The 70,764-nt window shown below is 48.0% G+C and overlaps 2 protein-coding genes across 24 annotated transcripts; both read left to right on the top strand.

Moving 5' to 3' along the window:
- Nucleotides 1-1,584: 1,584 nt before the first annotated feature.
- LOC105478756 (F-box and leucine rich repeat protein 12) lies at nt 1,585-10,893 on the top strand. The gene is given in 4 exon segments (XM_011736417.3): nt 1,585-2,012; nt 2,123-2,195; nt 9,443-9,650; nt 9,653-10,893. Coding segments are annotated over 4 exon segments (981 nt in total). The 5' UTR covers nt 1,585-1,926; the 3' UTR covers nt 10,267-10,893.
- An 18,959-nt stretch (nt 10,894-29,852) lies between these two features.
- Nucleotides 29,853-64,387, top strand: LOC105478844 (zinc finger protein 846). 23 transcript variants are annotated; one of them, XM_071086525.1, is made up of 7 exons: nt 35,849-36,170; nt 46,966-47,084; nt 54,485-54,574; nt 55,212-55,338; nt 56,476-56,562; nt 59,159-59,241; nt 61,017-64,387. In XM_071086525.1, exons 3-7 carry the CDS (start codon nt 54,560-54,562, stop codon nt 62,304-62,306), a joined length of 1,602 nt encoding a protein of 533 aa, XP_070942626.1. In that variant the 5' UTR covers nt 35,849-36,170; nt 46,966-47,084; nt 54,485-54,559; the 3' UTR covers nt 62,307-64,387. The 23 variants fall into 23 exon arrangements, with proteins under 23 accessions (XP_070942621.1, XP_070942633.1, XP_070942627.1 ...); XM_071086524.1 differs by lacking the exon at nt 35,849-36,170 and adding an exon at nt 36,519-36,725; XM_071086520.1 differs by lacking the exons at nt 35,849-36,170; nt 46,966-47,084 and adding an exon at nt 29,853-30,332.
- Nucleotides 64,388-70,764: the final 6,377 nt, after the last annotated feature.

Raw genomic sequence — 70,764 nt, 5'->3', positions numbered from 1 at the left:
TGCCTCAGCCTCCCGAGTAGCTACACATTCATCAGAGCTACTGCAAGGTATTGGTGAAGACTCACTGCTGTGGTTGCACATGGAGACCTGGCCTGCTGTAGGAAGATCTGTTCTCGGAGCTGCTTTCCTTGGCAGGGGGCGGGGGGGATACTTTCCAGAAGGTGAAGTTTTGGGTCAAGACCCAAGGAGCAAGCTGGGCAGGCCCCTTCTACACTCTTGTTTCCTGGGTTCCTGGTCCAGAGGAAGGCTTGTATGTGGGTTTCTTTTTCTCTCACCTGACTAATTCCCTCCCTCTAGCCCTGTATGCTGGTGGTGCAGGAACCCCCTGTAACTGAGTGGGGATGGCGGGGAAGGGACATCTGGGTTCTGCCAAACTTAAAGGAACTCCCCTTCCCCTGCCAGAGTTCACAAGAAGGGAAGTAATCTTAGGGGTGGAGGCAGGTGCATAGGAGTTTCCTCCCCCCACTATCTGAGCACCTCAGCAGAGCTGGGGTGCACAAGTCCCATCTGCCACCCCAGAATTCAGTCTGATAATAGGAGGGCAACAAGCCAAGAAGACACACATAATGCAGCCATAAAAAAGAATGCAAGCAGCTGGGCATGGTGGCTCATGCCTGTAATCCTAGCACTTTGGGAGGCTGAAGCAGGAAGAACCTCTTGAGCCCAGGAGTTGAAGACCAGCCTGAGCAACGTGGCAAAACCCCGGCTCTACAAAAAAATACAAAAATTAGCCAGGCGTGGTGGCTCACACATGTAATCCCAGCATTCTGGGAAGCTGAGGCAGGTGGATCACTTGAGGTCAGAAGTTCGAGACCAGCCTGGCCAATATAGGGAAACCTCATCTCTAAAAATACAAAAAGTAGCCGGACATAATGGCTGGCGCCTGTAGTCCCAGCTACCCCGGAGGCTGAGGCAGGAGAATCACTTGAACCTGGGAGGCGGAGGTTGCAGTGAGCCGAGATTGTGCCACTGCACTCCAGCCTGGGTGACAGAGCAAGACTTCATCTCAAAAAACGAAACAAAAATTAGCCGGGCGTGTTGGCATGCGCCTACAGTCCCAGCTACTCGGGAGATTGAGGTGGAAGGATCACTTGAGCCCCAGAGGTTAAGGCTGCAGTGAGCTGTAATTTCGCCACTGCACTCCAGACTGGGTGACAGAGCGAGACCTTGTCTCAAAATTTAAAAAAAAAGAAAGAAAAGATAATGAAATCATGTCCTTTGCAGTCCCGACTACGTCTTCTCAGCTAGGTCCTTGTCGCCATCCCCGCCCCCAGGGTCTCGTCCCGCCCCAGCCTCGCCTTCCAGCGGTTGTCCGGACCTCTCCCGGCCCCGCAAGCCTCGTCCCGCCCTAGCCACACCTTCCAGGCGTGGTTCTCGTCTGCAGCCCCACCTAGGCCTCGCCCCGGCTTCCGGGCTTGGTCCTCGTCTCTAGCCCCGCCCCCGAGCCTCGCCCCAGCCCCGCCTTCCGGACTTGGGTCCGGTCTCTGGCTCCGTCCCTGAGCCTTGCCCAACTCCAGCCACGCCTTCCAGGCTCGGTCCTCGTCTCTAGCACCACCTCCGATACTCGCCCCACCCCAGCCACGCCTTTCGGACTTGGTCCTCGTCTCTAGCTCCGCCCCCGAGCTTCGCCTCACTCCAGCCCCGCCTTGCGGACTTGGTCTCAGTTCCCAGTCGCGGCCAAATCACGCCTCAGCCACGTCCCGCAAGACTCTCACTGCCTCAGTCACGCTTTCCAGTCTGGTTTCTGGTCCCCATCCGCGGCTGGTCCGGCCCTGGGACCCAATCACTGCCCAGCGAAAGGAAAGTCAAAGTCCTCTACCGGCTACGGGAAGGTCGCGGCCGCCGCCCTGTCAGCCGCCTCGGGGCCCCCGCGGGGACCCCCTCGGGTCTCCTTAACCGGAAGCGGAAGTGCGTGTCGGCGGGATCATGGCGACTTTGGTCGAACTGCCGGACTCAGTCCTGCTTGAGATCTTCTCTTACCTCCCGGTACGGGACCGGATCCGCATCTCCAGGTGCGGCCCCGCCTCCGGGGGGAAGGGCCGGGCGGAGGGCGCACCTGGGACCTGGAGATGCGATGTGGCCTGGGGCTGGGGTCGTTCTAACCGCGCGTCCCCTCCCCCAGGGTCTGTCACCGCTGGAAGAGGCTGGTGGACGACCGGTGGCTGTGGCGACATGTCGACCTGACGCTCTACACGGTAGGCATGGCTGGCCAGGCGGGCCTGGGCCGCGGTCGCGGTGCCCGGACCCGAAAGACCACCTCTCCCACCCTGGGACAGGTTGTCGGTACCCGGGCTGGGGATTTAGAGCCGGGTAGTCCTGGGCCTATCTCGGCATCATCGCTTACCTGCTCCTATTCTACCTCAGGGCCTCAATTTCCCCATCCCTGCAATGGGGATAAAGGACAGTACCTGCCTCACGGGACTATTGTGGGACTTCACTGAGATCATGCAGGGAAAGGGCTTAGAACAGTCTGGCACATATTTATCATTCGATAAATGCTAATTTATGACTATGTTATCAAGTTTTTGTTTTGTTTTTGAGACGGGGGTCTCCCTCTGCTGCTCAGGCTGGAGTGCAGTGGTGCGATTGTAGCCTCGACCTCCCAAACTCAAGCGATCCTCTCATGTCAGCCTCTTGAGTAGCTGGGACCACAGGCGCTCACCACTATACCCGCTAATCTTTTATTTTTTGTGGAGACAGAGTCTCACTATGTTGCCCAGGCTGGTCTCGAACTCCTGGGCTCAAGTGATCCTCCCGACTTAGCCTCCCAAAGTGCTCAGATTACAGGCATGAGCCACCGCAACTGGCCCACCCAAAACATTTAGAGATATATTTGTTACCCTTTTTGAAACTATTTTCATAGATAACTGCTATTATAAAGTGGATTTGCACCCTTCCTTTTACCTTACTTCATATGTGTGTGTCCATAAACAATTATAGTATTAGTAATGTATTTCTAAACTTCAGGTAATGCTGTTCTACTATTTAGATAGTGTTCTACTTTTAGACTATTTTACTGTATATATCCATCTGTAACTCCCTTTAATACAGTATTGCTTTTGAGGTTTTTTTTTTTTTGTTTTTTTTTTTTTTTTTTGAGACGGAGTCTCACGCTGTTGCCCAGGCTGGAGTGCAGTGGCGCGATCTCGGCTCACTGCAAGCTCTGCCTCCCGGGTTCCCGCCATTCTCCTGCCTCAGCCTCCTGAGTAGCTGGGACTACAGGCGCCCGCCACCGCGCCCGGCTAATTTTTTGTATTTTTAGTAGAGACGGGGTTTCACTGTGGTCTCGATCTCCTGACCTTGTGATCCGCCCGCCTCGGCCTCCCAAAGTGCTGGGATTACAGGCTTGAGCCACCGCGCCCGGCCGAGGTTATTTTTTTAAGGACAGTCTTGCTATGTTGCTCAGGATGGTCTCGAACTCTTGGACTCAAGTTGTCTCCCACCTCAAGTCTCCTGGAGTGTTGGGGTTACAGGTGTGAGCCACAGCGCCTGGCCTGATATTATGAAACTTAGAGTATTCTCAGTCATTGGTTTTGCAAGGAAAAGTTGATTCATCCATTGGTTTTGTGTGCATTTATGCTCTGCAGTTTATCTTTCTGTAATTTATTTTTTTGAGATGGATCTCACTCTGTAACCCAGGCTGGGGTGCAGTGGCGAAATGATAGCACACTGCAGCCTCAACCTCCGGGGCTCAAGCGATCTTCCTGCCTCAGCTTCCTGAGAAGATTCATTAGAACATGTTTCTTTCTCCCTTGGTTCATGATATAGTTTGGCTGTGTCCCCAACCAAATCTCAACTTCTCAATTTCTAAGCAGCAAAGCATTCAAGAGGTGACTTGGGTACTGTTAAAAGTATTCAGTTTTCTAAGGGAAGCAGAGCTGAAAAGTTTGGAAATTTGTAGCCTGACTATGTGATAGAAAAGAAAAACCCATTTTCTAGGGAGAAATTCAAGCCAGCTGTAGAAATTTACATAAGTAGCAAGGAATCTGATGGGCTATAGGGAAAATGTCTCCAGGCCATTTCAGAGACCTTCATGGCATTCCCCTCTCATCTCAGGCCTGGAAGCCCAGGAGGGAAAAGTGGTTTCCTGGGCCGGGCCCGGGGCCCCCATGCTGCATGCACCCTGGGACTTGGTGCCCTGTGTCCTAGCCGCTCCAGCTGTGGCTGAAAGGGGCCAATGTATAACTCAGGCTGTGGCTTCAGAGGGTGGAAGCCCCAAGTCTTGGCAACTTCCACGTGATCTTGAGCCTGCTGGTGCACAGAAGCCAAGAACTGAGGTACGGGGCCGTGCACAGTGGCTCACGCCTATAATCCCAGCACTTTGGGATGCCAAGGCAGGCGGATCACTTGAGGTCAAGAGTTTGAGACCAGCCTGGCCAACATGGTGAAACTCCATCTCTACTAAACATACCACAAATGCGTGGTGGCACATGCTTGTAATCCTAGCTACTTGCGAGGCTGAGGCAGGAAAATCGCTTGAACCCGGGAGGCAGAGGTTGCAGTGAGTCGAGATCATGCCATTACACTCCAGCCTGGGTGACAAGAGCGAAACTCCATCTCAAGAAAAAAAAAAAGAAAAAAAAAAGAATTGAAGTTTGGGAACTTCTGCCTAGATTTCAGAAGATGTATGAAAACGCCTGGATGTCCAGGCAAAAGTTTGCTACAGGGGTGGGGCCCTCATGGAGAGCCTCTGCTAGGGCAGTGTGGAAGGGAAATGTGGGGTCAGAGCCCCCACCAGAGTCCCTACTGGGGCACTGCCTAGTGGAGCTGTGAGAAGAGGGCCACTGTCCTCCAGATTCCAGAATGGTAGATCCACCCACAGCTTGCACCATGCACCTGGAAAAGCTTCAGACACTGAACGCCAGCCTGTGAAAGCAGCCGGGAGGGAGGCTATACCTTGTAAACCCACGAGGGGCCGAGCTGCCCAAGACCATGGGAACTCACCTCTTGCATCAGTGTGACCTGGATGTGAGACCTGGAATCAAAGGAGATCATTTTGGAGCTTTAAAATTTGACTGCCCCACTGGATTTCAGACTTGCATGGGGGAACCCCTTTGTTTTGTCCAGTTTCTCCCATTTGGAATGGCTGCATTTACCCAATACCTGTACCCCCATTGTATCTAGGAAGTAACTAGCTAGCTTTTGATTTTACAGGCTCATAGGTGGAAGGGACTTGCCTTGTCTCAGATGAGACTTTGGATTGTGGACTTTTGGATTAATGCTGAATGAGTTAAGACTTTGGAAGACTGTTGGGAAAGCATGATTGGTTGTGAAATGTGAGGACATGAGACTTGGAGGGACCAGGGGTGATATGATATGGATTGGCTGTGTCCCCACCCAAATCTCAACTTGAATTTTATTTCCCAGAATTCCCATATGTTGTGAGAGGGACCCAGGGGGAGATAATTGAATCATAGGGGCTGGTCTTTTGCATGCTATTCTTGTGATAGTGAATAAGTCTCACGAGATCTGATGGGTTTATCAGGGGTTTCCACTTTTGCTTCGTTCTCATTTTCTCAATTTTTTTTTTTTTTTTTTTTTTTTTTTGAGATGGAGTCTTGCTCTGTTGCCAGGCTGGAGTGCAGTGGCACGATCTTGGCTCACTGCAACCTCTGCCTCCTGGGTTCAAGCGATTCCCCTGCCTCAGCTTCCTGAGTACCTGGCACTGCAGGTGCGTGCCACCACACCAAGCTAATTTTTTGTATTTTTTAAATTATTTATTTATTTTTCTTTGAGACAGAGTCTTGCTCTGTCACCAGGCTGGAGTGCAGTGGTGCAATCTCAGCTCACTGGAACCTCTGCCTCCCGTGTTCAAGCAATTATCCTGCCTCAGCCTCTCAAGTAGCTGGGACTACAGGCGTGTGCCACCACACTTGGCTAATTTTTTTTTGTATTTTAGTAGAGATGGGGTTTCGTCATGTTGGCCAGGATGGTCCCAATCTCCTGACCTCGTGATCTGCCCGCATCGGCCTTCCAAAGTGCTGGGATTACAGGTATGAGCCACCGCACCTGGCCTTCTTTCTCATTTTCTCTTGCCACCGCTACGTAAGAAGTGCCTTTCGCCTCCCGCCGTGATTTTGAGGCCTGCCCAGCCGTGTGGAACTGTAAGTCCCATTAAACCTCTTTTTCTTACCAGTTTCAGGTATGTTTTTATCAGCAGCATGAAAATAGACTAATACAGTTTGTATTACATGGGTTTACATATGCACGTATAAAAGGCAAATGCAAGCATGCTTTCTTAAGGATTGATAATAAGCTATTTTCTTTCAGTGAATGGAAGAGCTTGATGTAGAAACACCTTTTTGGCCGGGCGCGGTGGCTCACTCCTGTAATCCCAGCGCTTTGGGAGGCTGAGGCGAGCAGATCACTTGAGATCGGGTGTTTGAGACCAGCCTGACCTGCATAGAGAAATCCCATCTCTACTAAAAATACAAAATTAAGGCCAGGCATGGTGGCTCATGCCCGTAATCCCAGCACTTTGGGAGGCCTTGGTGGTCGAATCACGAGGTCAGGAGATCAAGACCATCCTGGCTAACATAGTGAAACCCCATCTCTACTAAAAATACAAAAGAAAGCACAGCCGGGTGTGGTGGCACATGCCTGTAGTACCAGCTACTTGGGAAGCTGAGGCAGGAGAATTGCTTGGATCTGGGAGGCGGAGGTTGCAGTGAGCTGAGATCACACCATTGCACTCCAGCCTGGGCAACAGAGAGAGACTCCGTCTCAAAAAAAAAAACAAAAATACAAAATTAGCCAGGCATGGTGGCACATGCCTGTAATCCCAGCTACTCGGGAGGCTGAGGCCAGAGAATCGCTTGAACCCAGGAGGCGGAGGTTGTGGTGACCGAGATCGTGCCACTGCACTCCAGCCTGGGCAACAAGAGCAAAACTCCATCTCAAAAAAAAAGAAAAGAAAAGAAACACCTTTGTAAGCACACATGAAGAATATGTTATTAGACAATTTTCCTTTTTCCATTAGGCCCTATGATGTCAAGTAGAGAAATCCAGCAATAAAAGGCAGATGTAAGCATGCTATTTTTTTCTTTTTAAGATAACATGTACTTATAATAATGAAATGCCCAGTGCTATCAATTATGTATGCTTTTTATTTTCTACTAAGTCTAACTTCCCAGGGTTGATTTTTGCAGCTTCCACTGTACCAGGCTGTGATTTTTTTGAGACGGAGTTTCGCTTTTGTTGCCCAGGCTGATACAATGGCACAATCTCGGCTCATCGCAACCTCTGCCTCCCAGGTTCAAGAGATTCTTCTGCCTCAGCCTCCCAAGTAGCTGGGATTACAGGCATGCACTATCACACCTGGCTAATTTTGTATTTTTAGTAGAGACGGGATTTCTCCATGTTGGTGAGGCTGGTCTTGAACTCCTGACCTCGGGTGATCCGCCTGCCTCAGCCTCACAAAGTGCTAGGCTTGAGCCACCACTCCTGGCTGTGATTTTTTTTTTTTTTTTTTTTTTGAGACAGAGTCTCACCCTGTCGCCCAGGCAGGAGTGCAGTGGTGTGATCTCAGTTCACTGCAGCCTCCACCTCCCAGAGCTGGTTCTCATGCCTTCGCCTCCTAAGTAACTGGGACTACAGGTCCCTGCTACTTTGCCCAACTATTATTTTTATTTTTAGTTTTAGTTTTTTGTTTATGTTTTGAGGCAGAGTTTCACTCTTGTCACCTAGGCTGGAGCGCACTGGTGCAATCTTGGCTCACTACAACCTCTGCCTCCTGGGTTCAATCAATTCTCCTGCCTCAGCCTCCCAAGTAGCTAGGAATACAGGCGCCCACCACCACGCCCAGCTAATTTTTGTTTTTGTTTTTTTTTTTTTTTTTTTTTGAGACGGAGTCTTGCTCTGTAGCCCGGGCTGGAGTGCAGTGGCCGGATCTCAGCTCACTGCAAGCTCCGCCTCCCGGGTTTACGCCATTCTCCTGCCTCAGCCTCCGGAGTAGCTGGGACTACAGGTGCCCGCCACTTCGCCCGGCTAGTTTTTTGTATTTTTAGTAGAGACGGGGTTTCACAGTGTTAGCCAGGATGGTCTCGATCTCCTGACCTCGTGATCCGCCCGTCTCGGCCTCCCAAAGTGCTGGGATTACAGGCTTGAGCCACCGCGCCCGGCCATTGTATTTTTAGTAGAAACGGGATTTCACCATTTTGGCCAGGCTGGTCTCAAACTCCTGACCTCGAGCGATCCACCCACCTCAGCCTTCCAAAGTGCTGAGATTATAGGTGTGAGCCACCGTGCCTGGCTTTCTAAAATTTTTAGTAGAGACAGGATTTCGCCACGTTGCCCAGGCTGGTCTTGAACTCCTGAGCTCAGGCAATCCACCCACCTTGACCTCCAAAGTGCTGGGATTACAGGTGTGAGCCACCGTGCCCAGCCTTTTCATTTGTTGTTTTGTTTTTTTAACATAGACCTAATTTACTCTGGGTAGTTTTCACCTTTTAAAATTTTATTCTGTGTTGCTTATTTCTACTGGAGGTGATCATTAAACAACAGGTAAAATGTCAATGAGTTGTTTTGCTCTCTTTCTTAGTCCAGAAAAATGGTAAGAATCTATTGCTAAAGGTAGATTCTGTTAGTATCTTTTTCCCCCCAGCAGATTTATCCTTTTTTTTTTTTTTTTTCTTTTTTTGAGACGGAGTCTCATTCTATCACACAGGCTGGATTGCAGTGGCGCGATCTCAGCTCACTGCAACCTCTGTCTCCTGGGTTCAAGCGATTCTCTTGCCTCAGCCTCCTGAGTAGCTGGGATTACAGGCACTCGCCACCACGTCCAGCTAATTTTTGTATTTTTGGTAGAGACATGGTTTCACCATGTTGGCCAGGCTGGTCTTAAACTCCTGACCTCAAATGATCTACCCACCTCGGCCTCCCAAAGTGCTTGGATTAGGCATGAGCCAGTGCGCCTGGCCCCCACCAGATTTATTCTAAGTGGCCGAGTGCAGTGGCTCATGACTGTAGACCCAGCACTTTGAGGGGCTGAGATGGGAGGATCGCTTGAATCCAGGAGTTGGAGACCGGCCTGGGCAACGTAGCAAGACCTCGTCTCTACTAAAAATCACAAAAATTAGCTGGGCATGTGTCAGAAGTCCCAGCCACTTGGGAAGCTGAAATGGGAGAATCACTTGAGCCTAGGAAGTCCAGGCTGCAGTGAGCCATTATCTCACCACTGCACTCTAGCCTGGGTGACAGAGCAAGACCCTGTCTCAAAAAAAAAAAAAAAAAAAGATTTGTTCAAAGCCCTAGCAGGCAAGATGGTGCACTCAAACCGTCTTGTTGAACCTGGGGAGGTTGAACCTGGGGAGGAGACTGGCTAGGGAAGGGCAGAAGCAGGGCACCAGAATCCCCCACCCTGGGGATGTGTGTCTCCAGCCCAGCAGGGGCCTTGGAAACTCCATACCTCTCACTGTGTCACCCCAATCCCTGGCTCTTACAGATGCGACCTAAAGTCATGTGGCACCTCCTTCGAAGGTACATGGCATCCCGGCTCCATTCCCTGCGGATGGGTGGCTACTTGTTCTCTGGCTCCCAGGCCCCCCAGTTGTCCCCTGCTCTGTTGAGAGCCCTGGGCCAGAAATGCCCCAACCTGAAGCGCCTCTGCCTACACGTGGCCGACCTGAGCATGGTGCCCATCACCAGCCTGCCAGCACCCTGAGGACCCTGGAGCTGCACAGCTGCGAGATCTCTATGGCTTGGCTCCACAAGCAGCAGGAGGACCCCACCGTGCTGCCCCTGCTCGAATGCATCGTGCTGGACCGCGTCCCCGCCTTCCGCGACGAGCACCTGCAGGGCCTGACGCGCTTCCGGGCCTTGCGCTCGCTGGTGCTGGGTGGCACCTACCGTGTGACTGAGACAGGGCTGGATGCTGGCCTGCAGGAGCTCAGCTATCTGCAGAGGCTCGAGGTGCTGGGCTGCACCCTGTCTGCTGACAGCACCCTGCTGGCTATCAGCCGCCACCTCCGAGATGTGCGCAAGATCCGGCTGACCGTGAGGGGCCTCTCTGCCCCTGGCCTGGCTGTCCTGGAGGGAATGCCGGCCTTGGAGAGTCTGTGCCTGCAGGGTCCCCTCATCACCCCGGAAATGCCCTCCCCCACTGAAATCCTCTCCTCCTGCCTCACTATGCCCAAGCTCAGAGTCCTTGAGCTACAGGGGCTGGGCTGGGAGGGTCAGGAGGCGGAGAAGATCCTGTGTAAGGGGCTGCCCCACTGTATGGTCATTGTCAGGGCCTGCCCCAAAGAGTCTATGGACTGGTGGATGTAACTACTCCACCTGTCCCTGGGAGCCATCCTAGCTTTCATCGTTGAGCCCCAGACCCTCTGAGCAGCACTTTGAAGAGGGTAGATAATCAGACTTGAGGAAATTGAAAGCCCCAGGTTGACAGAACAGAGGCCTAGGGACCTCCAGACCATTGGAATCACTGTTTGCCAGCTGTGTGGCCTTGGTCATATCATCAACCTCTGGGAAGCCTAGTTCCCACATCTGGAAATAAGGATGATCATAGCTACCTCATGGTTACATTGCAAAGCCTTACTCAAAAAGCTCCCAGCCTCCAGAGGCTCTCGATGAAGAGTCACCTTCACGGTCGTCCTCAGGAACAGGACGGATGAAGAAGGGGTGAGGTTAAGACTTAGGGGCACCCGAGGGGCTGAGCCCCCTTATGAGTACCCAAGAAGGACTGTCTATGCATGCACACCCACAAGCCTATATCCCATTTGTATACCTACACGCACGCAAGAGACGCGGAGAGATAGGCAACGCAGACTCGCTATTCAATGATTGATATGCTCATAAAAGCTCTCAATTCTATTTTCTGTATTTTGTATGCTGTATTTTCCAAGACATATTATTTTGCTATTAAAGAAAAAAATCATTTTTTTTTCCCAAGAAGTATTCACTTTATTCATTCAACCAATGTGTCTTGAGCTTCTACTATTTTGCAGGCACTATTTTAGGTTCTGGGAAACTGGGCCACAACAATGAACAAAACTGACAAGACCCTGCCCTCATAGATCTCATAGAGGAGAAGACAGGACAACAAACAGGTAAACCAATCCATGTTTTAATTTTTTTGGGCAGGAACAGAGTGTCACTCTGTCACTCAGGCCGGAGTGCAATGGTGCGATCTCGGCTCACTGCACCCTCCACCTCCTGGGTTCAAGTGATTCTCCTGCCTCAGCCTCCCGAGTAGCTGGGATTACAGGCGCCTGCCACTATGCCTAGATAATTTTTTGTATTTTTAGTAGAGATGGGGTTTCACCATGTTGGTCAGGCTGATCTCAAACTCCTGACCTCATGATCTGCCTGCCTTGGCCTCTCAAAGTGCTGGCATTACAGGTGTGAGCCACTACGCCTGGCCACCATGTTGTAATTTTGGAGACTCTGAGCCAATACACCAGGGTCATGTAATGGAACCACACTTGCATGGTTAAGTGAGCAGGGCAGGCCTCTGTGCTGAGATCTGAGAGGTGAAGAGAAAGCAAAAGTCAGAAGAGCTAGGGGAAAAGAGGGAAGGCCAGCACAGCTGAGAATGAACTTGGCATTTTCCAGAAACGGAAAGCAGGTTGTGTGGCAGAATGAGCAGGGGGAAGAGCTGTCTAAAGTGAGGTCAGGGCCAGGCATGGTGGCTCACATGTGTAATCCCAGCACTTTGGGAGGCTGAGCTGGGTGGATGACTTGAGCCCAGGAGTTCAAGGCCAACCTGGGACATCTGAGGCAGGCGAATCACTTTGAGTTCAGGAATTCGAGACCAGCTTGGTGAAACCCTATTTCTACAGAAAAAATTAGCCAGGTGTGGTGGTGTGTATCTACCCAGCTACTCCCTGGTTTCCCAACTATTCAGGAGGCTGAGGTGAGAGGATTGCTTAAGCCTGGGACTTGGAGGTTGCAGTGAGCTGTGATCACCACTGCACTCCAGCCTGGGTGACAGCGTGAGACCCTGGTCTCAAAAAAATAAAATAAACAAAAGGAGATAATGGGAACAGGAGTGGGCAGGGCCTCGCAGGTGGCTCAGGCTTTAGGGGTTCAGTAAGTAACAACTCCTTTTCCTGCCTTTCGAGTCTGAACCACTTGAAAGATGCAGGTGTCAGATTGTAATCGTGGGCGCCCACCCCTGAGATGAGCGTTGCTGTGTGTGGCTAAGCCCCGGCTCTATGGGTTCACTGCCGGCCTAGCAGGCCAGGATGCCTCCTCTGGTACTTAGACCCAGGTTGGAGAAGAGGGCTGAGCTGGGTACACTTGGTTTCTTATTCCAAACTCACCCATCAGAGAAGAGCCGGAGGTGTTCCTCCCATGCTCTTCCCACTCAGAGTTGCAGTAGAAATTCCTTCTCTCTCTCTTTTTTTTTTTTTAAATTGAGTCTCGCTCTGTCATCCAGGCTGGAGTACAGTGGCACAATCTCATCTCACTGCAACCTCCGCTTCTCAAGATCAAGCGATTCTCCTGCCTCAGCCTCCTAAATAGGTGGGATTACAGGCATGCACCACCATGCCCGACTAATTTTTGTATTTTTAGTAGAGCCGGAGTTTCACCATATTGGTCAGGCTGGTCTCAAACTCCTGACCTTGTGATCTGCCTGCCTCAGCATCCCAAAGCGCTGGGATTACAGGTGTGAGCCACCGCACCTGACTTTTTTTTTTTTTTTTTTTAATAGAGATGGTGCCAGGCATGGTGTGTCCCATGCCTGTAATTCCAGCATTTTGGGACACCAAGGCGGGAGGATCATCTGAGGTCAGGAGTTGGAGACCAGCCTGGCCAACATGGTGAAACCCTGTCTCTACCAAAACTACAAAGATTAACTGGACCTGGTGGCACATTCCTATAATCCCAGCTACTCAGGAGGCTGAGGCAGGAGAATCGCTTGAACCCTGGAGAGGGAGGTTGCAGAGAGCCGAGATCGTGCTGCTGCACTCCAGCCTGGGCAACAGGGCGAGACTGTTTCTTTTTTTTTTTTTTTTTTTTTTTTTTTTGAGACGGAGTCTCGCTCTGTCACCCAGGCTGGAGTACAGTGGCCGGATCTCAGCTCACTGCAAGCTCCGCCTCCCGGGTTCACGCCATTCTCCTGCCTCAGCCTCCCGAGTAGCTGGGACTACAGGCGCCTGCCACCTCGCCCGGCTAAGTTTTTGTATTTTTAGTAGAGACGGGGTTTCACTGTGTTAGCCAGGATGGTCTCGATCTCCTGACCTCGTGATCCGCCCGTCTCGGCCTCCCAAAGTGCTGGGATTACAGGCTTGAGCCACCTCGCCCGGCCGAGACTGTTTCAAAAATAAATAAATATAGATAGATAGATAGATAGCGAGAAAGAGAGAGAGAGACAGGGGTCTCCTTATGTTGCCGAGACTGGTCTCGAACTCCTGGGCTGAAGCCATCCTACTTCAGCCTCCCAAGTAGCTGGGACTACAGGAATGTGCCATCACGCCTGGCTAATTTTTATTTTTTGTAGAGATGGGGTCTCACTATGTTGCCCAGGCTGGTCTCTAACTCCTAAGTGCAAATAATCCTCCTGCCTTGGCCTGCCAAAGTACTGGGATTACAGGCATGAGCAGCCTCACCTGAAATTCCTTCTCCATCTGGTCACACGAGGACTAGGGTATGAGTGTGCCCCTGATGTGGCCGTAGTCAGGGTCTGATTGTCCAGTGCTGTGACCAACCCCAGCAGCTCCAGCCCAGGACATCTGGGGGCTGGGTTGAACCAGGTGGAAACAGAGAGATTGGTGAAGTCTCAGAGCCTGTGGGGGCAAGGAGGGAAATGAGGTCTGTTAGACTTGCAGAGAGTGTCTGGAGAGCTGGGGTCAGTTTGGGAGAATATGAGGGTGACTCAACACCAGCCCTGTGCTGGACTCTGCAGGTGGTTCTGGAAGTGTATTGCCGATGCCCCAACCTGGAACAACTCCACGGGAAAAAAGCTTCCTTTCTTTCTCCTCCCTGCCTTTCCAGTAGGAAGGGAGCAGCAGGCATTAATTTTAGTTTTTTGTTTGTGTTTTGGAGAAGCAAGTCTCACTCTGTCACCCAAGCTGGAGTACAATGGTGCCATCTCAGCCCACTGCATCCTCTGCCTCCTAGGTTTAAGTTTCAGCCTGCCTTAGCCTCCCGAGTAGCTGGGATTACAGGCACATGCCACTACACCCAGCTAATTTTTATGTTTTTAGGAGATGGGGTTTCACCATGTTGGCCAGGCTGGTCTCAAACTCCCGGCCTCAAGTGATCTGCCTGCCTTAGCCTCCCAAAGTGCTGGGATTACGGGTGTGAGCCGCCATAACTGGCCAGCAGGCATTAATTTTGAAGCAGGTAAGTGTTTACAGGCAGTGCTAGCAGATGGGGGAGGAAAGTCCTGATCTGTAGCGTTTGCTGATTACTATGTTGTAAACACTGTCTGATCACAGCTGATTTCAAGCTACCAACAGTTTAACAACTGGCTCACAAAATAATTGAAGATTCAACATTTGGCTCTCTTGAGCCACAGCATACCACTGGTTACAGGTGTCTCTTCCTGGGCTTACCCTATGGAGAATTCATTCTGCCTTAGTGACCTCTAACATGGGCCTTGACCCGAGGGGTGATGGGGTGATGGGATATCAGACAGAGCTTCTCCCCTTTTGGGACCTCTCTGCCCCTGATCATTGCTTTCTCCCAGATAAGGGGCTTGGGGCTTCAGGGCTGCCCTCCACTGAAGGCAAAGCATAATCACAATAGCTGACATTTATTATTATTTTATTTTTATTTATTTATTTTGAGACATGGTCTTACTCCATCACCCAAGCTGGAGTTCAATGGTGTGACTGTAGCTCACTGCAGCCTCAAATTCTGGGTTCAAGCAGTCCTCCCACGTCATCCTCCCCAGTAGCTGGGAATACAGGCATGTACCACCACACCTGGCTAATTTTTAAAAATAATAGGCCGGGCACGGTGGCTCATGCCTGTAATCCCAGCACTTTGGGAGGCCGAGGCAGGCAAATCATGAGGTCAGGAGATCGAGACCATCTTGGCTAACATGGTGAAACCCCGTCTCTACTAAAAATACAAAAAATTAGCTGGGCATGGTGGTGGGCGCCTGTAGTCCCAGCTACTCTGGAGGCTGCGGCAGGAGAATGGTGTGAACCCGGGAGGTGGAGCTTGCAGTGAGCAGAGATCGCGCCACTGCACTCCAGCCTGGGTGACAGAGCGAGACTCCATCTCAAAAAAATAATAGTAATAATAATTTTTTTTTTTTTTTGTAGAGACATGGTCTCACCATGTTGCCCAGATTGGTCTCAAACTCCTTGGCTCAAGCGATCCTCCTGCCTCAGCCTCCCAAAGTGGTGAGATTACAGGCGTGAGCCACCACACCCAGCCTATTGAGTGCTTCTTATGTGGCAGGCCGTGTGCTCAGTCCTTCATGCATGAACTTCTATCAGCAGCCCACTGAGCAAGGTAGAGATGAAGATACTGAGGCACAGAGAAGTTAAGTTGCCCAAAGCAACATAGCTGGTAAAGTAGAACCTGAGTAATCTTACTCCACAATCTTGCCCAGGATATAAAGCTGCCATGCTGCCATGCAACAGTATCTGAAAGGGAGGCCCAGTAACTGGGCCTCATCAGGGGCTGTGAAGGCAGTCATGACTCCATCTTGGATGCCGACTGCCATCTTGACTTCCAGTTAACACAACTCCTGAGAACAACTCCAACATTTCTACGTTGTTGTTGTTTTTTTTTTTTTTTTTTTGAGACGGAGTCTTGCTGTGTCACCCAGGCTGGAGTGCAATGGCCAGATCTCGGCTCACTGCAAGCTCCGCCTCCCGGGTTCACGCCATTCTCCTGCCTCAGCCTCCCGAGTAGCTGGGACTACAGGCACCCGCCACCTCGCCCGGCTAGTTTTTTTTTTTTGTATTTTTTATTAGAGACGGGGTTTCACCGTGTTAGCCAGGATGGTCTCGATCTCCTGACCTCGTGATCCGCCCGTCTCGGCCTCCCAAAGTGCTGGGATTACAGGCTTGAGCCACCGCGCCCGGCCTGTTTTTTTTTAAGACGGAGTTTTTGTTCTTGTTGCCCAGGTTGGAGTGCAATGGTGCAATCTCAACTCACTGCAACCTCTGCCCCTAAGGTTCAAGAGATTCCTGCCACAGCCTCCTGAGTAGCTGGGATTACAGGTACCCGCCACCACACCCAGCTAATGTTTTGTATTTAATAGAAATGGGGTTTCACCACGTTGGTCAGGCTGGTCTTGAACTCCTGATCTCAGGTGATCCACCCACCTTGGCCTCCCAAAGTGCTGGGATTACAAGCATGAACCACCACGCCTCGCCTACATTTTTTTTTTTTTTTTTTGAGACAGAGTCTTGTTCTGTCCCTCAGGCTGGAGTGCACTGGCCCAATTGCGACTCACTGCAACCTCCCTCATCCGTGCTCGAGCAGTCCTTCCACCTCAGCCTCCCAAGTAACTGAGACTATAGCTGCACAGTACCATGCCTGGCCTTTTTTTTTTTTTTTTTGTAGACATAGGGTTTTGCCATGTTGCCCAGGCTTGTCTTGAACTCTTGGGCTCAAGCCATCTGCCCATTTTGGCCTCCCAAAGTGCTGGGATTACAGGCATGAGCCACTGCATCCAGCCAGGATTTCTACTTTATTTACTGTTCCTTGTGTAAGAATATGTACTCACCATAGATCCTGCCCTTGGACCAAAGCGACCTTGATGTTATCGTACAAATTATAGGCTATGACACATAACACATTTTTGCCTGTCTGGAGGGTTAACTTGGCCTACACATTCTTTAAAAAACAAAAAAAAAATTTTTTTTTTTTTCGAGACAGGGTCTTGCTTTGTTGCCCAGGCCAGAGTGCATCATGGCTTATTTCAGCCTAGACCTCCAGGGCTCAAGTGTTCCTTACCCCCTCAGCCTCACAAGCACCTGGGACTTTAGGCACATGCCACCATGCTAATTTTTCTTTTTTTGTAGAGATGGGGTCTCACCATGTTGCCCAGGCTGGTCTCAAACTTTTGGGCTCAAGCGATCTGCCTGCCTCAGCCTCCCAAAGTGCTGGGATTACGGGCATGAGCTACCCACCATGCCAACCCCCTACAGCTTCACTGAGGTATAATTAACGTGTAATAAATTGCACATATGGCCGAGCGCAGTGGCTCATGCCTATAATCCCAGCACTTTGGGAGGCAGAGGCGGGAAGATCACCTGAGGTTGGGAGTTCAAGACCAGCCTGACCAACATGGAGAAACCCCATGAATAAATACAAAATTTACTAAAAATACAAAATTAGCCAGGCGTGGTGGCGCATGCCTCTAATCCCAGTTACTCGGGAGGCTGAGGCAGGAGAATTGTTTGAACCCAGGAGGCGGAGGTTGCTGTGAGCCGAGATCGTGCCATTGCACTCCAGCCTGAGCAACAAGAGTAAACTCTGTTTTGACAAATAAATATATAAATAAAAATTGCACATATTTGAAGTACATAATTTGATGAGCTTTGACATGTGTGGACACTCATGAAACCATCACCCCTAAGAGTTTCTTGTGCTCTTTGGCATCTCTCTCTCCCTAAGCAACTGGAGATCTGCTTTCTGTCGCTACAGATTATTTTTGCTTTTCCTTGGATTTTTTTTTTTTTTTTTTTTTGAAACAGAGTCTCGCTCTATCACCCAGGCTGGAGTACAGTGGTGCAATCTCGGCTCAATGCAAGCTCTGCCTCCCGGGTTCATGCCATTCTCCTGCCTCAGCCGCCTGAGTAGCTGGGACTACAGGTGCCCGCCACCATGCCTGGCTAATTTTTTTGTATGTTTTTAGTAGAGGCTGGGTTTCACTGTGTTAGCCAGGATGGTCTCGATATCCTGATCTTGTGAGCCACCCGCCTCGGCCTCCCAAAGTGCTGGGATCACAGGTATGAGCCACCATTCCCGGCCTTCACTGGATTTTATGTAAATGGAATCACATAGTGTATACTTTCTGTGGTGAGGAAGAGGTCTTGTCTTTTTTGTTTGTTTTTGTTTTGTTTTGTTTGTTTGTTTGTTTTTGTGTTTTTGAGATGGAGTTTCGCTCTTGTTGCCCAGGCTGGAGTGTAGTAACATGATCGCGGCTCACCTCAACCCCTGCCTCCCGGGTTGAAGCAATTCTCCTGCCTCAGCCTCCTGAGTAGCTGGGATTACAGGCATGCGCCACCACACCTGACTAATTTTGTATTTTTAGTAGAGACAAGGTTTTTCCATGTTGGTCAGGCTGGTCTCTAACTCCTGACCTCAGGTGGTCCACCTGCCTCGGCCTCCCGAAGTGGTGGGATTACAGGCGTGAGCCACCACTCCCAGCAACGAGGGCTTGTCTTTTACTCAGCGTCGTGATTTCACGGTTCATCCAGGTTGTTTTAGGAACCAACTGTTGTTCCTTTTATCTCTGAGTAGTAGTATTTTGTTGTATGAATCTAGCACAATTTGTTCATCCACCCATTGATGGATATTTGTGTTTAGACATGAAATTTTCATTAAAAATTAACTTCTGATGTCAAAAAGAATGCATATTGGTCAGCCATAGTGGCTCACATATGTAATAACCTGCCTCCCAGATTCAAGGGATTCTCTTGTCTCAGCCTCCTGAGTAGTTGGGATTACAGCCCGCCATCACACCCAGTTCAGATTTTTGTGTTTTTAGTAGAGATGGGGTTTCGCCATGTTTGCCAGACTAGTCTCAAACTCCTGACCTCAAGTGATCCGCTGGCCTCGGCTTCTCAAAGTGCTGGGCTTACAGATGTGAGCCACTGTGCCCAGCCTCAGACATAAAATTCTAAGGCCCCCCTAAGCCATCTGAATGAACTTCCTCCTCAGCTAGGGCTCTTAAAATTTAACCTGGCCGGGTGCGGTGGCTCAAGCCTGTAATCCCAGCACTTTGGGAGGCCGAGACGGGCGGATCACGAGGTCAGGAGATCGAGACCATCCTGGCTAACACAGTGAAACCCCGTCTCTACTAAAAATACAAAAAAAACTTAGCCGGGCGAGGTGGCGGGCGCCTGTAATCCCAGCTACTCGGGAGGCTGAGGCAGGAGAATGGCGTAAACCCGGGAGGCGGAGCTTGCAGTGAGCTGAGATCCGGCCACTGCACTCCAGCCTGGGTGACAGAGCGAGACTCCGTCTCAAAAAAAAAAAAAAAAAAAAATTTAACCTGAGAGGCCGGGCACGGCCTCTTTTTTGTAAAAAAAATGCAAAAATACAAAAAATTAGCCGGACATGGTGGCAGGCGCCTGTAGTGCCAGCTACTTGGGAGGCTGAGGCAGGAGAATGGCATGAACCCGGGAAGTGGAGCTTGAAGTTAGCCAAGGTAGCGCCACTGCACTCCAGCCTGGGCGACAGAGCGAGACTCTGTCTCTAATTAAAAATTAAAAAAGACCCAAAGGCCGGGCGCAGTGACTCATGCCTGTAATCCCAGCACTTTGGGAGGCTGAGGCGGGCAGATCACCTGAGGTCGGGAGTTCAAGACCAGCCTGACCAACATAGAGAGACCCCTTCTCTACTAAAAATACAAAATTAGCCGGGCGTGGTGGCACATGCCTGTAATCCCAGCTACTCAGGAGGCTGAGGCAGAAGAATCACTTGAACCTGGGAGGTAGAAGTTGCGGTGAGCTGAGATCTCCAGCCTGGGCAACAAGAACGAAACCCTGTCCAAAAAAAAAAAAAAAAAAAAAATTAACCTGGGAGACTGTTTCAGGCCATAGTGGGAAGTGGGGGTCGAACATGTCTCATCATACCTCTCCAGGATTAACATCAACACAGACTTTAAGTCTGATAAGAAACATTTTACAACGTATTTCTCGGAAGCGTGCTAGCTAAAAGCTTCATCTGCATAGTAAAATTTTGGTCTCCCCTACCTCTTATCATCACAACTGAGACATTCCTTTCTTTTTTCTTTTTTTTTTTTTTTGAAAAGAAATCTCGCTGTGTCGCCCAGGCGGGAGTGCAGTGGTGCCATCTCGGCTCACTGCAAGCTCTGCCTCCTGGGTTCATGCCATTCTCCTGCCTCAGCCTCCCATGTAGCTGGGACTACAGGCGCCCGCCACCACACCCGGCTAATTTTTTGTATTTTTAGTAGAGACAGGGTTTCACTGTGTTAGCCAGGATGGTCTTGATCTCCTGACCTCGTGATGTGCCCACCTCAGCCTCCCAAAGTGCTGGGATTACAGACGTGAGCCACCGTGCCCGCCCAGCCTTTTTTTTTTTTTTGAGATAGGATCTCACTCTGTTGCTCAGGCTAGAGTGCAGTGGCACGATCTTGGCTCACTGGAGCCTCCACCTCCCAGATTCAAACGATTCTCCTGTTTCTGCCTCCTGAGTAGCTGGGACTATAGGCAGCCGCCACCGTGTCCAGCTAATTTTTGTATTTTTAGTAGAGGCGAGGTTTCACCATGTTGGCCAGATGGTCTCGATCTCTTGACCTCGTGATCTGCCCACCTCGGCCTTCCAAAGTGTTGGGATTACAGACGTGAGCCACCACTCCTGGCCCTTTTTTTTTTTTTTTTTTTTTAGATGCAGTATTGCTCTGTCACCCAGGCTGGAGTGCAGTGTCATGATCTCGGCTCACTGCAACCTCTGCCTCCCAGGTTCAAGCGATTCTTCTGCCTTAGCCTCCCAAGTAGCTGGGACTACAGGCGGGTGCCACCACGTCTGCCTAATTTTTGTATTTTTATTAGAAACAGGGTTTCACCATGTCGGCCAGGCTGGTCTCGAACTCCTGACTTCAGGTTATCCGCCCGCCTCGGCCTCCCAAAATGCTGGGATTACAGGCATGAGCCACCATGCCTGGCCACAGACATTCCTTTCCATTGATCCCAGGTATTTAGACAAACTCAACCAATTGTCAACTAGAAAATGTTTAAATTGGCTGGGCACGGTGACTCACGCCTGTAATTCCAGCACTTTGGGAGGCTGAAGCAGGCGGATCACCTGAGGTCGGCAGTTTGAGACCAGCCTGACCAACATGGAGAAACCCCATCTCTACTAAAAATACAAAATTAGCCGGGTGTGGTGGCACATGTCTGTAATCCCAGCTACTCCAGAGGCTGAGGCAGGAGAATGGCTTGAACCTGGGAGGGCGGAGGTTGCTGTGAACCGAGATCAGGCCATTGCACTCCAGCCTGCACAACAAGAGCGAAACTCCATCTCAAAAAAAAAAAAAAAAAAGAAAGAAAAGTTTAAATTTACCTATAGCGTGGAAGCTTCCCGCTTTGAGTTGTCCTGCTTTTCTGGACCAAGCCAATGTATTTATTAAATGTATTTGGTTGATGTCTCCTGTCTCCCTAAAATGTATAAAACCAAGCTGCACCCTAACCACCCTTGTCACATGTTCTCAGGACATCCTGAGGGCTGTGTCGTGGGCCATGGTCATGGTCATGGTCACTCATATTTGGCTCAAAATCAATATCTTCAAATGTTTTACAGAGTTCGACTCTTCGTCGACCATTGCCTTTGCAAAAATATCAGGACAATCGAGGTGGCTCACGCCTGTAATTCCAACATTTTGTGAGGCTGAATGAACTCTAGAATAGGCAGGTCACTTGAGTCTGGGGAGGTTGAAGCTGCAGTGAACTGATTGCACCTCTGCAATCTAGCCTGGGTAACAGAGTGAGACCCTGTCTCAAAAATATATATATCAGGAAATTATGACAGTGAAAGAGATCTGAGCCAACCCACCCCCCCCATCTTCCTTTTCCCTTAATATTTCCTGGGCTATTGGGCTGAGGTAACTTTAAGAAATATTTAGGCTATAGTTTAAATGATAATAAGCTTTGCCCAAAACTCAACCACTTTGGTAAAACTAATGGAGGACCATCAGGCTGTGGGAAGGAGAGGAGCCTGACTTCTGCTGAGATGCAGACATAAATGTCAGCCACTATTCCAGAGGTTATGAAATATGCAACTTCCCCAATTACTCCTGCAAATAACATCACTATTGCTGAACCCCAGATTGGCCTTTTGAGATACCCGTTCGGGTTTTATTGCATGCCTGACACCTAACACTCCACACGGACCCACCAACCCTGCTTCTATGGCCCCACCCAAAATCGATTCAGTCTGTAGGATGGCTTTGACCCTCTATGATTTCATCTCTGCCCCAACCAATCAGCAGCAAGCACCTGTTACCCGGCCATCCCCACCCCTTCCCCCAAACTGTCTTTGGAAAACCCCTAACCTAGGAGTTTTGAGATGATTTGAGTAGGAACTCCGACTCCCACGTGGCATGGCCGGCCTCATGTCCACTAAACTCTTCCTTTACTACCACACCATATTCTTTATGCAGTGGGCAGGAAGAAGGCCTCCAGCAATTTCAGCTTGAGCTCAGGAATTCGATGTCAGCCTAAGCAATGTCGATGAAAAGCAACAAACTCTGTAAAATATTTGAAGAGATTCATTCTGAGCCAAATATGAGTGACCATGGCCCGTGATAGAGCCCTCAGGAGATCCGGAGAACATGTGCCCAAGGTGATTGGGGTGCAGTTGGTTTTATACATTTTAGGGAGACATCAGACTTCAATCAAATACATTTAAGAAATACATTGGCCGGGCGCAGTGGCTCACACCTGTAATCCCAGCACTTTGGGAGGCCAAGCTGGGCGGATCACATGAGGCCAGGAGTTTGAGACCAGCCTGACCAAGATGGTGAAACACCGTCTCTACTAAAAATAAAAAATTAGCTGGGTGTGGTGGCAGAAGCCTGTAATCCCAGCTACTCAGGAGGCTGAGGCAGGAGAATCGCTTGAACCAGGGAGGTGGAGGTTGCAGTGAGTGGAGATGGCACCCAGGCTGGGTGACAGAGTGAGACTCCATCTCAAAGAAAAAAGAAGGAAAATAAATACATTGGTTTGGTCTAGAATGGCAGGATAGCTCAAACCGGGGGCTGGGGTGGAGTAGGTAGGGGTGGGGCTTCCAGTTTTTAGGGAGATTAAAACTTTTTTTTTTCTTTTTTTTTTGAGAGGAGGCTTTAAGGTTATGGAGATCCACGTTCTTTTTTTTTTCTTTTTTTCTTTTTTGAGATGAAGTCTCGCTCTTGTTGCCCAGCCTGGAGTGCAATGGCACCGTCTTGGCCACTGCAACCTCCGCCTCCCGGGTTCAAGCGATTCTCCTGCCTCAGCCTACCGAATAGCTGGGATTACAGGCGCCAGCCACTACGCCCAGCTAATTTTTTTTTTTTTCTTTTGAGACGGAGTTTCGTTCTTATTGCCCAGGCTGAAGTGGAATGCTGGGATCTCGGCTCACCACAACCTCCATCTCCTGGTTCAAGCAATTCTCCTGCCTCAACCTCCTGAGTAGCTAGGATTACAGGTGTGCGCCACCACACCAACTAATTTTGTATTTTTAGTAGAGATGAGGTTTCTCCACGTTGGTCAGACTGGTCTGGAACTCCCGACCTCAGATGATCCACCCGCCTCGGCCTCACAAAGTGCTGGGATTACAGGCGTGAGCCGCCATGCCTGGCTAATTTTTGTATTTTTTTTTCTTTTCCGGAGATGCAGTCTCGCTCTGTCGCCCAGGCTGGAGTGCGGTGGTACAACCTCAGCTCACTGCAACCTCAGCCTCTGGGGTTCAAGCAATTCTCCTACCTCAGCCTCCTGAGTAGCTAGGATTACAGGCGTGTGCCACCACACCCGGCTAATTTTTGTATTTTTAGTAGAGACGGGGTTTCACCATGTTGTTCAGGCGGGAGACCCAAGTTCTTATTTCCAGAGGAAGCCTTCAGGTACTACACTTCAGAGAGAATAGGTTGTAAAATGTTAATCAGACAGACCTAGGGGCGTGGCCTCGCATGAAGACCAGCCCTAGAAGGCGGGGCTGGGAGACTGCGATCACCCGGTGGGTTCTGTTGAGGGGACTTCAGGCAGGGTGGGCGGAGCAAAGGAAAGGGCTCAGGCTTGGGGGCGGGACTTGGGTGGGTCCTTCATTCTGGTTGGCCAAGCCTCTCTATGTCCCAAATAAAAGTCTCTGCCTTCCCGAGAACCTATTATAATAAAACATCAGATTTCCAGAGGTATCTGCCAGTCCACAGAGTGAATCACGCTTCCATTCATCCCGTTTCTTCTATAGGCCCTTGAAGAGAGTTTAAAATTTTCTTCTTAAATCGGCTGTATCTTTCGGTGAGGTTAACTCCTAGAGATTATATATAAATACATTTAGTTTTTTTTGCTTTTTTTTCCAACCGATGGTTATTGAGGAGTTCTGAGAGATGAGGAACGTGCTCTGATTTAAATCACAAATGTAGGCTAGGCGCAGTCACTCACACCTGTAATCCTGGCACTTTGGGAGGTTGAGGCAGGATTCTTTGAGCCCAGGGGTTCTAGACCAGCCTCAGCAACATAGACCCTGTCTCTATGAAGAATTAAAATTAAAAAAAGAAATAGCTCGGGTGCGGTGGCTCACGCCCATAATCCCAGCATTTTGGGATGTCAAAGCGGGTGGATCACCTGAGGTCAGGAGTTCGAGACCAGCCTGACCAACATGGTGAAACCCGCTTCTACTAAAAATACAAAAAATTGGCCGGGCGCAGTGGCTCATACGGGGCCATGAGAACAACTAAACATTTTGGCTTTTACTATGAGTGCAACACAAAGTCATGGAAGGGTCTGAGCTACTGCAGCAATAATTATCTGATGTATATTTTAAGAATATCTGAGGCCGGGCGCGGTGGCTCACGCCTGTAATCCCAGCACTTTGGGAGGCCGAGGCGGGCGGATCACAAGGTCAGGAGATCGAGACCACGGTGAAACCCCGTCTCTACTAAAAATACAAAAAATTAGCCGGGCGCGGTTGTGGGCGCCTGTAGTCCCAGCTACTCGGGAGGCTGAGGCAGGAGAATGGCGTGAACCCAGGAGGCGGAGCTTGCAGTGAGCCGAGATCGCGCCACTGCACTCCAGCCTGGGCTGGGCGACAGAGCGAGACTCCGTCTCAAAAAAAAAAAAAAAAAAAAAAAAAAAAGAATATCTGTCTGTCATTTGTACGACTCTTGGGAATCAAAGGGAGAATCAGGGAGCATAACTGGAAAGTTAAGGCAATAATCCCAAGGAGAAGAAAGTGGTTTGGAAAGTTGGTAGCAGGGGAGAACAGAGGAATTGTGGTGTGGTCTGAGGCTAAAGTGAAGGTAGATCCAAGAGCTATCTGCTGATGGATTTTCTTTCTTTTTTTCTTTTTCTTTTTTTTTTAGAGACAGTCTCACTCTATCACCTAGACTGGTGTGCAATGGGCACAGTGATAGCTCACTGCAGCCTGGAACTCCCGGACTCAAGTGATTCTTCCACCTCAGCCTCCTGAGTAGCTGGGACTACAGGCGCCCACCACCACATGCAGCTTTTTTTTTTCTTCTTCTTCTTCTTTTTGTAGAGATGGGATGTCACTATGTTGCTCAAGCTTGTCTCTAACTCCGGCCTCAACCAATCCTCCTGCCATGGGCTCCCAAAGTGCTGGGATTATAGGCATGAGTTACCAAGCTTGTAACCACCTAACTGCCTAGAGCTGATTTGTCAATACGGGAAATTGCAACAGAGAAAGTTTCACTGATGCAGAACCAGCTAGCCGTACAGGAGACCAAAGTTTTACTATTATTCAGATCAGTCTCCCTGAAAACTCTGGGATCAGGGGGTTTGTTTGTTTGTTTGTTTTGAGACAGAGTTTCGCTCCTGTCACCCAAGCTGGAGTGCAATGGCGCGATCTTGGCTCACAGCAACCTCTGCCTCCTGGGTTCAAGCGATTATCCTGCCTCAGCCTCCCAATTAGCTGGGATTACAGGTGGCCACCACCACACCCGGCTAATTTTTGTATTTTTTTAGTAGAGATGGGGTTTCACCATGTTGGACAGGCTGGTCTTGAACACCTGACCTCAGGTGATCTACCTTCCTTGGCCTCCCAATGTGCTGGAATTACAGGCGTGATCCACCACACCTGGCCTGGGATGGTGGTTTTTGAGAATAATTTGGTGGGTAGGGAGTCTGAAAGTGGGAAGTGCTGATTGGCAGAGTCTAAGATGAAATCATAGGGAGTGGAAGCTGTCCTGTTGCTCTGAGTCAGTTCCTGGGTGGGAACCACAAGACTAGATGAGCTGGTTTATCCATCTAGGCGGCCTCAACTTGTGCATCGAAACACAGGGTCTGCAAAATATCTCAAGCACTGATTTTGAATTTTGCAATAGTGATTTTATCCCCAGGAGCAATTCGGGGAGGTCCAGAATACTGCACCCTCCAGCTGCATGACTCCTAAACCATAATTTCTTACCTGTGACTAATGTGTTAGTCCTGCAAAGGCAGTCCAGTCTCCAGGGAAAAGGAGGTTTTGTGAAAGCATTGTTATTGTTTTTGTTTCAGAGTTAAACTATAAACTAAGTTCATCCCAAAGTTAGTTTGGTCTACATCCAGGAATGAACAAGGACAGTGTGGAGGTTAGAAGCAAGTTGGAGGCCGGGCGCGGTGGCTCAAGCCTGTAATCCCAGCACTTTGGGAGGCCGAGACGGGCGGATCACAAGGTCAGGAGATCGAGACCATCCTGGTTAACACGGTGAAACCCCGTCTCTACTAAAAAATACAAAAAAAACCTAGCCGGGCGAGGTGGCGGGCGCCTGTAGTCCCAGCTACTCGGGAGGCTGAGGCAGGAGAATGGCATAAACCCGGGAGGCGGAGCTTGCAGTGAGCCGAGATCCGGTCACTGTACTCCAGCCTGGGCGACAGAGCTAGACTCCGTCTCAAAAAAAAAAAAAAAAAAAAAAAAGAAGCAAGTTGGAGTTGGTTTGGTCAGATCTCTTTCCCTGTAATCATTTTCTCAGCTATAATTTTTGCAAAGGTGTTTTCAAGCCTAGCACCCAGGGCTCTTAAGAAAGACATTCGGCCGGGCGCAGTGGCTCACCCCTGTAATCCCAGCACTTTGGAAGGCTGAGGTGGGCAGATCACGAGGTCAGCAGATCGAGACCATCCTGGCTAACACAGTGAAACCCCATCTCTACTAAAAAAAATACAAAAGACGCCAGGCACGGTGGCTCACGCCTCTAATCCCCGCACTTTGGGAGGCCGAGGCGGGTGGATCACGAGTTCAGGAGATCAAGACCATCCTGGCTAACACGGTGAAACCCCGTCTCTACTAAAAAATACAAAAAATTAGCCGGGTATGGTGGCAGGTGCCTGTAGTCCCAGCTACTTGGGAGGCTGAGGCACGAGAACGGCGTGAACCCAGGAGGCGGAGCTTGCAGTGAGCTGAGATCGCGCCACTTGCACTTCAGCCTGGGCAGAGCGAGATTCTGTCTCAAAAAAAAAAAAAAAAAAAAAAGAATAGACATGGTGGCCGGCGCATGTAGTCCCAACTACTTGGGAGGCTGATGCAGGAGAATCACTTGAACCTGGGAGGCCGGGGTTGCAGTGAGCGGATATCGCACCACCACACTCCAGCCTGGGTGATAGAGCCAGACTCTGTCTCAAAAAAAAAAAAAAGGTATTCAGGCCGTGCCTGGTGGCTCATGCCTGTAATCCCAGCACTTTGGGAGGCCGAGGTGGGCAGATCACATGAGGTCAGGAGTTTGAGACCAGCCTGGCCAACATGGTGAAACTCCATCTCTATTAAAAATAAAAAATTAGCCAGGTGTGGTGGCACGCTTCTGTAATCCCAGCTACTTGGGAGGCTGAAGCAGGAGAATCACTTGAACCCGGAGGTGGAGGTTGCAGTGAGCCGAGATCGCGCCACCGCACTCCAGCCTGGGCAACAGAGCCAGATTCCGTCTCAAAAAAAAAAAAAGAAAAGAAAAGAAAAAGAAAGAAAAGAAAAGAAAAAAGAAAGACATTCAATTAAGCTTCTTCCTTTTCCCACAGACTCTAGACTTTAACGTCTTCAGTTGGAATCAACGTGGACATTCAGAACAGTCCCTCCTTAAACACAAAGACATTTCCTACCTCATACCTCATAATCAGGTGATAGGTTGAGAATGTCTCCACAGCCAATCCCATACAGGGGTGTTCAAGAATACAGTTATGGGTTATTAGTTTTTGTTTCTGGTTGGGCCAGTAAAGCCCCTTCCTCATCCCTCTTTTCCACTTATCACTAGAGACAGAAACTAAAAACCATGGCTTCGGCTGCTACAAGACTAAAACAAAACAAAACAAGACAACAATAACAAGGCGACTTGGACAAGCTGGCTAGTAAATCCATTAACGAAGGTCCCGCCCTCATGATCTAATCACCTCCCTAAGGCCTCACATCCTAATATCATCACCTCCAGGGTTAAGATTTACGCATTTGGCTTTGCGGGGTGGTGGCCTGCGGGGAGGACACACACAACATACAACATTCTGACCACAGTGAGGTAGGAGACTGGGCAGGACTTGCTTCATTTCCTGGTCCCTACAGGATAAAGTGAAGAAACCACCTGGAACCAGCAGATGGCACCAAACGCCATCTCTAGTTGCTCTCCTTACTCATTAGGGTAAGACACTCCTACCAGAGCCATGACAGTTTATAAGTACCATGGCAACAACATGAAAGTTACCATTCACTTCCATAACAACGACCTGGAAGTTACAGCCTCCTTTCTAGAAAGTTCTGCATGGGGGCCGGGTGCAGTGGCTCATGCCTGTAATCCCAGCACTTTGGGAGGCCGAGATGGGCGGATCACGAGGTCAGGAAATCGAGACCATCCTGGCTAACACGGTGAAACCCCGTCTCTACTAAAAAAATACAAAAAACTAGCCGGGCGCGGTGGCGGGCGCCTGTAGTCCCAGCTACTCGGGAGGCTGAGGCAGGAGAATGGCGTGAACCCGGGAGGTGGAGCTTGCAGTGAGCTGAGATCCGGCCACTGCACTCCAGCCTGGGCGACAGAGCGAGACTCCGTCTCAAAAAAAAAAAAAAAACAGAGCAAGACTCCGTCTCAAAAAAAAAAAAAAGAAAAAAAAAAAAAAAAAAGAAAGTTCTGCATGGCATACCCCTTAATTTGCATGTAATTAAAAATGAGTATAAATATAGCTAGCCAACAGTACAAAATGCTGATTCTAGGCACACTGCCTAGGTTTTGGCTGTACTCTGGAAAAAGCAACTCTGAGTCAATGGAAGATCCTTGTGTAACATCACCAGTTGAATTCTTTCCTGGGTGAATTCCCAATCATGGCACTTACCTGCATCAATAGCACACTTCTATCTCCTTAGGCACCTGCTTCTAAGCTAAAACTGTCTGCTTGCCAAAAAGATAGAAGAATTTTTATTTTTCATTTGGATAAAGGCAATTAGCTAACACAAATGGCCACCCCAATTACCAGAAAAACTTAGGGTGAACTTCAGAAATATTGTTAACACAGTCATTGTGTTATGAATTTTTTTTTTTTTTGAGACAGTCTTGCTGTGTCCCCCAGGCTGGAGTGCAATAGCCCGATCTCGGCCCACTGCAAGCTCCGCCTCCCAGGTTCAGGCCATTCTCCTGCCTCGGCCTCCTGAGTAGCTGGGACTACAGGCTCCCGCTACCACGCCTGGCTAATTTTTTGTATTTTTAGTAGAGAGGGGGTTTCACCGTGTCAGCAAGGATGGTCTCGATCTCCTGACCTCGTGATCCGCCCACCTCGGGCTCCCAAAGTGCTGGAATTACAGGCGTGAGTCACCGCGCCCGGCCCTGTCTATTTCTTAATGTCTGTAGGGTAAGTGCCAACAGTTCTTCAGGAGTGTTTTGGGTTTTACTGGCCTTTTGCACTTCCATATACATACATTTTATTATAAATAGATCAGGTTCTTCATCAAAACATGTTATTTTGACAGAAAACTTAACTTTCTATATTAAGTAAGGATAATTCAAGTCTTTATATTGAAACTTCTAATCCATCAACAAGGAAGATCTATCCATTGATCTAGGTTATCTTTGACCTCTTTCAATAGTATTTTACACATTTCTCCGAAGAGATATTGCATACTTTGTTGTTGTATTTATTTCTAGTTATTTTACTGCTGTTGTCGGCAGGTAACAAGTTATCTACGGCCGTATAACAAACCACCCAGAAACAGCGCATCCTCGTACAAGCCCCATAAATGCAGAGGAAAGCGAGCAGAGGCATTTCGAGGTCCCTCCATCGTGGTCCCGCCCCCGCCCCGTGCCCGCGCCGGGTTGCGCCCCGCGGTCCCCAGTGAAGCCAGAAGGACGGGGTCCAATCGCTGTCGGCTGTACGGAAACTGGGACCTCTCCCCAGGATCGTGGAGGACGCGAACTCCGCCCCTCCCACTGCCTCAGGCCTCGGAGACCCGGTCCAGAGCCCTCAGCCGCTTCCGAGCCCGGAGAGGGGAATCAGAAGTGCGCGTGGGCAGAGCGGCGCCTCCTTCACAGTAACCGTCGCTGACCCGCTGGTTTTCCCTGCACCTTCGTCTGCGACCAGGTGGGGCTTCAGGGGCCGCGTCACCACCTGGAGGGAGGGAGACCGGGGCGGGGACTCGGTGAGGGGAGAGATGGGGGGCGGGGACTCAGTGAGGGGAGAGAAGAGGGCGGGACTCGGTGAGGGGGTGACGAGGACTGGGACTCGATGACGGACAGGGTCTCGGTGAGGGGAAGCGGGGGGTGGGGACTCGGTGATGCGGAGACTGGGACGGCGACTCGGGGAGGGAGAGACGAGGGCGGGGACTCGGTGAGGGGATGTCAGGGGCGGGGTCTCAGGAAGGGCAGAGAAGTGGGCGGGGTCTCGGTGAGGGCGAGACAGGGGCGGGGACTCGGTGAGGGAGAGGCGGGGGCGGGTCTCGGTGAGAGAGAGACAGGGATGGGGACTTGGGGAAGGGAAGACGGGGGCGAGGTCTCCGTGAGGGGGAAGAGGGGGCAGGGACTCGGTGAGGGAGAGACGGGGGCGGGGACTCGATGAGGGGAGACAGGGGCGGGGTCTTGGTGAGCGGAGAGACGGGGATGGGAACTCGGTGAGGGGAGAGACGGGGGCGGGGACTCGGTGAAGGGAAGACGGGGGCGGGGACTCGGTGAGGGGAGAGACGCGGGCGGGGACTCGGTGAGGGAGAGACGCGGGCGGGGACTCGGTGAGGGAGAGACGCGGGCGGGGACTCGGTGAGGGAGAGACGGGGCGGGGACTCGATGAGGGGAGACGGGGGGCGGGGTATCGGTGAGCGGAGAGATGGGGATGGGGACTCGGTGAGGGGAGAGACGGGGGCAGGGACTCGGTGAAGGGAAGACGGGGGCAGGGACTCGGTGAAGGGAAGACGGGGGCAGGGACTCGGTGAAGGGAAGACGGGGGCAGGGACTCGGTGAAGGGAAGACGGGGGCAGGGACTCGGTGAGAGAGAGACGGGGCGGGGACTCGATGAGGGAAGACGGGGACGGGGTCTCGGTGAGCGGAGAGACGGGGGCGGGGACTCGGTGAGGGAGAGAAGGGGCGGGGACTCGGTGAGGGGAGAGACGGGGGCGGGGACTCGGTGAGGGGAGAGACGGGGGCGGGGACTTGAGGGGGAGACGGGGGCGGGGTCTCGGTGAGGGGGGAGACAGGGATGGGGACTCGGTGAAGGGAAGACGGGGGCGGGGAATTGGTGAGGGAGAGGCGGGGGCGGAGACTCGGTGAGGACGAGATGGGGGCGGGGTCTCGGTGACAGGGAGCTGGGGTAAGTGGGGCGGGGTCTCTGTGAGCCTAGATGGGGCTGGTGTCTTAATACGGTGGGGGATTCAATGAAGGCGGAGACCAAGGTGGAGTCTCGGTGAGGGTGGAGATGGAGGTAGGGACTCCCTGTAGGAGGATAGGAGGACCGGGACTCGGTGACGCGGGAGACTGTGGACGGAAGATTACCCAGGTGCTGAGGCAAGAGACTGAAGGCACAAACTGTTTCAGCATAATAAAGAAAATAGTTAGAATAAGAATAGTTATAAATTAGATATAGAGATGATCATGGACATTATCAATCATTAGTATAAACATTAATCATTAGCTTTTAATATTACTCTTTGTTATATTACTAATATAACCAAGAAATAACTGGCGGGTATAGGGTCAGGTGCTGAAGGGACATTGTGAGAAGTGACTGAGAAAGCAAGAGGTGAGCCCTCTGTCATGCCCGCATAAGGGCTGCTTGAGGGCTCCTTGGTCAAGCGGTAATGCCAGTGTCTGGGAAGGCACCCATTACTTAGCAGACCTTGAAAGGGAGTCTCCTTTCTTTGGAGGAGTCAGGGAACACTCTGCTCCACCAGCTTCTTGTGGAAGGCTGGATAATATCCAGGCCTGCCCGCAGTCATCCAGAGGCCTAAACCCCTCCCTGTGGTTCTGTGCTTCAATGGTCAGGCTTCTTGTCCACTTTCATGTTCCTGTGGTACTCCTGGTTCCTCTTTGAAGTTCTTGGAAGATAGCGGTAGAAGAAATAGTGGAAGTCTTGAAGTCTTTGATCCTTCTGATAAGTACATAAAAGAAAACGCTGACGTAGGCTACCTTCCCTCTCTGCTTTGGCTACCTATAAGGGAAGGGGGGCCTGCTGTGCTATAATCACGTGACTTGCTTGACCTTATCAATTGCTTGGACGACTCACCCTCCTTACCCTGTCCCCTTGTCTTGTATACAATAAATATCAGCGCGCCCAGCCATTCAGGACTACTACTGGTTTCCGCCTCTTGGTAGTAGTGGTCCCCCGGGGTCCAGCTGTTTTCTCTTTATCTCTTTGTCTTGTGTCTTTATTTCTTACTATCTCTCGGCTCTGCACAGGGGGAGAACACCTACAAAGGCGCTCCAACGTGGGTTTCTCTCTCTGTGAAGTTGCGCTTTGAGCGCGGTACTCAGCGGAGGACTTTCGCGACAGATTTCTGAGGATTGCGGTCATTAAGCTTGGTGATAAGCTTGGGCACTCAGAGTGTCTCGGGGACACCACGGGACAAGCCACTACAAAGTACTTGGCCTATTTAAACTTCATAAGAATCCTTCTTAAAGAAGGAGGAATTTCAATTTCCTCTGACAAGCTAATTGAACTCTTTGAGGTCGTTGATCTCATTTGCCCTTGGGTTCCAACTGAAGGAACTCTAGAACTTAAAGATTGGGATGAGGTGGGCCGACAGTTCAAAATCTGTTGGGCGGGACATGTTATCCCACCAGCCATTTGGACAGTTTGGTCCTCAGTTCGCTATATCTTAGAATCCTTGCAGCCACGGGAGGAGGGAATTGAGGGTTGTCAGGCCTCTGAGCCCAAGCTAAGCCATCGTATCCCCTGTGACTTGCATGTATACCTCTAGATGGCCTGAAGTAACTGAAGAATCACAAAAAAAGTGAAAATGGCCTGTTCCTGCCTTAACTGATGACATTCCACCACAAAAGAAGTGAAAATGGCTGGTCCCTGCCTTAACTGATGACTTTACCTTGTGAAATTCCTTCTCCTGGCTCATCCTGGCTCAAAAGCTCCCCCACTGAGCGCCTTGTGACCCCCACCCCTGCCTGCCAGAGAACAACCCCCTTTGACTTTAATTTTCCACTACCCACCCAAATCCTATCAAACAGCCCCACCCCATCTCCCTTCACTGACTCTCTTGTCATACTCAGCCCGCCTGCACCATGATTAAAAAGCTTTACTGCTCACACAAAGCGCGTTTGGTGGTCTCTTCACACGAACGCGCGTGAAAAGGGTACTCTACCTTTCCTCTCCTCCGAACAGGTTGAGGAAGTCCTCAGTACTCTCTCTCCAGAGGACACCGCGAAACTTGAGGCCGTCATTTTAGAAACGGACCTCCGCTCTGATATTCTTTTGGCACCAACAACTACACCACAGCCTACCACGCCTACCGCGCCCACAATATTGCTTTATGAGGACCTTATGAAGGATCTTCTTCCCCCCACCCAAAAAATCAGCTGACAAACAGCTGTAGTGGCAGGAACCTCCTGCACTGTCTCAGCCCTGCTGTAGGACTCTCTGTCAGGCCTCTGAGCCCAAGCCAAGCCATCGCATCCCCTGTGACTTGCACGTATATGCCCAGATGGCCTGACGTAACTGAAGAATCACAAAAGAAGTGAAAATGCCCTGTCCCTGCCTTAATTGATGACATTCCATCACAAAAGAAGTGAAAATGGCCTGTTCCTGCCTTAATTGATGACATTACCTTGTGAAATTCCTTTTCCTGGCTCATCCTGGCTCAAAAGCTCCCCCACTGAGCACCTTGTGACCCCCACCCCTGCCCGCCAGAGAACAGCCCCCTTTCACTGTAATTCTCTTTTACCTACCCAAATCCTATAAAACAGCCCCACCTTCGCTGACTCTGTTTTCGGACTCAGCCCGCCTGCACCCAGGTGATTAAAAAGCTTTATTGCGCACACAAAGCCTGTTTGGTGGTCTCTTCACAGGGACGCATATGACACTTTCAACTATCAATCTGTTCGGCCCGGTAATGAGGCCCTCAGCACTATCTGCTCACTCAATTCTGCCGTTCCTCCTATGCATGAGGCTCCACAGAAGCCTGACCTGCAGTCCATGCAACAGCCTGGAGTTCAGGCCCCTGAAAGACCTGCGCAGCAGGCAACTGCGCCTCAGCCTGGCTTGAAGGCTCTCAACTTCTCCTCTATTCAAAACTCCAATTTCTTTTCTACTTCTGGTGCAGTCACAACTGCTGTTGCTACACATAAGCAGCAGGTTACATATATTCCTGAGAATGACACCCCTCTTATGAGGCCATTTCTCAGGCAAAGGAATATGGGGATCCCGACGTATGACAGTTTCCTGTTATTCTACAATCTCCTGTACCTGCCGCCCCCGTTCGGGCCGCCCCCGCTCCGGCTGCGCGGGATCAGCCACAGCCCCGCTGACCAAGCTCAGCAGGCGGCTGATCTCGCTGCTCCTCCAGACCCTCAGCTCGTTGATCAGGCTCCTCAGCTGGCTGCCTCAGCCTCCTGAGTAGCTGGGACTACAGGCGCCCGTCACCACGCCTGGCTAATTTTCTTGTATTTTTAGTAGAGACGGAGTTTCACCGCGTTAGCCAGGATGGTCTCGATCTCCTGACCTCATGATCTGCCCGCCTCGGCCTCCTAAAGTGCTGGGATTACAGGCGTGAGCCACCGCGCCCGGCCAATTTTTGCATTTTTAGTAGAGATTCGGTTTTACCATGTAGGCCAGGCTGGTCTCCAACTCCTGACCACAACTGATCCGCCCACTTTGGCCTCCAAATGTGCTGGAATTATAGGCATGAGCCACCATACCCAACCTAAATGGCAGCAGCTTCTAATGTAGCAATGCACTTGCTTTCCTGTCAAGACAGACTTTCCATGGGGGAGAATCCCTATGAGTGCAATAAGAGTGATAAAGTCTTCAGTTGATTAGTTATCCCTTAATTGACAGGCACCAACCCAACGTGGTGAGAAGTATAATCCATGTGGAAAAACCAGGCCTGGAGCGGTGGCTCACGTCTGTAATCCCAACACTTTGAAGATTGATTACAAACTGGGAGGTTGAGGTGGGAGAATCTCTTTAGCCCAGGAGTTCAAGACCAACCTGGGCAATATAGTGCAACTGCTATCTCCACAAAAAATTAGCCTGCTATGGTGTCGCGAGCCTGTGGTGTCACGAGCCTGTAGTCCCAGCTACTGGAGGAATTGAGGCCGGAAGGTCGCTTTAGTCCAGGGGTTGGAGGCTGCAGTGGTGAGGGTCTCGGTGAGGGGGAGATGGGTGCGGGCACCCGGTGAAGGACAGACGGGGGCGGGAGCCGTGATTGCGCCACTCGGTCCAGCCTGGGCAACAGAGGGAGATCCTGACCTAAAAAAACCCCTCTTCACTATTATTTTTGGTATAAAATAAAAAATTATTTAAAATTTTTTTTAAGAAATAAAAATAATAGTGAAGAGGGATGCATCAGTTGAATACTGCTGTATAACAAACCACCCGGAAACAGCGCATACTCGTACATGGCTGCATAAACGCAGAGCAAAGCGAACAGAGGCATTTCGAGGTCCCGCCCAACCGACTCTCTCTATCATGGTCCAGCCCCCGATTCGTCGTTCCGTCGGGTTCCGCCCCCACGGTTCCCAGTGAAACCGGAGGGCAGAGTCCAATCGCGTTTGGCAGCGCGGAAACTAGGACTTCTCTCCAGAGTCGTGGAGGACGCGGCCGCCGCCCCTCTCAACTCCTCAGGCCTCTGAGGCCGGGTCCAGAGCCCTCAGCTCCTTCTGAACTCTGAGAGGGGAATCAGAAGTGCGCGTGGCCAGAGCGGCGCCTCCTGTCCTTTAACTGCCGCCGGCCCAACGGTTTCCCAGCCGTAGCCTCTGCGACCAGGTGGGGCTTCAGGTGCGGCTTAGTCACTGGAGGGCGGGAGACGGGGGCGGGGTCTCGGTGAGGGAGGGGGCCACGGAGGCAGGGTCTAGGTGAGGGGGCGATGGGAGCGGGGACTCGGTGAGGGGGAGATGGGGGCGGGGTCTCGGGGAGGGTGAGACAGGGGCGGAGTCTCGGTGAGGGGAGATGGGGGCGGGGTCTCGGGGAGGGTGAGATGAGGGCGGGGTCTCGGTGAGGGTGAGATGGGGGCGGGGTCTCGGGGAGGGTGAGACGGGGGCGGAGTCTCGGTGAGGGGGAGATGGGGGCGAGGTCTCGGGGAGGGAGAGAGGGGGCTGGGAACTCCGTGACGGTTGAGACAGGGGCGGCAACTCAGTGAGCGAGAGATGGGGGCGGAGAGTCCGTGAAGGGAGAGATGGGGATGGGGTCTCCGTGAAAGAGAGTAGTTAGGCCCGGACTTCTACTCGGTGAGAGGATACACAGGAGCAAGATCTTGCCGGACGCGGTGGCTCACGCCTGTAATCCTAGCACTTTGGGAGGCTGAGGCGGACGGATCACGAGGTAAATCGATTAAGACCATACTGGCCAACGTGGTGAAACCTCGTCTCTACTAAAAATACAAAAATTAGCTGGGCGTGGTGGCGCGCACCTGTAGTCCCAGCTACTCGGGAGGCTGAGGCAGGAGAATCGCTTGAACCCGGGAGGCGGAAGTTGCAGTGAGCCGAGATCGGGCCACTGCAGCCTGGCGACACAGCGAGACTCCGTCTCAAAAAAAAAAAAAGATCTCGGTGAAGGGGGACACGGGGTGGGGTCTCAGTAGTGAGGGAGCAGATGGGGGCGGGGTATCCTGAGGCTGCATCAAATGATGCATATTTCCCAGTCTCACTGACTTCTTAGGGTTAGGTCAATATACGGGTGGGGGAAAGAGAGAGATCAGACTTACTTGCGGGGAAAAGAACGAGACATTAGACTGTTACTGTGTCTATGTAGAAAAAGGAAGACATAGGAAACTCCATTTTGATCTGTAGGAAGAAAAATTCTTCTGCTTTGAGATGCTGTTAATCTGTAACCTTAGCCCCAACCCTGTGCTTGCAGAAACATGTGCTGTATTGACTCAAGATTTAATGGATTTAGGGGCGTGCAGGATGTGCTTTGTTTAAAATGTGTTTGCAGGTAGTATGCTTGGTAAAAGTCATCGCCATTCTCCATCCTTGGTTACCCAGGGACACAATGCACTGTGGAAAGCCGCAGGGACCTCTGCCCAAGAAAGCCTGGGTATTGTCCGAGGTTTCCCCCCACTGAGACAGCCTGAGATATGGCCTTGTGGGAAGGGAACGACCTTACCACGACCTTACCATCCTCCAGCCCGACACCCTTAAAGGGTCTGTGCTGAGGAGAATTAGTGAAAGAGGGAGGCCTCTTTGCAGTTGAGATAAGAGGAAAGCATCTGTCTCCTGCTTGTCCCTGGGAATGGAATGTCTTGGTGTGAAACCGGATAGTACGTTCTGTTTACTGAGATAGGAGAAAACTGCCTTATGGCGGGAGGTGAGACATGCTGGCAGCAATACTGCACTGAGACGTTTGTGTAAAGTCAAACATAAAGCTGGCCTACGTGCACATCCAGGCACAGCGTCTTTCCTTAAACTTATTTATGACATAGAGTCCTTTGCTCACATGTTTTCCTGCTGACCCTCTCCCTACCATTACCCTGTAGTCTTGCCACATCCCCCTAGCCCAGATAGTAGAGATAGTAGAGATAGTGATCAATAAATACTGAGGGAACGCAGAGACCAGTGCCAGGGCAGGTCCTCACTTGCTGAGCACCAGTCCCCTGGGCCCACTTTTCTTCCTCTATACTTTGTCTCTGTGTCTTATTTCCTTTTATCAGTGTCTCGTCTCCACCTTGCGAGAAATACCCACAGGTGTGGGGGGCAGGCCCCCTTCAGTACAAAAAAAAATGTACATGGGCCTGGACTTTTTTTCTTTAGAAAAAAAAAATCACCTTATCTGGCCAGGTGTGATGGCTAGTGCCTGCAGTCCCAACTCTTTGGGAGGCCGAAGTGGGCAGATCGCTTGACCTCAGGAGTTCAAGACCAGCCTGGGCAATATGGCAAACCCAGTATCTACAAAAATAAAAATACATAAAAATAAAAATTAGCCAAGCCTAGTGGCACCATGCTTGTAGTTCCAGCTACTTGGGGGTCTGAGGCAGGAGGATCACCTGAGCCTGGGAGGTTGAGGTGGTGGTGAGCAGTGATTGTGCCACTGTACTCCATCCAGGTGACAGAGTGAGACCCTGTCTGAAATTAAAAAACAAAACCAAAAAAACCATGGTGACTCACACCTGTAATCCCAGCACTTGAGCTCAGGAGTTGGAGACCAACCTGGTGAAATGTCTCATTATTATTTATACAAAATAAACCTATTATTTATACAAAATAAACTTTTAAAGAAGAAAATATATATATATGTATTTTAAAGTGATGAGAGTCTCACTATGTTGCCCAGGCTGGAGGGCAGTGGCTATTCATAATGGCAATCATAGCACACTGCAGCCTTGAACTCCTGGCCAACATGGTGAAACCCTGTCTCTACTAAAAATACAAAATTAGCTGGGCATGGTGGTGCAGGTCTGTAATCCCTGCTACTAGCGAGGCTGAGGCAGGAGAATCGCTTGAACTTCGGAGGTGACCCATGCCTGCAATCCCAGTGCTTTGGGAGGCTGAGTGGGGAGGATTGCCTGAGGCCAGGAGTTGGAGACAAGCCTGGGCAACCTAGCAAGACCCCATCTCTGGAACAGAATATTAAAAATTAGCCAGGTGTGGTAGTGCACACCTGAAGTTCCAGCTACTTGGGAGGCTGGAGGATTGCTTGAGCCCAGAAGTTTGAGGCTGCAGTGAGCTGTACAGCACCACTGCACTCTAGCCTGGATGACAGATAGAGACCCTGTGTCATAAAAAAGAGAAAGCACATTGCTCTTTGGCTAACATGACACATTTTTTTCCTTTAATATTTTGTGGTGAAAACTAGTCACAAGTGCTAGTGCCATTCCTGGTGGGGAAGCTATTTTTCAGCAATCACTCTGTATTCTGGAAGGGAAGAAAAATATTGAGGGAAAGTTCTCCTATCTCTGGATTCTGCTAACTTAAAAAATTTATTAGGCCAGGTGCGGTGGCTCACACATGTAATCCCAGCACTTTGGGAGGCTGAGGCAGGTGGATCATCTGGGGTCAGGAGTTCGAGACCAGCCTGGCCAACATGGTGAAACCCCATCTCTACTAAAAATACAAAATTAGTGGGGCGTGGTGACGTGCACCTGTAATCCCAGTTACTCCGGAGGCTGAGACAGGAGAATCACTTGAACCCAGAGGTGGAGGTTGTAGTGAGCCAAGATTGCACCATTGCACTCCATCCTGGGCAATGAGAGCAAAACTCCGTCTCAAAAAAAAAAAAAAAATTGTTTGCCTTTGGGAAATTTCTCTTTATTTTCTTTTTCGTTGGTAGAGCAATGAAAAAATAAAGGGTTTTTTTGTTTGTTTGTTTTTGTTTTTATTTTTTCCACTTGCTTGGCTGTAAAGAAAAACGTTTCTTTGTGGGATCTGGGATTTTAAATCAGGACAGTCTTTCAGAAGACTGTTTGTCAAATTTCCACAAGCAGGTGTCTAGACTAAAATTAGTTTCTACTTTCCTGGAGTTCATCAGACAGCATGAAAAATAAACAGGGTAAGTGATAAAGCATTATGACAAGACTTATAATAAAGGAATTTCTTTTTTTTTTTTTTTTTTGAGACGGAGTCTCACGCTGTTGCCCAGGCTGGAGTGCAGTGGCGCGATCTCGGCTCACTGCAAGCTCCGCCTCCTGGGTTCACGCCATTCTCCTGCCTCAGCCTCCTGAGTAGCTGGGACTACAGGCGCCCGCCACCGCGCCCGGCTAATTTTTTGTATTTTTAGTAGAGACGGGGTTTCACTGTGGTCTCGATCTCCTGACCTTGTGATCCGCCCACCTCGGCCTCCCAAAGTGCTGGGATTACAGGCTTGAGCCACCGCGCCCGGCCATAATAAAGGAATTTCAAAGGGGCTATAGGGTGCTGGGAGTGGGGAGGGATAAGAGTACACCTAACAGGAGGCGGGACATGGTGGCCTATGCCTGTAAATCCAGCATTTTGGGAGGCCAATGTGGGCAGATCACTTGAGGTGAGGAGTTCAAGACCAGCCTGGTCAACATAGTGAAACCCCATGTCTACTAAAAATACAAAAATTAACGGGGCATGGTGGTGCATGCCTGTAATTCCAGCTACTCAGGAGGCTGGGGCAGGAGAATCGCTTGGACCTGGGAGGCAGAGGTTGCAGTGAGCCAAAATCTGCCACTGGGCTACACAGGGAGAGTCCATCTCAAAACAAACAAATAACCAAAAAACCAAAAAACCAAAAACACCTAATAGGATATTTTCCCCAGAGGAGGCAAGATTGACTTAAGTTCTGAAATATGTGTAGCACTATATCAAGTGGACAAGAAGAGCATATGAATGCAGAAGCCAAGTCAGTAATTCTCAACCTAATCCTTATGGAATTTCCTGGAAACTTGAGAAATGTACTAAGGGCTGAGTTCTACCTCAGACCAATTAAAACAGCATTTATGGGGATGTGTCATTGGTATCAGTGTTTTTAAAAGTCCTCCAGTGAATCTAATATATAGCTGCTGTTGAAAACCACTGCATAAGGGCCATGGTGAATTCATGAAAGTTAAATGATTTTGGTATGTCTGGAGTCTCTAACTGTGGAACATTAGAACTGGGAGTAAAATATCACTAGGTCAGGCTGAGTGCAGTGGCTCACACCTGTAATTCCAGAATTTTGGGAGGCTGAGGCAGGTGGATCACATAAGATCAGGAGTTCAAGACCAGCCTAGCCAACATGATGAAACCCTATCTGTACTAAAATACAAAAATGAGCTGGGCAAGCCGGGCGCGGTGGCTCACGCCTGTAATCCCAGCACTTTGGGAGGCCGAGGCGGGCGGATCACAAGGTCAGGAGATCGAGACCACGGTGAAACCCCGTCTCTACTAAAAATACAAAAAATTAGCCGGGCGAGGTGGCAGGCGCCTGTAGTCCCAGCTACTCGGGAGGCTGAGGCAGGAGAATGGTGTGAACCCGGGAGGCGGAGCTTGCAGTGAGCCGAGATCGCGCCACTGCACTCCAGCCTGGGCGACAGAGCGAGACTCCGTCTCAAAAAAAAAAAAAAAAAAAAAAAAAAAAAAATGAGCTGGGCATGATGGTGCACACCTGTAGTCCCAGCTACTCGGGAGACTAAGACAGGAGAATCGCTTGAACCTGGGAGGCAGAGGTTGCAGTGAGCTGAGATCACACCACTGCACTCCATCCTGGGTGATACAGCAAGGCTCTGTCTTAAAAAAAAAAAAATCACTAGGTAATATCATGATGAAAATTTAAGACTGTTTAAAAAGATTTGGAGCCGGGTGTGGTGGCTCACGCATATAATCCCAGCACTTAGGGAGGCCAAGGTGGGCGGATTACGTGAGGTCGGGAGTTTGAGAATCGCTTGAACCTGGGAGGTGGAGGTTGCAGTGAGTCGAGATCGTGCCATTCATTGCACTCCAGCCTGGGCAACAAGAGTGAAACTCTGTCTCAGAAAAAAAAAAAAAAAAAAGATTTGAGTAGAGTCTTAAAACATTTCAGAGAACTAAGGGAAGGGAAACTTGCTGGGTGTGGTAGCACATGGCTGTAGTCCTAGCTATTGGGGAGGCTGGGGCAGGAGGATCGCTTGAGCCTGGGAGTTCTAAGCTGTAGTGCATATGATCATGCCTGTGAATGACCACTGCACTCCAGCCTGGGCTATATAGCAAGACCCTGTCTTTAAACAGAAAGAAAAAAGAGTGGCCAGGTGCAGTGGCTCATGCCTATAATTCCAGCACTTAGGAGGCTGAGGTGGGGGGATCGCTTGAGCCCAGGAGTTTGAGACCAGCCTGGGCAATATCGTGAGACCCCACCTCTACAAGAAAAACCCCACAAAATTAGCTAGGCATGGTGGCGTACACTTGTAGTCCTAGCTACTTGCGAGGCTGAGGTGGGAGGATCTCTTGAGACCAGGTCAAGGCTGCAGTGAGGGAAGATCACTCCACTATACCCCAGCCTGAATGACAGGAGTGACATCATCTGTGGAGAGGTCTGGGATGCAACAGCTGAAAGGTCTTTGAATCCCTGTAGTGAATTTTTCATTTTAATTATTGTATTTCTTTTTTTTCTTTTTTTTTTTGAGACAGAGTCTTGCTCTATCACCCAGGCTGGAGTGTAGTGGCGCGATCTCAGCTCACTCAAGCTCCCCCTCCCAGGTTCATACCACTCTCCTGCCTCAGCCTCCCAAGTAGCTGGGACTACAGGCGCCTGCCACCACGCCTGGCTAATTTTTTGTAATTTTTTTTTAGTAGAGACAGGGTTTCACCGTGTTAGCCAGGATGGTCTCGATCTCCTGACCTCATGATCTGCCCGCCTTGGTCTCCCAAAGTGCTGGGATTATAAGCATGAGCCACCGTGCCTGGCCTAATTGTTGTATTTTTTAGCTCTAGAATTTCTTCTTGGTTTCTTTTTAGGTTTTCTATCTCTGTATTGTTATTTATATTCTGTTCATACATCATTTTCTTGAGTTTTTCCATGTCTTCCTTTAGTTCTTTGAACATCTCTAAGGCAGTTGTTTTTTTTTTTTTTTTTTTTGAGACGGAGTCTCGCTCTGTCGCCCAGACTGGAGTGCAGTGGCCGGATCTCAGCTCACTGCAAGCTCCGCCTCCCGGGTTTACGCCATTCTCCTGCCTCAGCCTCCCGAGTAGCTGGGACTACAGGCGCCAGCCACCTCGCCCGGCTAGTTTTTTGTATTTTTTAGTAGAGACGGGGTTTCACCGTGTTAGCCAGGATGGTCTCGATCTCCTGACCTCGTGATCCGCCCGTCTCGGCCTCCCAAAGTGCTGGGATTACAGGCTTGAGCCACCGCGCCCGGCCAGGCAGTTGTTTTAAAGTCCTTGTCTAGTAGATCTACCATCAGGAAAAATTTCTATTTATTTATTTATTTTTTCTTTGAATGGGCCATATTTTCCTGTTTGTGTGCCTTGAGATTTTTGTTAAAAACTGGACATTTGAATCTGATAATATGGTAACTCTGGAAAGAAGATTGTCTTCTTTGTCCAGTGTTTGCTGGGCTTTTTCATTTATTGTTTTGGTTGGTTGGTTGATATAGGCTGTCTTTGTGCTGAGGATCACCCTGAAATGTAAAGATATTCTCAGATCTTCTTTAATATTTGTACACCAATGTTCATAGCACCATTACTCACAATAGTTGCCAGTGTTAAACTCAAGTTTTAGTCTGGCTTTAAAAAAATTTTTTTTTTTAATTTTTTAGTAGAGATGGGGTTTTACCATGTTAGCCAGGCTGGTCTCGAACTCCTGACCTCAGGTGATCCACCCACCTTGGCCTCCCAAAGTGCTGAAATTACAGGTATGAGTCACTGCACCTGGCCCCAAACTCAAGTTTTTCCACATCCAATTGTTTAATTTTTTTTTTTTAGACAGAGTCTTGTTCTGTTGCCATGCTGGAATGCAGTGGCACAATCTGGGCTCACTGCAGCCTCCGACTGCCTGGTTCAAGGGATTCTCTTGCCTTAGCCTCCCAAGTAGCTGGTATTACAGGCACGTGCCACCATGCCCAGCTAGTTTTTGTATTTTTAGTAGAGACGGGGTTTCACCATGTTGGCCAGGATGGTCTCGATCTCCTGACCGAGATCTGCCCACCTCAGCCTCCCAAAGTGCTGGGATTATAGGCCGGGTCACTGCGCCCAGCCCCAAACTCAAGTTTTTCCACATCTAATTGTTTTAGTTTTTGTTTGTTTGTTTGTTCATTTGTTTAGAGATACAGTCTTGATTTGTTGCCCAGGCTGGAGTGCAGTGGCAGGATCACAGCTTATTGCAGCCTCAAACTCCTGGGTTCAAGCAATCCTCCTGCCTTGACTTCCCAAGTATCTGGGATTACAGGTGCAAGCCTCCATGCTTGGCCATCCAATTGTGTGCGTGTGTGTGTGTTTCCTTCCTTCCTTCCTTCCTTCCTTCCTTCCTTCCTTCCTTCCTTCCTTCCTTCCTTCCTTCCTTCCTCCCTTCCTCCCTCCCTCCCTCCCTCCCTTCCTCCCTCCCTCCCTTCCTTCCCTTCCTTCCCTTCCTTCCTTCTTCTTCTTTTTTTTTTTTTAATGATCCTGAATCAATTGTTTTAAACATAGCTCAAACAAGCAGATTTTTAGTCCTTTAGGGCCTGTCTCCTCCGCATACCCCGGTGACATTGTGCCAACCATTTGATGGCCACGGAGAAGATAAACCCTCCAGCTATAAAAAGGACCCTAATCCCTTGCTGCTCTTCAGAGCTTTCTGATTTAGAAACTTCCCACTAGGCTGCTAAGCAACTTCATCTAGCACATAAGCTCCCTCTCAACTCCCATTCTCTCCCTGGAGTTCTCTTGCTCTCCTCCCATTCTGAGTAGTGACCTCCAACTCTGTAGCCTCTGGATATTCTCATGCTACGAGGGACCCCACACACAAACCCCTCAAGGCACTGTCCAAGTGTGCCACTGCCACCTTGTGGTCACATCTTTTTCGTTAATCGCCCAAAAATCATTCACATACCCTACATATGCATGTATTTTTGTTTTTCACATTTAGTTCCCTGATCCATTTGGAGTTTATTTTGTGAATGGTGGGAGTTATCCATGTAATTTTGTCTTTTTCCAGATGGCTAACCAGTTAGTCTTAGCACCTTTCATTGCAAACTGCATTTTTGCCCCAATTGATCTGAAATACCACCTTTCTGAACTGAATTCTCATATGTTCCTGGATCTATTTCTAGATATTCCATTTTATCTTTGTCTGTTTCCTGTTCCTATCCACAGTTTTAATTATGGAGGCTTTATAGTATGTCTTAATATCTGTAGGGCATTGCCACTTTTGTTTTTCAGAGTTTTCTGGGGTATTATCAGATGTTTGTGCTTCCATATGAACTTTAAAAATAATTTACATAACTCCATTAATAAGTTTGGTAGCTTTTTATTGGGATTGTTATATTTTTGAGTTAACCTGTTAAGAATTGCTATCTATATGATGTTAAGTCATCTTATAGAAGAACAAGGAATTTTCTATTTGTTCAAGTCTATTTTGTGTCTTTCAAGAGTGTTTGTTTTAAAGCTTCTTCATGTAGGTGTTACACATTTTTTGATAAGTTTAAATCTAAGTATCTTTATGTTTCTATTCTACATAAGTTTTATCTTATTACATCACCTTACTGGCTTTTGACTGGTAGATGAATGCCATTGGTTTTTAGATAGCAATTTCACATTCTGTTAACCTATTATTTTTTTCTCTAGGGCTTTCCATATATAATATCACATCATCTGCAAAAACAGATAGTTTCCTTCTTTTGCAATTCTTTGTTTCTTTTCTTTTTCTTCTTCTTCTTTTTTTTTTTGAGACAGAGTTTTGCTCTGTCGCCCAGGCTGAAGTGCAGTGGTGCAATCTCAGCTCACTGCAACCTCCACCTACCGGGTTCAAGTGATTCTCCTGCCTTAGCCTTAGTGTTTTGTATTTTTAGTAGAGACGGGGTTTCACCGTGTTAGCCAGGATGGTCTCGATCTCCTGACCTCATGATCCGCCCGTCTTGGTCTCCCAAAGTGCTGGGATTACAGGCTTGAGCCACCGCGCCCGGCCCAATTTTTGTATTTTTAATAGGGATGGGTTTTTACCTTGTTGGCCAGGCTGGTCTCAAGTTCCTGACCTCAGGTGATCCTCCCGCCTCAGCTTCCCAAAGTGCTGTGATTACAGGTATGAACCACCTTGCCTAGCTGCAATTCTAGGTTTCAAATTACTTTTTCTTACTGAACTGCATTAGCTAATGCTTCCAGTACACACACACACACACACACACACACATACACACTTGGCTATAGGTATAGGTAATCATCGTAAGAAAGTATTCACTAATTTCTATTTTTCTGGAGTGCTGATGTCAATAATGGACATTGTACTGGGTGTGGTGTTGCATACCTATAGCCCCAGCTACTAAGGAGGCTGAGGGAGGAGGATCCCTTGAGCCCAGGAGTTTGATCCAGCCTGCACAACATAGGAAGACCCTATCTCTGACAACAATAACCATAATAATAAATGAGTGTTGAATTTTTTTCCAAAGGCTTCATCAGCATCCATGGAGAAAGTCACATGACTTGTTCTCATAGATGTATTTATATGGTGTATTATTCAACAGATTTTTTCTTTTCTTTTCATGAGATAAGGTCTGGCTCTATCACCCAGGCTAGAGTGCAGGGGCGTGGTCGGTCTCAGTTCACTGCAGCCTCTGACTCCTGGGTTCAAGCGATCCTCCCACTTCATCCTCCTGAGTAGCTGAGACTACAGGCACACACCATCACACATGACTAATTTGTCTTTTTTGTAGAGATGGGGTTTCACCATGTTGCCCAGGCTGGTCTGGAACTCATGAGCTTGGGCAATGCAACCCCCACCTCAGCCTCCCAAAGTACTGATATTACAGGCATGAGCCACTGCACCTGGACTATTTAATGGATTTTCTAATAACTGCACTAATATTGCTGCTTTAGGCTAAATTTCACTTGGGGATATTTTCTTAATGTGATCTTGTCTTTTATTTGCTAAAAGCTAATATAGCATGTTTGAATCCATATTCATAATTGATATTGGTTTGCAATTTTTCATTTTTTGTACTCTACTTTTTTTTTTTTTTGAGATGGAGTCTCGCTCTGTCACCATTGGAGTGCAATGGTATGATCTCAGCTCACTGCCACCTCCGCCTCCTGCGTTCAAGCGATTCTCCTGCCTCAGCCTCCTGAGTAGGTGTGATTACAGGTACGTGCCACCACACCCGGCTGATTTTTGTATTTTTAGTAGAGACAGGGTTTCTTTTTTTTTTTTTTTTTTTTTTTTGAGACGGAGTCTCGCTCTGTTGCCCAGGCTGGAGTGCAGAGGCCGGATCTCAGCTCACTGCAAGCTCCGCCTCCCGGGTTTACGCCATTCTCCTGCCTCAGCCTCCCGAGTAGCTGGGACTACAGGCGCCCGCCACCTCGCCCGGCTAGATTTTTGTATTTTTTTTTGTAGAGACGGGGTTTCACCGTGTTAGCCAGGATGGTCTCGATCTCCTGACCTTGTGATCCGCCCGTCTCGGCCTCCCAAAGAGACAGGGTTTCATCATGTTGGCCAGGCTGGTATTGAACTCTTGACCTCAGGTGACCCACTAGCCTTGGGTTCCCAAAGTGCTGGGATTACAGGCGTGAGCCACCACGCCCAGCCTCTGCCACAGTTTATATCAATGATTTACTTTCTTCATAAAAGGAATTAGGAAGTGTTTCTTCATTTTCATCGTTCTTAAATTATGGAGCACTGGGAATATCTGAACTTGGAAGGTTTGGTATAATTCTCCATTTAAAACCTCTAAGCCCACATTTACAGTTCAATGACGGTTGACAAGGGTGTCAAAATAATTCAATGGGGAAAAAATAGTATTTTAAATGAATGTGACATAGTCTTAAAAATGTCTGAAACAGTCCGGGCGTGGTGGCTCACACCTGTATTCCCAGCACTTTGGGAGGCTGAGGCGGGTGGATCATGAGGTCAAGAGATCGAGACCAGGCCGGGCGCGGTGGCTCAAGCCTGTAATCCCAGCACTTTGGGAGGCCGAGGCGGGCGGATCACGAGGTCAGGAGATCGAGACCATCCTGGCTGACACGGTGAAACCCCGTCTCTACTAAAAAATACAAAAAACTAGCCGGGCGAGGTGGCGGGCGCCTGTAGTCCCAGCTACTGGGGAGGCTGAGGCAGGAGAATTGCGTGAACCCGGGAGGCGGAGCCTGCAGTGAGCTGAGATCCGGCCACTGCACTCCAGCCTGGGCGGCAGAGCGAGACTCCGTCTCAAAAAAAAAAAAAAAAAAAAAAAAAAAAAAGAGATCGAGACCATCCTGGCGAAACATGGTGAAATCTCGTCTCTACTAAAAATACAAAAACTAGCTGGGCGCGGTGGTGTGCACCTGTAGTCCCAGCTCTTCGGGAGGCTGAGGCAGGAGAATCATTTGAACCCGGAAGGCGGACGTTGCAGTGAGTCAAGATAGAGGACTGCACTCCAGCCTGGCAACAGAGTGAGGCTCCATCTCAAAAAAAAAAAAAAAAAAAAAAGACACTTGCACACACATTTATAGCACACAATTTGTAATTGCAAAAATATGGAACAAGCCTCAATGCCCATCAACTAATAAGGAGATAACGAAAATGTGGTGTATATACACCACATACTACTACTCAGCCATAAAAAGCAAGAAAGTCATAGCATTCTGAGCAACCTGGATGGAGACCATTATTCTAAGTGAAGTAACTCAGGAATGGAAAACCATATATATGTTCTCACAAGTGGGAACTAAGCTATGAGGATGCAAAGGCATAAGAATGATATAATGAACTTTGGGTGGGTGCAGTGGCTCATGCCCATAATCCCAGCACTTTGGGAGGCTGAGATGGGCGGATCGCTTGAGGCCAGTAGTTCAAGACTGGCCTGGCCAACATGATAAAACCCCATCTCTACTAAAAATACAAAAATTAGCCGAGCATGGTGGTGCATGTCTGTAATCTCAGTTACTCAGGAGGCTGAGGCAAGAGAACGGCTTGAACCTGGGAGGTGGAGGTTGCCAAGATCATGCCACTACACTCCAGCCTGGGCAACAGAGTGAGACTCCGTCTCAAAAGAAACAAAAAAACAAAAAAACCAAAAAAAAAAAAAAAAAAGGAAAGAAAGAAAGAATGGACTTTGGGGACTCGGTGGAAGGGTGGGAGGAGGGTGAGGGATACAAGTGGATAAAAAAACTACACATTGGGGCCGGGTGCGGTGGCTCAAGCCTGTAATCCCAGCACTTTGGGAGGCCGAGACGGGTGGATCACGAGGTCAGGAGATCGAGACCATCCTGGCTAACACGGTGAAACCCCGTCTCTACTAAAAAATACAAAAAAAAAAAAAAAAAAACTAGCCGGGCGAGGTGGCGGGCGCCTGTAGTCCCAGCTACTCGGGAGGCTGAGGCAGGAGAATGGCGTGAACCCGGGAGGCGGAGCTTGCAGTGAGCTGAGATCCGGCCACCACACTCCAGCCTGGGTGACAGAGCGAGACTCCGTCTCAAAAAAACAAAACAAAACAAAACAAAACAAAACAAAAAAAAACTACACATTGGGTACAGTGTACACTGCTCGGATGATGGGTGCACCAAAATCTCAGAAATCACCACTAAAGAACTTATCCATGTAACCCAAAACCACCTGTTTCCCAAAGGCTATTGAAATAAAAAATAAACCTTTTTCCATTTTTATTTACATTGATATTTGTTTTCCAGGTTTTATTTTTTGAGCTGGGAATTTATATTTTATTCTTTTTTTTTTTTTTTTTTTTGAGACAGTCTCGCTCTGTTGCCCAGGCTGAAGTGCCGTGGTGCCATCTCGGCTCACTACAACCTCCACCTCCCAGGTTCAAGTGTTTCTCCTGCCTCAGCCTCCCGAGAAGCTGGGATTACAGGTGCACGCCACCACACCCAGCTGATTTTTGTTATCTTTTAGTAGCGATCAGATTTCACCATGTTGGCCAGGCTGGTCTTAAACCCTTGGCCTCAGGTGATCCACTTGCCTCGGCCTCCCAAAGTGCTGGGATTACAGGTGTGAGCCACTGCACCCAGCTATTCTCATTTTTATTGACAAAAGTGTTTAGGAATATGAAGTTTCCTTTGACCACTGCTTAAAAGATGTCCTGTATTATCCATAAAAGCCAAAAAAAAAAAAAAAGAGAGAGAGAAAACCCAATATCCAACAACTGTTGTTACGATACAGCCATACAATGGAATCTTATTTAGTAAAAATAATTAAGTACTGATACATGCTACTTGGATGAACCTTGAAAATATAAACGAAACAAGCCAAAACCCACGTTTTATACTCTAATTCTACAGGCAATATCTACAGGAGCAATCTATACAGACAGAAAGATTAGTTGTTGCTTTGGACTCTGGGGGTGGTAGTGGGACTGGATGAGTGGATCGGGTGATCATGGCTAGGGTTTATTTTTGTGGTCATGAAAATGTTCTAAAATTGATTGTGATAATTGATGCACAAATATATGAATATACAAAAAAAAGAATATACTTTAAACAGGTTAGTTGTATGCTGTGATAATTGTATCGCAACAAAACTAAAGGCCTAAGGAAGGAACTGAATGTATCAGAGGCATAGATCATTTTATGGATTAACAGGTTAATCTTTTTAATTTATTTATTTATGAGACAGAGTCTCGCTCTGTCGCCCAGGCTGGAGTACAGTAGAACTGTATTGGCTTACTGCAACCTCCGTCTCCTAGGTTCAAGCAATTCTCCTGCCTCAGCCTCCCGAGTAGCTGGGATTACAGGGGCCCACCATCACGCCCGGCTATTTTAAAAATATTTTTAGGAGAGATGGGGTTTCAGCATGTTGGCCAGGCTGGTCTCAAACTCCTGACCTAAGGTGTTCCGCCCGCCTCGCCCTCCCGAAGTGTTGGGATTACAGGGGTGAGCCACCGCCACCAGCCCCATCAGGTTAATCTTTTAAACAGGGTGTCGCCAGTCTCGAACTCCTGGGCTCAAGCGATTCTTCCGCAGTACCTAGGACTACAGGGGGCTTATCTTTGTAAATACGTTTATATCCCTGCCGAGGGTTGAAGAAACACGGAGAAAGTCCTGCAGAAAAGAATTCCCTAGGGTGGTGGCTCAGGCCTATAATCCCAGCACTTTGGGAGGCCAAGGTGGAAGGATCACTCGAGCCCAGGAGTTCCAGACCAGCCTGAGTAACACAGAGAGACCCTGTCTCTACAAAAAAATAAAAATAAAAATAAATTAGCCTGGCGTGGTGGCACACACCTGTGGTCCAAGCTACTCGGGAGGCCGAGTGGGGGAGGATCCTTTATGCTCAGGAGTTCGAGATCAGCCTGGGGAACATGGTGAGACCCGAGTGTCTAGAAAAAGATAAATTAGCTGGGCGTCATGGGCGCGGATGTGGTCCAAGCTACTCCGGGGGCCGAGGCGGAAGGATCGCTTCAGCGCAGAAGTTCCGGGCTGCAATGATCTATGACCGCGCCACTGTACTCCAGACTAGGCGGCAGACCGGTGCCTTATCTCAAAAAACTAAAAAGAAAAAGAAAAAAGAAAAGTACTCGATGAGCACCCCGCTTCAAAAAACTAAAAAAGAAAAAAAAGAAAAGAAAAGCACTCGATGAGCATCCCGCTGCCTGCAGTCCAAGCCTTGGGTGACGCCCCCCGCCTCCGACCCGGCCTTTGGCTCTGGGTTTCCTGGCCAGCGTCGTTCCCAATAGCGACAGATTGATCTGGATCCTGGTCCACCCCGGATGCGAGAAAACGGGACTTTTCTGTCCGCGTGTCGAAGAGGCTACCCCAGCTCTTCTCTGCACTTCACATCATCCTCATTCCAAAGCCGTTGGGGTTCGGCCCCCTTACGCTTAACGCGGTGCGCAACCGGAAGCGGAAGTGCGAGACGGTGCGCCGCCATACGTATTCCGCGCTCTCCAGCTGCTTCCTCGCTGGGTTTTCACTTCAGCCGGCTCTCAGGCTCAACCTAGGCAGTGCCGGGCAGGAGGGCCTAGCGGGAGGCGGAGTGAAGGTCGGAGGGCGCCGTCCCGGGCTTCGGCTAGGTCTGAGACGCGCCTTTCTAACGCGGCTGCTCCGGGGAAGCGGCGCCTCCTCCCAACCAGGACCAGGAGACTGGGGTTCTCCCCGCCTGCTCCTCGGAGCGCGTCTTCCCGCTGCGCCTGCACCAGTCTGGGCCTGGCCCAGGGTCCATGGTGGAGGCGTGTTTTTTTCTCCAACCACCGCGCCCCGTGTGTTTAAAATCAGCCAGTCAACCTTTTTGTCCTTTCTCCAGAGGGAAAAGCATCTCCGCTGTCCTGGAAAAGGGCCCCAGCGTCCTCTTGTCACCGACCAGGCGATTGCCGTGCGTTCCGGTGAGCCCTGGACCGAGGAGATGCTCTGGCTGTTGGCTGGGGGGGCGGGCGGGCATCGCTTATTGAAATTTGAGAAATTGCTCAGCAGTTAAATGCTTTTTCAAGTGTGCAGGAGTTGTAGGTTTATAGAAATAAAAGCAAATATTGCCACAGTTATAAAGCAAAATAGCAATACTCCGCTGGTTTTGAGATGAAAAGCAGCTGCACTTCCTAGGTCCGTACCTCCCAAAGAGCTTCAAAACGGAGGGGCTTCCAGGAAGTAGCATGCAGCCTTCATTATGCCAGTATCAGAAGTTACAGTTGTATTAACTGTGAGAGAGACATGTTTTGTTTCGGTGTTTTTCCCCTCGTGTGTGTGCGTGTGTGTGTGTGTGTGTGTGTGTATATATATATATATATATATATTTTTTTTTTTTCGAGACGGAGTTTCGCTCTTGTTGCCCAGGCAACAGTGGCTCACCCCTGTAATCCCAGCACTTTGGGTAGCAGAAGCAGGAGGAGCCCCTGAAGCTATGAGTTTGAGACAAGCTGGGGGCAACATAGTGAGACCCCATCTCTACAAAAAATATAAAATAAAGCATAACTAAAGTCAGTGACAATATCAAGTCTTCTTTAAGATGTGCATGCATTGCTGATGAGAACACCTTTTTTTTTTTTGAGACGGAGTCTTGCTCTGTTGCCAGGCTGGAGTGCAGTGGCATGATCTCGGCTCACTGCAACCTCCATACCCAGGGTTCAAGCGATTTTCCTGCCTTGGCCTCCCAACTAGCTGGGGCTACAGGCGTGCGCCACTACGCCCAGCTAATTTTTGTAGTTTTAGTAGAGACGGGGTTTCACTGTGTTGGCCAGGATGGTCTCAATCTCTTGACTTTGTGATCCGCCTGCCTTGGCCTCCCAAAGTGCTGGGATTACAGGCCTGAGCCACCGTGCCCAGCCATATTTTTAAACAGTATCAACTGAATATGGACTTGGTGATGCAACATGCATACGTGTGCCAGGGTAAATGTAAAAGTTATTCATATTATTTGAAATAGCCTAAATTAGAAACAACTCAAATGTGGATCCACAGAATGGATGAATTGTGGCATATTTCTTTCTGTGGATTTTTTTTTTTTTTTTTTTTTTTTTTTGACAGAGTCTTGCTCTGTCACCCAGGCTGGAGTGCAGTAGCACAATCTTGGCTCACTGTAATTTCCGCCTTCCTGGTTCAAGTGATTCTCTTGCCTTAGCCTCCCGAGTAGCTGGGATTACAGGCGCGAGCCACCAGGCCCAGCTAATTTTTCTTTGTATTGTTGGTAGAGATGGGGTTTCACCATGTTGACCAGGCTGATCTTGAACTCCTGACCTCAAGTGATCTGCCCACCTCGGCCTCCCAAAAAAGTGCTGGGATTACAGGCGTGAGCCACCGTGCCCGGCCTCTGTGGCATATTCTTCAGCAAAGATATGAACCAAATCACAGGTGGATGAAAACAACAACTTGGGTGCACCTCACAAGCATAATGCTGACTGAAAAAAGCCAGATACAAAAGAATCCTTACTGTCTGATAGTTGCTAGGCAAAGTCAACTAGAGTATTTTTTCTTGTATTCTTTGTTTTCGTATATACGTGTGTGTGTGTGTGTGTGTGTGTATATATATATTATATTTTTTTTTTTTTTTTTTTTTTTTTTAAATGAGGAGACTTGGTCTCACTATATTGCCCAGGCTGGTCTGTAACTCCTGGCCTCAAGCCATCCTCCTACTTCGACCTCCCAAAGTGTTGGGATTACAGGCACGAGCCACCGCCTGGCCCAACTAGAGTATTAAGTGTCAGAATGGTATTACAGTTGGGAGGCATGTCATGGAAAATACTATGTCTGAGATGCAGGGTATGGAAATGCTCTATTTTTTTTTTTTTTTTAAGATGGAGTCACACTCTGTCACCCAGGCTGGAGTGCAGTGGCATGGTGTCGGCTCACTGCAGTCTCCACCTCCCAGGTTCAAGTGATCCCCCGACCTCAGCCTCCCGAGTAGCTAGAATTACAGGCATGCGCCACCACACCCTGCTAATTTTTTTGTATTTTTAGTGGAGACGGGGTTTCACCGTGTTGGCCAGGCTGATCTCAAACTTCTGACCTCAAGGAATTCGCCTGCTTTGGCCTCCCAAAGTGCTGGGATTACAGGCGTGAGCCACCGTGCCCAGCCTAAAATATTTTTTGTTTGATATATCCAACTGACATGCTATTATTCTTTTCCCAAAGGTCATTTTTTTCCAGGACACTTTCTGTCTTAATCAGAGGAACATCGAGGAGGCAAGGCTGGTGGCTAGATTACTGATGGATTCTTCTCAGGCAAGTTAGGAAAGACCTAACTTCAAAATGTTATGCTTGTAGCTATCATCAGGTAGCCTTACCTCCTTATCGTGTATTCAAGCATCTTAAAGAAATGATGGTCCTGCTCAGGAAATAACTCCCCAAGTGAATTTCTCTAGAAACCATGCCATCTCAGGTTATACAGAGATTGCAATGGAAATGATTGTTTTATCTCAATATTTACTAATTGTTTCTGATCCTCAATCATGCTTGTTGGCTCATTGTTTTGCTGAGTGTTATGACAGATTGTAAGAAGGGGATGGAGGTGTCTAATCTGAAGGAATTTCTGCATCACTGTGGAGATACTTCAATTTTTATTAGATTTTACATAGTGCTGCAACATATTCAGTGCAGACTGCAGCTATAAATAGAGGAGGACTGAGGCCAGAAGAACCCATTGTAAAGCTGTAGTAAGATCAGTTTAGTCATGTTTCAGTGATGCTGATGAGTCCATGTGACTGGATGCAGTTGCAAGACAATATCTATATAGAGGAGAAGAGGCCTGAGGCCTGGGAGTACTGCAGGCTTCTAGTCTTCCTTAGTCCTTCATGCATTTTTCTCAGAACATCAAAGAAGATGGTACTTAGCTGAAGGCAGCATGTATTTAATGGTTTAGCACTTAGTGACCTTTGAGGATGTGGCTGTGGACTTTACCCAGGAGGAATGGACTTTGTTGGATCAAACCCAGAGAGATCTCTACAGAGATGTGATGTTGGAGAACTACAAGAATCTCATTATACTAGGTAAAACTGGCATCATTTCTTCACTGACCCTTTTAGGAAATCAATGTTTCTTGAATGTTTGCTGTCAAATAGGGGTACTGTAATAAGCAAGTAAGCAAGACAGGCATAGACGTTAGCCAGTGGGCATTCCTGGTTTTTTTTTTTTGTTTGTTTGTTTGTTTTGTTTTGTTTTGTTTTTGAGACACAGTCTGGCTCTAGCGCTCAGGCTGGAGTGAGGTGGCACAGTCTCTGCTCACAGCAACCTCCCCCTCCTGGGTTCAAGTGATTCTCCTGCCTCAGCCTCCCAGGTAGCTGGGATTACAGGCATCCACCACCATAGCCAGCTAATTTTTGTAGTTTTAGTGAAGACGGGGTTGCACCATGTTGGCCAGGCTGGTCTCAAACTCTGACCTCAGGTGATCCACCTGCCTCACCTCCCAAAGTGCTAGGATTACAGGCGTGAGCCACGTGCATGGCCTGGGCATTACTTTATAGAACAAACTTGTAAACTTTCTTAAAGCATTATGATATTTATGCACAGACCTGTTTTTTCATTTGTTGTAGCTCATCAGCTATTGTTAGTGTTAGTGTATTTTATATGTGGCCAAGACCATTCTTCTTTCAGTGTGGCCCAGGCAAGCCAAAAGATTTGACACCCCTGGCATAGAGGATTCCCCATGAAAATAAAGATTTAAGTAAATGAGTTTATTTCATGTATGGATTAAAAACTTTAAGACTTTAAATGTGTATGTGAAGTTGGACTTGGTTTTCCAGGCTCGAGCAATTCACTTGCCTCAACTTCCCGAGTGGCTGGGACCACACACCCATGCCACCATGCCCTGCTAATTTTTGCATTTTTAGTAGAGATGAGGTTTCACCATGTTGGCCAGGCTGGTCTTGAACTCCTAGCCTCAAGTGATCTGCCTGCCTTAAAGTGTTGGGGTAACAGGCATGAGCCATTATGCCCGGCCAACATTTTTGCTATTTTAAAAATCGTTTTAGTGCACGTATTGGAAATGTTGTATGATTAGTTTGCTGTTTGTAAAGTTACACTTGACCATCTTCAGAATCCCTGAAGGCAAAAGTATTTGTTCCCCATTCGAGGACATGGTGTTATGTCTTGCATGGGGCTCTTCTTTTATGCATTTTTCCCTCCAGCAGGGTCTGAATTCTGCAAACCCAGTCTCATGTCTGGATTGGAACAAATGGAAGAGCTGAGGACAGGAGTGACAGGAGTCCTGCAGGGTGAGTTCATTAGCAGATATGGTATTATGAAGAGCAGTGCCGGCCTGCGAGAAATGCAGTACATTGGAAATGTTACTTTGCAAACTTCTCAGGGTATGCTTTTCTTCCTGAGAAGGCTAAGGCCATTTGGTTTCCTTAGGTAACTTCAACTCCCCTCATCTTTACATTTCTATTGATCTTCTCAACCTTTTTTCTGTTCTCAGAAAGGTTAGTGTGCCTTATTTGAAAATTCCATCTTATGCATGTAGGTCCTTTGCCAACACCTTCTCATATTGCTTTCTTGTCTCTCCCATCTTTTTGCTTACTGTCAGCCTCAGTTTTCTGCATATTATTACTTGGATAATAAGTAATACAGTTTTTTTGTTTTTGACATGGAGTCTTGCACCATTGCCCTGGCTGGTGTGCAGTGACCCGATCTTGGCTCGCTGCAACCTCCACCTCCTGGGTTCAAGCAGTTCTCCTGCCTCAGCCTCCCAAGTAGCTAGGATTACAGGCGCCTGCCACCACGCCCAACTAATTTTTTGTATTTTTGGTAGAGATGGGATTTCACTATGTTGGCCAGGCTGTTCTCGAACTCCTGACCTTGTGATCCACCCGCCTCAGCCTCGCAAAGTGCTGGGATTACAGGTGTAGTAATACAGTTTTGACACCATATCTTTATCATTGCAAAACTTCTGACATAGCCAAACTCTTTATAGTCCATCTTTCCATTTGCTTCACTCTTTTTTTAAATCATGTTTTATGCGTGTTTGGAAAGATTTACAAATGTGCCATATACTTTTTTTAGGTAAAATATACACAATTTTACCATTTTAGTGTTGTGCAGCTATCAGCTCTTTTTACTTTCAAAGCATTTCTTTCTTTCTTTTCTTTTCTTTTTTTTTTTTTTGTTTTGAGACAGAATCTCTCTCTGTTGCCCAGGATAGAGTCTAGTGGCACCATCTCAGCTCACTGCAGCCTCCATCAGCTTCCTGGGTTCGAGTGGTTCTCTCGCCTCAGCCTTCTGAGTAGTTGGGACTACAGGCATGTGCCACCACACCTGGCTAATTTTTGTGTTTTTTGGTAGAGATGGAGTTTTACCATGTTGGCCAGGCTGGTCTCAAACTCCTGACCTCAAGTGATCTGCCTGCCTCTGCCTCCCAAAGTGTTGGGATTACAGGCATGAGCCAGTGTGCTTGGCCTAGTTTTAAAACATTACCATCACACCAAAGGGAAATCATGTACCCATCAAGCAGTCACTCCCCAGTCACCCTGCAAAGACTGATTTGCTTTGTCTCTCTATGGATTTACCCTTTTTGTATATCTTATATAAATGGAATCATACAATGTAACCTTTTCTGTCTAGCTTCTTTCACTTAGCTATATATATGTGTGTGTGTGTGTGTATGTATGTGTATATATGTATGTGTGTATGTGTGTGTATATATATGGATGTGTGTGTGTGTATATGTGTGTGTGTGTGTATACATATATATATATATATATATTTTTTTTTTTTTTTTTTTTTTGACACAGAGTCTCACTCTGTCACCCCGGCTGGAGTTCAGTGACATGATATTGGCTCACTGCAACCTCTGCCTCCTGGGTTCAAGTGATTCTCCTGACTCAGTCACCTGAGTAGCTGGGATTACAGGTGCACATCACCACACCTGTCCAATTTTTTTTTTTTTTTTTTTTTTTTTTTTTTTGAGATGGAGTCTCGCTCTGTCGCCCAAACTGGAGTGCAGTAGCCGGATCTCAGCTCACTGCAAGCTCCGCCTTTCAGGTTCACGCCATTCTCCTGCCTCAGCCTCCCGAGTAGCTGGGACTACAGGCGCCCGCCACCTCGCCCGGCTAGTTTTTTGTATTTTTTAGTAGAGACGGGGTTTCACCGGGTTGCCAGGATGGTCTCAATCTCCTGACCTTGTGATCCGCCCGTCTCAGCCTCCCAAAGTGCTGGGATTACAGGCTTGAGCCACCGCGCCCAGCCCCAATTTTTGTATTTTTAGTAGAGACAGCTCTTCACCATGTTGGCCAGGCTGGTCTTGAATTCCTGGCCTCAAGTGATCCGCCTGTCTTGACCTCCCAAAGTGCTGGGATTATAGGCATGAGCCACTGCACCCAGCCCAGCACAGTTGATTCTGATAGCTTTTCTGAACTCATTAGTTATATTGTGGTAGGAAAGAGCTCTGGAGTTCTTCACTCTGCCACATTTGATTATGCTATTTCTGTTCTTTAGGCTTTTTTTTTTTCTTTTTTTTTTTTTTTGAGACAAAGTCTTGCTCTATAGCTTGGGCTAAAGTGCAGTGGCGGATCTCAGCTCACTGCAACCTCTGCCTCCTGGGTTCAAGTGATTCTCCTGCCTCAGCCTCCCAAGTAGTTGGGATTACAGGCACACGCCACTGCACCTGGCTAATTTTTTGTATTTTTAGTAGAGACAGTGTTTCACCATGTTGGCCAGGCTGGTCTTGAACTCCTAACCTCAGGTAATCTGCCTGTCTAGGCCTCCCAAGGTGCTAGGATTACAGGCATGAGCCACCACGCCCAGCCCCATAGGCTTTTAAACGACTTTATTCCACAATTTTTCTCCCAAGCTGCATCTTTCACTTTATTTCAGAATTGGATTTGCAACTCAAAACCAAAGGCTCCCCACTGCTGCAAGATATTTCTGCAGAAAGATCATCAAATGGAATACAATTGGTAAGATTTCCAAGGGATGAAATCTTCCACACCAGGACAAGAAGCACAATATTCATTAAAATTATATGAGGAAAATGGCATTTACCCAAAGAAAACAGAGTCTGAAGAGATTCTCTGAATATCATGAATATGGGAAGTAGTCTAAACTTATTATAAACATGTTTCTTCTCAGAGATCTCACAAATAAACATCCACAAACATACAACTCAGCGATTCAGTTTTTGGTGCATAATTTATTTTACTTTATTATTATTATTATTATTTTTTTTTGAGACGGAGTCTCGCTCTGTCGCCCAGGCTGGAGTGCAGTGGCGCGATCTCGGCTCACTGCAAGCTCCGCCTCCCAGGTTCACGCCATTCTCCTGCCTCAGCCTCCTGAGTAGGTGGGACTACAGGCGCCCACAACCGCGCCCGGCTAATTTTTTGTATTTTTAGTAGAGATGGGGTTTCACCGTGGTCTCGATCTCCTGACCTTGTGATCCGCCCGCCTCGGCCTCCCAAAGTGCTGGGATTACAGGCGTGAGCCACCGCGCCCGGCTCTACTTTATTATTATTTTTGAGACAAGGTCTTACTCTGTTGCTCAGGCTGGTGTGCAGTGGTGCAGTCTTGGCTCACTGCAACCTCTGTTTTCTGGGCTCAAATGATCCTCCAGCCTCAGCCTCCTGAATAGCTGAGACTACAGGCGTGAGCCACCATGCCTGGCTGATGGCTGATTTTATTTATTTATTTATTTATTTATTTATTTTGTAGAGATGGGGTTTCACCATTTTGTCCAGGCTGGTCTCAAATTCCTGAGCTCAAAGCAATCCACTTGCTTTGGCCTCCAAAGTGCTGGGATTATAGGCATGAGCCACTGTGCCCAGCCCATAATTTAGTCTAAATATTTCTCAGATGTATTGTGGCTCATGCCTGTAATCCCAGCACTTTGGGAGGCCAAAGCAGGCAGATCACTTGAGGCCAGGATTTGGAGACCAGCCTGGCCAACATGGCAAAAATCTGTTTTTACTAAAAATACAAACATTAGCTGGGCATAGTGGCACATGCCTGTAATCCCAGCTACTTGGGAGTTTGAGACATGAGAATCCCTTGAACCGGGAGGCAGAGGTTGCTGTGAGTTGCGATCATGCCACTGAACTTCAGTCTGGGCAACAGAGTGAGAATCTTTTTCAAAAAAAAGAAAAACTAATAAAAAATAAAAAATATATATATCAGGCCGGGCGCGGTGGCTCAAGCCTGTAATCCCAGCACTTTGGGAGGCCGAGACGGGCGGATCACAAGGTCAGGAGATCGAGACCATCCTGGCTAACACGGTGAAACCCTGTCTCTACTAAAAAATACAAAAAACTAGCCGGGCGTGGTGGCAGGCGCCTGTAGTCCCAGCTACTCGGGAGGCTGAGGCAGGAGAATGGCGTGAACCCGGGAGGCGGAGCTTGCAGTGAGCTGAGATCCGGCCACTGCACTCTAGCCTGGGTGGCAGAGCGAGACTCCGTCTCAAAAAAAAAAAAAAAAAAAAAAAATATATATATATATATATATATATATATCAGACAGATTGTCTAAGAAGCTCTGTGAACACAGAGAATATAGGCAGGCTGGTGGCCTCATTGTCCTATTATTCAACTTAACTCAAAAATGGGGCTGGAACTCTGTACATATAACAGATATGTTAAAATGTTTAAATATATTGCCAATGCATAAATGTTGTGACTGAGGAGAAATTCTGTTACCATACTGAATGTGAGAAATTCCTTGTTCATCTTTTATATCTGAACAGGAGAGAAGCAATACTGCGGAGAAACTCTATGACTCTAACCATTGTGGAAAAGTCTTCAGTGAACACCCATTTCTTATGACTCACATGAGAACTCACATTGGCGAGAAAACTTCTGAGGATAATCAGAGTGGAAAAACCTTAAGAAACAACTTTCCTTATAGTTTTTACAAGAAAAGTCATGCTAAGGGGAAAACGCCTAAGTATTTTAAACATGAAAAAGCCTTCAACAAGTTTTCAAATCTTACTAGGCAGAATAAAACTCACACACAAGAGAAGTTGTGTGAATGCACAGATTGTTGGAGAACTTTTCTTTATCAGTCATCCCTTAAGGTACATGGAAGATCTCACAATGGAGACAAACATTATATATGTAAGGAATGTGGGAAAGCCTTCAGTAATTCCTCACACCTTATAGGACATGGAATAATTCACAGTGGAGAGAAGCCCTATGTCTGTAAAGAATGTGGTAAAGCTTTCATTCAATCCACAGGACTTAAATTACACATCAGAACTCACACTGGAGAAAAACCATATAAATGTAAAGAGTGTGGGAAAACCTTCACCCATTCTTCATACCTTACTGATCATACAAGAATTCACAGTGGAAAGAAGCCCCATGTATGTATGGAATGTGGAAAAGCCTTCACTAGATCCACAGGACTTATTTTACACATACGAATTCACACTGGAGAAAAGCCATATGAATGTAAAGAGTGTGGAAAAGTTTTTATTCATTCCTCATACCTTACAAAACATGTAAGGATTCACAGTGGAGAGAAGCCATATTTATGTAAGGAATGTGGGAAAGCTTTTACTCGTTCCTCAGGACTTGTTTTACATATGAGAACACACACTGGAGAAAAGCCCTATGAATGTAAAGAATGTGGGAAAGCCTTTAATAATTCCTCAATGCTTAGTCAACATGTAAGGATTCACACTGGAGAGAAGCCATATGAATGCAAACAGTGTGGGAAAGCTTTCGTTCAATCTTCAGGCCTTAGTACCCATTTTAGAACTCACACTGGAGAAAAGGGCTATGAATGTAAGGAATGCGGTAAAGCATTTGCTCGTTCCACAAATCTTAATATGCACATGCGAACGCACACAGGAGAAAAGCCTTATGCATGTAAAGAATGTGGGAAAGCCTTTAGGTATTCCACATGCCTTAACGTTCATATGCGAACTCACACTGGAGCAAAACCATATGATTGTAAGAAATGTGGGAAAAACTTCACTCAATCTTCAGCACTTGCTAAACATCTAAGAACTAAGGCATGTGAAAAAACCTGAAGTGTTCCTCAGATCTTAGTATTTACATCTAAATTCATCTGGAAACAAAACATATGAAGGTAAAGAATATGAAGAACCTTCACTGAATTTCCATTTCTTATGTAATAGGAATGAATTTAACATGGACACAAGTCCCAGTGATATAAGGAATAGGCGAGAGTAGTAGTTCTTCACACCTTATAAAGTGTAAGAACTCGGCCAGGCGCGGTGGCTCAAGCCTGTAATCCCAGCACTTTGGGAGGCCGAGACGGGCGGATCACTAGGTCAGGAGATCGAGACCATCCTGGTGAACACGGTGAAACCCTGTCTCTACTAAAAAATACAAAAAACTAGCCGGGCGAGGCGGCAGGCGCCTGTAGTCCCACCTACTCGGGAGGCTGAGGCAGGAGAATGGCATAAACCCGGGGGGCGGAGCTTGCAGTGAGCTGAGATCCGGCCACTGCACTCCAGCCCGGGCGACAGAGCCAGACTCCGTCTCAAAAAAATAAATAAATAAAATAAAATAAAGTGTAAGAACTCACCTTTGGGAGAAAAATCTGGTTCTGAGACGTGGTAAAGCCTGTTTCTTCCACTATTGTTTCTTTTTCTTTTTTTTTTTTTTCTTTTTTCTTTTTTTTTGAGACAGAGTCTCTCTCTGTCACCCAGGCTAGAGTGCAGTGGTGCGACCTTGGCCCACTGCAACCTCTGCCTGCTGGGTTCAAGGAATTCTGCCTTAGCCTCCCGAGTAGCTGGGACTACAGGCGTGTGCCACCATGCCCGGTTAATTTTTTGTATTTTTAGTAGAGACGGGATTTCACCATGTTAGCCAGGATGGTCTCGATCTCCTGACCTCATGATCTGCCTGCCTTGGCCTCCCAAAGTGCTGCGATTATAGGCATGAGCCATCACACCCGGCATATTGTTTATTTTTAATACCAAAAAGTTACCATAAAAGCCAATTGAAGGTAAGAATGAGAGATAGCCTTAAAATACTTCACAAGCCTTCATAGCACTTCATAATCGACACTGGAGAAAAACCCTCTGTATGTAAGGAATGTGATAAAACATTTACTTAGGACTTAGTATCCACATGAGAATTCACAGTGGTATAAAACCCTACAGATGTAAAGGCTGTAAGATTTTCACTTATACCTCTTAATAACTCAACATTAAAGAACTCACAATGGGCAGATAGCCTATATATATAAGAAATCTGGGACAGCCTTCAGAAATTTCTGACAGTTTCATGGGTAAGAAACCTCATCAATTTAAGGCATGTTAAGAATTCTTCCAGTGTTACTAAGTCAGTCAACTTGCATTAGAGAGAAACCCTATGAAGGTAAGATGTGGGAAATCTTTACTTCTGCCTCATGCGTCAATATATGGTAATCTCAAAGAGGCCAGAAACATTATGAATGCTAGAAATATGGGAATGCCTTCATATATATGTATATATATATACACACACACACGCACAGACATACATACACACATGTATTATTTCATCCTTTAATATAAAAATTCATACTGGAGAGAAATCTTGATAATACAGAATAAGGGAAATGTTGCATCCATTTTACAAGTCTTGCTATACATGTGAAAACCCACTCTGCAAAGAAGCTATATAAATGTGAAAATATGGGAATATGCTGGGTGTGGGTGGCTCGTGTCTGTAATCCCAGCACTTTAGGAGGTCGAGGTGGGCAGATCACTTGAGGTCAGGAGTTTGAGACCAGCCTGCCAACATGGTTAAACCTGGTCTCTACTAAAAATACAAAAATTAGCCAAGCATGGTGGCAGGTGCCTGTAATCCCAGCTGCTTGGGAGGCTGAGGCAGGAGAATTGAGTGAACCCAGGAGACGGAAGCTGCAGTTAGCCGAGATACCTCCACTGCACTGCAGCCTGGGTGACAGAGCAAAACTCCATCTCAAAAAAAAAAAAAAGTAATATTTTTAGCAGTACATATCCCTTAAGTGCCTCTGAAAATACTCACTGGAAGAATAAACTATGATCTGAGGAGTTATGGGAAGCTTTCCGGTACTACTGTTACTGTACACAAGATCATACTAGAGGAGAAATTGAAATAAATGACATGAAAATGAGATTGTCTTTCTATATGTCTTACTGTCCATGGTGACTTGTCATGAACAGTAAATTTTCTGTGGTTGAAAAGTTTAATTGTTTTTAAAATTCCCCCTAAGTAGAATTTTTTCTATATCGTAGTAAGAAGAGCATGTGGGAGGAGTGAGGACTGGAACAATGGACTGTGCAGTGGATGTTAGGATGTTATATTTAATCCCCATGGTGACCAGGCCATGCCTCTAATTCCAGCACTTTGGGAGGCTAAGGTGGGCGGATCACAAGGTCAAGAGATCGAGACCAGCCTGGTCAACATGGTGAAACCCCATTTCCACCAAAAATACAAAAATCAGCTGGGTGTGGTGATGCGTGCCTGTAGTCCCAGCTACTCGAGATGCTGAGGCAGGAGGATCGTTTGAACTCGGGAGATGGAGGTTGCAGTGAGCCAAGATCACACCATTGTACTCCAGGCTGGGCAACAGAGTGATACTCCATCTCAAAAAAAGAATAAAAAAGAAATCACCATGGTAACTACAGAGAAAATACCAATGGAATATATACAAAATGAGAAGAAAAAAAGTTGTCACTACAAAAAACAAAGTAACAAGAAAGGCAGTAATGTAGGAAATCAGGGACCAAAAAGCTGTAAGACAGAAAAAGAGTAACAAAGTGGCAAAATAAGTCTTTTTTATTGTGTGTTTTTTTTTTTGTTTTTTTTTTTGAGAGGGAGTCTCGCTCCGTCGCCCGGGCTGGAGTGCAGTGGCCGGATCTCAGCTCACTGCAAGCTCCGCCTTCCGGGTTTACGCCATTCTCCTGCCTCAGCCTCTGGAGTAGCTGGGACCACAGGCGCCTGCCACCTCGCCCGGCTAGTTTTTTGTATTTTTTTAGTAGAGACGGGGTTTCACTGTGTTAGCCAGGGTGGTCTCGATCTCCTGACCTCGTGATCCGCCCGCCTTGGCCTCCCAAAGTGCTGGGATTACAGGCTTGAGCCACCGCGCCCGGCCTTTTATTGTTAATTATATGAAAGATAAATGGGATAACGTCTCCAATCTAATGGCATACTTTGGCAAAATGGATTAAAATACACAATCCAGGCCGGGCGCGGTGGCTCAAGCCTGTAATCCCAGCACTTTGGGAGGCCGAGACGGGCGGATCACGAGGCCAGGAGATCGACAGACGATCCCGGCTAACACGGTGAAACCCCGTCTCTACTAAAAAATACAAAAAAACTAGCCGGGCGAGGTGGCGGGCGCCTGTGGTCCCAGCTACTCGGGAGGCTGAGGCAGGAGAACGGCGTAAACCCGGGGGGCGGAGCTTGCAGTGAGCTGAGATCCGGCCACTGCACTCCAGCCTGGGTGACAGAGCAAGACTCCGTCTCAAAAAAAAAAAAAAAAAAAAAAACACAATCCAAGGCCGGGCGCGGTGGCTCAAGCCTGTAATCCCAGCACTTTGGGAGGCCGAGACGGGCGGATCACGAAGTCAGGAGATCGAGACCATCCTGGCTAACCCGGTGAAACCCCGTCTCTACTAAAAATATACAAAAAAAAAACTAGCCGGGCGAGGTGGCGGGCGCCTGTAGTCCCAGCTACTCGGGAGGCTGAGGCAGGAGAATGGCGTAAACCCGGGAGGCGGAGCTTGCAGTGAGCTGAGATCCGGCCACTGCTCTCCAGCCTGGGCGACAGAGCGAGACTCCGTCTCAAAAAAAAAAAAAAAAAAAATACACAATTCAACTGTATGTTAGATGAAGTCTCGCTCTGTCGCCCAGGCTGGAGTGCAGTGGCACGATCTCGGCTCACTGCAAGCTCCGCCTCCCGGGTTCACGCCATTCTCCTGGCTCAGGCTCCCGAGTAGCTGGGACCACAGGCGCCCACCACCAGGCCCGGCTTTTTTGTGTGTTTTTTAGTAGAGACGGGGTTTCACCATGTTAGCCAGGATGGTCTTGATCTCCTGACCTCCTGATTCGCCCGCCTCGGCCTCCCAAAGTGCTGGGATTACAGGCATGAGCCACCACGCCCAGCCTTTTTTTTTTTTTTTTTTTTTTTTTTTTTTTTTAAGATGAAGTCTCGCTCTGTCGCCCAGGCTGGAGTGCAATGGCAAGATCCTGGCTCACTGCAACCTCCACCTCCTGGGTTCCAGCAATTCTCCCTGCCTCAGCCTCCTGAGCAGTTGAGATTACAGGCACCCACCACCATGCCCAGCGAATTTTTGTAGTATTAGTAGAGACAGGGTTTTACCATGTTGACCAGGCTGGTCTCAAACTCCTGACCTCAGGTGATCCGCCCACCTCGGCCCCCCCAAAGTGCTGGGATTACAGACGTGAGCCGCCACACCCGGCCGTCCTTCACTTTAGATCTAAAGACAAAAAAGTTTGAAAGTTAAATAATGGAAAAAGATAATTCCATGTAAATAGTAACCTAAAGAGAATTTTGCTGGGTATACTAATATCAAACAAGGTAAACTTGAAGTCAAAAACTGATAGAAGAGACAGTGAATGACAGTATATATTGATAGAAGGTAAAATTCATCAAGAAGATAAAAAATTGTATGTATCAAATATCAGAGTCTAAAATACATGAAGTAAATATTGGCAAAATTAAGGGAAAAATAGACAATTCTGCATAACAATTGGAGACCTCAATATACCACTTTCAATTTAATAGGTAGGACAGCCACCCATAATATCAAGAAGGAAACAGGACAAGTACTATATACCAGTTGGCTCTAACAGGCACAACCCACCCAACAACAGAAGAGAACACATTTTTCTCAAGCGTATGTGGAATAGTTTTCAGGAGAAACCATATGTTAGGCCACAAAACAAATCTTAATGCAATGTAAAAGACTGAAATACAAAGTACCATTTCAAGTCACATAGAATGAAACAAGAAATGAAAAACAAGGAAAACTGGAAAATTCACACATACTTTTTACTGTAAGCAACACACTCCTGATCTACCAATGGGTGAAGGAAGAATTCACAAGGGAAATTAGAAAACATCTTGAGAAAAATGAAAACACAGACATGGCATACCAAAATTTATGAGATGTTGCTGTGGTCTAAATTTTGTCTCCTTGGCCAGGCACGGTGGCTAACGCCTGTAATCCCAGCACTTTGGGAGGCTGAGGTGGGTGGATCACAAGGTCAGGAGATCGAGACCATCCTGGTTAACATGGTGAAACCCTGTCTCTACTAAAAAAAAAAAAAAATACAAAAAATTAGCTGGGCATGGTGGCAGACACCTGTAGTCCCAGCTACTCTGGAGGCTGAGGCAGGAAAATGGTGTGAACATGGGAGGCAGAGCTTGCAGTGAGCCAAGATTGTGCCACTGAACTCCAGCCTAGGGGACAGAGTGGGACTCTGTCTCAAAATAAGTAAATAAATTTTGTCTCCTCAACTTGCATATGTTGACATCTTAACTCCCAAAGTGATTGTATTAGGAGCTGGGAACTTTGGGACATGATGAAGTTATGAGGGTCTGCAGAACGGGATTACCCCCCTCATGGAAGACACCCCAAAGATATTTCATGCCACTTTTGTATTTGGTTTCTTCAAGAAGATGGCTGTCTGTGAACCAGGAAAAGCGTCCTCACCTGACACTGAATCTGACTGTACCTTGATCTTTGACCTAATCTCCAGAACTGGGAGAAATAAATTTATGTTGTTTATTAACAACCAGTCTCTGGTATTTTGTTATAGCAGCCTGAATGGACAGATACAGTGAAAGCAGTGAAAAGAGGGAAATTCATAGCAGTAGCTACTCAAATTCAAAAAGAAGAAAGATCTCAAAGATTAAGTCAAGGAATGTTTCACAGAATTCAGTTTAAAAATAAAAGTGCTGGAAAGGATGTAAATTAAATAATGTATGAGATAAGCAAAAAGTTTCAATATCCAGCTACAAGGCATTCTAGAATGAGAGAATAGAAAAAACAAATGGGAAATTACTGAAAGAAGCAATAATAATTTTTTTGGGGGTGGGGGACGGAGTCTCAATTTGTTGCCTGGAACTCAGTGGCACAATCTCCACTCATTGCAACCTCCACCTCCCAGGTTCAAGTGATTCTCCTGCCTCAGCCTCCCAAGTAGCTGGGATCACAGGTATGCACCATCACACCCGGCTAAGTTTTTGTATTTTTTCTGTAGAGACGAGGTTTCGTCATGTTGGCCAGGCTCAACTCCTGACTTCAGGTGATCCACCCACCTTGGCCTCCCAAATTGCTGGGATTACAGACGTGAGCTACCACGCCCGCCCTTGAAATACTGTTTCTAAAAGGTATATGGAAGAACAATAGACAAAGATAATCAAGACCCAGCTGATAAAAAAGGTGGAAGAACTTGCCCTAATGAATATCAAGATTAAAACTATAGTAATTAAGATACCGTTGCATTGTACACAGACAACTAGACTGTTGGTACAAAATAGCCTGGAAATAGTCATGTGTTTTAGTCTGTTCTTGAATTGCTGTAAAGAAATACCTGGCTGGTCATGGTGACTCATGCATGTAATCCCAGCACTTTGGGAGGTGATCCACCTGCCTCGGCCTCCAAAGTGCTGGGATTACAGGCATGAGCCACTGCACCCCACGAGATCACATTTTACAGTAACGTTACGTGCATCCATATAAGAGACCACCTGAGCAGGCTTAGTGTGAGCAAGGCTGTTTATTCACTTGCGTGCAAGTGGGCTGAGTCCAAGAAAGGGGTCCGTGAAGGGTGATGGGATTATCATTGGTTCTTATAGGTTTGGGGTAGGCGGTGGAGTTAGGGGCAATTTTTTTTTGTGGGCAGGGGTGGAGGTTATGAAGTACATTCTCAAGGGTAGGGAGGATGTTACAAAGTACATTCACAAGGGCAGGGAGGGTGTATTGTCACAAAGGCTGGGAGGAATGTTACAAAGTACATTCACAAGAGCAGGGAGGGTGTTACAAAGTACATTCTCAAGGGTGGGGAGGTTGTTACAAAGTACATTCACAAGGGCAGGGAGAGTATATTGTCACAAAGCCTGGGAGGAATGTTACAAAATACATTCACAAGAGCAGGGAGGGTGTTGCAAAGTACATTCACAAGGGTGGGGAGGAATGTTACAAAGCATATTCACAAGGACAGGGAATATCACAAAGTACATTATCTCAAGGTTGGGGAATGTCACCATGGTTTGACCATGGTGCAGCCAGCTCAGAGGACCTTACCTTCCTGTTTTAGGGAAAGTCCTTACCTTCCCTAAAGGACTTTACTTTCTTTAAGGAAGAACTAATGGTCTTTTAAAAACATTATTATTATTTTCTTAATAAGAAAACGAGAAAGAATAGTGAAAACTTGGGGTGAAAATTTTGGGGGCGGTATGGAGGGCTGATGGGTGATGTTCCTCAGGGCTACTTCGAGCGGGATTAGGGGTGGTGTGGGAACCTACAGTGGGAGAGATTAGACTGAAGTAAGATTTTGTGGTTGTTAAAAGCAGCATTTGTTGTATAGAGTGATTTGTGATAGCCTGGATGCAGTTTTGTAGGAATTGAGAGATTAATCGGAAGACCCAAGGCCTGAATAAGAGAAGGAGGAAGACAGGTATTAAAGGACTAACAATTGGAATAAGCCAGGATACCCAGTTAGAGAGTGGCCAGGAGGGTCCAGAGTAATTAGTTGCCTGACTAGCAAGTTTTTGAGCTCTGTGTTTGTTTTGATGTTATCATATACTAGGCCAGATTGATTGAAGTAAAAACAACACTCTTCATTAAGAAATATACAGGCCGGGCGCGGCAGCTCAAGCCTGTAATCCCAGCACTTTGAGAGGCCGAGGCGGGCGGATCACGAGGTCAGGAGATCGAGACCATCCTGGCTAACACGGTGAAACTCCATCTCTACTAAAAAAATACAAAAAACTAGCCGGGCGAGGTGGCAGGCGCCTGTAGTCCCAGCTACTTGGGAGGCTGAGGCAGGAGAATGACGTAAACCCGGGAGGCGGAGCTTGCAGTGAGCTGAGATCTGGCCACTGCACTCCAGCCTGGGCGACAGAGCGAGACTCTGTCTCAAAAAAAAAAAAAAAAAAAGAAATATACAGAGTCCTCCTTTTTCAGCAGTGAGTAAATCGAGGCCTTGGTGGTTCTGGAGGACACCTGCAACTAAAGTGTCAACCTGGGCTTGGAGGACAGATAAAGTTTGTGATATATCTATAATGCTAGCAGAGAAGTCATTAGAGAGGCTGCAGAATGTTGTGACAGAGGTTGAGATGCCTGCTATTCCAGTTCCAAGTGCAATAGTGGAGGCAGAAAGTCCTGGACCCACAAGTAAAGGGATTAGTGGGATGACTCTTTTTTGTCATGTTGGTGTCATGAGGGGGACAGGCAGTTGTTCGTTCCCATCTGCAAACTGGATTTTGGGGGTAAGGAAGACTAGAGCACATGTGCC

The sequence above is a fragment of the Macaca nemestrina genome, chromosome 20, assembly GCF_043159975.1.
Source record: "Macaca nemestrina isolate mMacNem1 chromosome 20, mMacNem.hap1, whole genome shotgun sequence".
In the NCBI taxonomy this organism is placed as follows: domain Eukaryota; kingdom Metazoa; phylum Chordata; class Mammalia; order Primates; family Cercopithecidae; genus Macaca; species Macaca nemestrina.
Note: the sequence above shows the minus strand (reverse complement) of the source record. Positions and strands in the feature narration are given on the sequence as shown.

Bases quoted from the DNA above. Each gene is read 5' to 3' on its own strand.
- LOC105478844 (XM_071086515.1), top strand. From the start codon at position 52,084: ATGGTGGAGGCGTGTTTTTTTCTCCAACCACCGCGCCCCGTGTGTTTA. The intron at 52,246-54,484 runs GTGAGCCCTGGA...CTTTTCCCAAAG, and splicing joins GGCGATTGCCGTGCGTTCCG to GTCATTTTTTTCCAGGACAC. The intron at 54,575-55,211 runs GCAAGTTAGGAA...TTAATGGTTTAG, and splicing joins TACTGATGGATTCTTCTCAG to CACTTAGTGACCTTTGAGGA.